The sequence below is a fragment of the Papaver somniferum genome, chromosome 2 (assembly GCF_003573695.1).
Source record: "Papaver somniferum cultivar HN1 chromosome 2, ASM357369v1, whole genome shotgun sequence".
Classification (NCBI taxonomy): Eukaryota; Viridiplantae; Streptophyta; class Magnoliopsida; order Ranunculales; family Papaveraceae; genus Papaver; species Papaver somniferum.
In genome coordinates this window covers 97,581,997-97,654,085 of record NC_039359.1, presented here as the reverse complement: position 1 = coordinate 97,654,085, position 72,089 = coordinate 97,581,997, and the positions used below count along the sequence as shown (strand labels likewise).

Sequence of the window (72,089 nt, the reverse complement as noted above, 5' to 3'; positions counted from 1 at the left end):
CCAGCACTTAGGGAGCTTTCTTTAGAAGAGATACTTGAGACGGTAGTTAAGTCGACACGTAGACTTGAGTTAGAGATGAACGAAAGTATTGCTTGAAATGACTTGAATTTCCAATATAGTGTATCCAATAATACTCTTGAAAATGAGGATAGTTATTTGCATAATCAAGATATCGAGGTTAGAATTGGTGACACTCCTTGTGTAGATGAGGTTCATCCATTTCCATGTTATGATAATGATGAGTATGATGTGGACAATGTTGATGAAGAGTCTGAAGTATTTAGGCATGGTGATCAGGAATTTGTTACTCCTATTGAGCTTGATAATGATAATGATATTTCTGGTTCAAATCCCGATAATTTTAAATATTATCCACCTATTCAAAAGGACGGGGATTTGACTAGAGATAATACCGTTTTAGACGAAGTTGTACTTCCTTTTGATTACGAAGCCAATGATGGTTTAGGGGAACTAGTTTATCCTGAGAATATTGTTTTCGAGTCAAGAAATTTAGAAACTCTACTCTTAGAAGAAAATGAACTCGTAGAGATGAGTGAGGATGAACCTGACTTAGAAGAATCAATTGACCGTTTCCAGGAATCTGATGACCTAGAAATTAGGGAAGTTGTGACTAGTCTTTCTAGAGACACTGAAAACTCTAAGTTTGGGGGTGATCATCATTCTCCATGTGCTTTAACTCTTAGAAAGGTCCCTCACTTGGGACTTGACATATGTGCCTCAACCATTTTACAAGATTATCTTCATACGCGTTTTCCCGAACCTAATAATGTCCAGGAAGAAGTTCAGTTGTTAGAAACCCATCCTCTAGTTGATGTGGTTTACCCATGCTATGATACCCAGATTAATTTTGTTTTCCCACCAAAAACTTTTATTCCAATTGTGGGAACGTTTGAATTTGAAATGTGTCAGTTATTGAGTTTTGAGACTAAACCTAATTACTTTAGGAGATTAGGGTCGACACATTTGTTTAAGGAAGACCACCTCTTTCATTATGGTCAGTTGTGTGAGTCAAATATGATTGACTTAGAGGATCCCCAATTATTCAGGATTTTGTTATGCGCTTCTAAGTTCTTAGTTGAGTATTTCCAGACTCTTCAGCCTGATCTTCAGAATGCCTTGGAGAAAATCCAACCAATGAAAACTTTTTATGTAGACCCTTTTATAGAGCCTGAACCTGAACCACAACTAGATGTAGTTTTCTTAAGAAAGGGTATGTTCGGTATCTTCTTAGTCTGTTGCAGTTTCCTCTTATTGTGGTTAGCACTTATTGATCCAGATGACCCACAGTTATTCAGGCTACTGCTTTATGATTCTATGAGGTGATTAATTCCTTCTGATGTCTGGCTGAAGACTTTAAACTTAGCACTTCTTGGGAGGTAACCCAATCTCATGCAACACGGTAATATATTTCCTTAACTCTTTTGCTTCGAGTGGTAACAGTTTCTCCTTGTTCATGCTTTTAATTTTATCTTTAGAACATTGAGGACAATGTTAGATTTAAGTTTGGGGGTGGGGAAGAAACTTTTTGTTAGCTTTTAGTTGCAATAAATAAACTCCAGAGCCTAGAAATTTATGCTTATTAAGGTTCGCACTAAGCAATCTAAGTGGATGGGAACATCTTGGTTGTAGGAGTTGAGGAACCAATCTGATTAGATGGAAACATCTAAAGAGTCTATTCATAAAAGCACAGAGCTCAGGTGTTAGAATTAAAAAAAAACATGGTAGTTTCGCCATAACTCGTTAAATCCTAGTCCCTTCTGTTTTTATTTCTTAAGTGATTTGGTGGGGCTCAAGTTGTTACCATCGCTAGGGTGAAATAGGGTGATTGAGATACCTAAAAAAAAAGTTTGAGACCAGACCATCAGACCAACCGGAATAAAATCAATAAAGTCGACCACTGGTGCCCTTGTATATGCCAGTTGTGTTGACCTAGAGTTAGGTTTATCGACCACTGGTCCCCGTGTATATGTCAGTTGTGTTGATATTAGTCAGACCGGTATCTCAGTCCATTAGGATAGGTTCATCTTGGCAGAGGCCTTCAGACAGATATGGGAAACACCGTTCACTTTGAACCATCTATTTTTCTCTTTATCCATCCTCTTAATCTTTCCATGTGATTGGTTGACTCCGGTTATGATGTCTAGAAACTATCTGAGTATATCTCTATCACTTATATATGAATTTTAGTATGCTGAGTGCAAACTCGTGTACAAAAATTGGAATTTCGCATCAGGGTACTTCCTCCTATAGTCAATGATTGTATGCCAACCAAGGAGATTCTTTAGTGCCTTCCAAGGTTCTGCGTACATAGCTTGGGTCTGGAGTAAAGGTTTTGTGAGTACACCTCTGGTAAACCCTCCGGAGACAACACTCTGCCACTAGGGCCACCTAGCGGTTTAACGGCTTGCTGCACGTGCTAAGGTAGTCATTTTTATTTTTCTAGATTAGCTTTGCTCGAGGACTAGCAAATAATAAGTTTTGGGGTATTTGATAGACACATTTTTGTGACCAAATTGTCCTCAATTTTCAGTATTGTTGGTACTCGATTTTCTACTTATTATGGTGTTTTATGTGTTTGTAGGTATTTTTGGAAAATAAACATTTTTGGAAAATTCGGACTCTCAGTTTTAGATAAGGGGCACCTAACTGATAAGGGGCACCTCAGGGGATCCAACTGCTAATCGCACCCCATTACTGGTTAAGGGGGCTCCATCTTCTTCCTTGATTTGAAAAGAAAAAATTGGCGGGAAATTTGGTTTCAACGGTAAAGGATTTATTATCTTTAAGATAAGAATATCTTCTTGCCTTATAAACATGAAGTTTTGAAGAAAAAAGAAGTTATCTTGTATTAAACAAGAAAGATATTCTTAGAAGATTTTATCTTGAATTTTATTCTGCGAATTAAAGAAGATATGGGTTTAGTAAAGACATATATAGAATAAAGAGAAGGAAAAATTCTTGAAGATATTTTTAATTAAAAAGAAGAAGATTTTGGAGTTATGGAAGAATATATTTGAGTGGTATGTATTTGTGTGTATAAATAGAGAGCTAGAGAGCACATTTGGGGGGAGTTTTGGGAGAGAAAAGAAAATCACTGCTTTAATAATTTTCTCACATTTTCATCATTTGTAAACCACTTTTTGAGCCATGAATAAATATCTTAAGTGTGTTTTCACCATGCGGAACTAGACCCCATCACTGGGACAACGGAGGAAACTGTATTTCATCTTTGGGGTAATTTAATTAATTTCTTATTTACTTTTTGCACCGATTTTAAATGATTTATGATTTCTATTAATCAAATGTTATCTTGTTTGATAGTGATGCTTAGTCTTTGGTGCTTTTGATATACTATGCTTGAAATTTACAATTGATGTTTTACGAAATCTATTTTGGCAAAGAATGGAGTTAATATTTCTTGTGTTTGGAGCTATAATTGCCTAGGATTAATTTCTGAACCACTTGAATATGAAAAACACTGAAATCCCGAGTCCCAGTAAATTTTTCATCCCGTGATAATATTTTGTATATATTTTTATTTTAGTTTAGTTTAGTTTATTAATTTTTAAAATCAATCTCATCAAGTCCGAGTGAACGACAACTCTATTTACCACTATATAAAATTCGATCATTAATGTTGATGGTAGTTTTTAGCTTAGAGAGAAAATCGTACAAATTTGTCTACCTAACCCGGCATCAGAAGTGGTAGACCTTGATATGTTTATATTGTGCAAGGAATTTGAAGGATATATCAAAATCCGATGAGTGCCTATGCCGCTCTTCATATTGTATTGAAACTCAAGCTCCTAGATGAATTGTTCACTAGTATAGAGCCTAATGAGTATGTAATCTCCCGCCTGCATTATTCATTAATGTGCGGCTTATTGAGTATTTTTCCTATGCTATGTTCCCCAGCTGAACTCTCAATATTGGCATGACATGACGATTAATGTTCACTCGCAGCGGAGTAACACGAATCTCCCGAAGTGTCAATATTGAGATCTACATGAAAACACTCACGCAGGCTACACCACTCTCTGATAAAGAGATTTTCGTGTCAACTCGCTTTTTAATTTAAAGTTAGCACGATCGACGCGCTTAAATTCTTTAAGGAATACCTAGACTGCCCATGTCAGTCTTAAAGATCAATCGCGGCCACACGATTTGATCAAATAAATCAACAAGCTTAGCCTCTTCCCAGTGGAACTAGGAAATCTCCATGATATCCACCGGCGGTCCCACTAGCATCCCAGCCGATCGGGATCCTTTTAGTTCACCCGCAGCACCCCTGATCGCTAACCAAAACCAAGGAGATTGCGCTGTTGAAAGAGAGGCTCAAACGAGCTAAGACCGACCATAACGGTGTCAAATCCATCACATTCGCCCAACTTAGCTAGCCTAGTTGGACGGTCTAGATCTTCCTTCGAATGATCAAAGAGGTGCTGGTGTGTTCACCGGCAACCCAGCTCCATCCCTGCAAGCCATAAACAGATCAAATCGTTTGCTCAAACTAGGGTGAACGCGCTATTTCAGAAACCCTAATTTGCGTTGCGGCAGCGTGCTGCCGTCGAAAATCGATCACAACCGTCCATCTTCTCCAGCCAAACTAAATGGCTTAGATTGAATTTTAGGCGTCCCAATAGATGTCAGCATGCTCACCGGAATCCCGCCTTTGCATCTGACCAATCGGCATGCTCAAACCAATGTCCAGTGCCTCGAATCGATTAGCCTAAATAGAGTTGGCCACACGACTTCTAAACCCTAAATTGAATCAACGGCAGTACGCAACTGCCGTAAATCATCTCGTCCATCCAACTTCTCTAACCTAGTCGGATGGTCTATATTTATTTTCAGGGGGCCAACAGGGTAGCGTTGTAATCACCGGCCATCTCTCTTCCGCATGGAACGATCGGCCAAGTTGTGGCTTGCCCATAGGTTTCCCAGACGATTGCCCAAAGGTGGTCGTTCGCGCTGCTTATATACAATTTTAATGATTTTACAGCAATCATTAACTGTCGAAAATCGTCTCAGCCACTCAATTTGGCTAGCCGACTTAAGCGGTCCAGATCTAACCTGGATCTACCTATGGTATTTTAGAATGGATACCAGTCGCCATTCTTCTATAGGGACCGACCGGCTAGTCTCAGACACACACGCGCAGCTTATACCAGCTCCCTGAAAATGGTCGGTCACTCCTTTTAAGACGTTCAACTCGCGACTAATTTGGACGAGCTCTAAAACAACGATGCTTCCTGCACATCGATTATTTTTAGCAGCTTGTTTAAAAGCGATGCTTCATTTGCATCAATTATAAACGATGCTTTATAAATATTGATTCCACAAATAATTTTATTATTTGACCTAAAAGCACTATGTGCTACTTTAAGCAACGAGTCTCATGACTTGACGCATTCGACAACCTGTTGTATATATTTTCCTACAAAATACTCGAGATATCAAACATGTCACAAACTGGGGGATGCTTAATGGGGTATTGGTATGGTGGTTTACGGCGTGCGACGTGCAACGCGCCATTACGAGAAAGTTTCAGGAAAGGACAGACGGTTAACAACAATGAAATAGAGTAGTGGGTGAAGAGGGTGACCGGTCTTTCCTTCTAATGGAAGCGTGATGATCACCACCTTTGCATAACCCCATTTCTCCACTACTTAACTGCCTCCAATTCCTACGAGATCAAGTTGCGGTCGAACATGACTTGTATAAATAGGATTTCAACCTATTTCAACAAGAAAGACAAGTGTGATCAACACAAGTATCCAGAAAACACCAAGAACTGATAGCTTACATTCTGCGAGCCAGTTCCACATTCTGATACAAGTCATAAAACAGCCACACCTTCATAATTCAGCATTCTTATCTCAAACACCTTCTTCGCTTTCCTCTTTAAGATCAACCCTTCTCCTTCTCTTTGTGACCGAAGCAAGACTGGAACAACCATTTCTTGGTTTAGGCCAGGATTGTACAGATTGATCTCTCAAATCTGAAAGTATTCCCATGCATTGCATTTGTTTAAGGTTTATATTCGTTTCTCAGCAGCACACCCAAATTTATCAAAACCAGCAGAATCAATTTTTACCCCAAAACAATGTCTTATGAACTGATCAGACGAAGTTCAATATTATGATGAATGAAGCATCGAATATTGAATGCTTTGCAGATCATGGATGTTGAATTAGGTCACTGATGACCGTGTCATATCATTATGCTAGTTGGAGCAGTAACGTTAGTCGAATGACTTAGTGATGGTTTCATAAGATTGCTGGATCGATCATCAACCATTATGTTGGTACACTGAGCACTTATGAAAATAATTATTATTGAGTGATTATAAAGACCTTTCTCGATCCATTTTTCATGAGTCAGACGAATGACGAGGAGAGATTATAATATTAAAAATAATGGTTGATAGACGAACCAAATGTTGGTTGATGAACTAATAAAATACTGATAGTTGGATCTATATTAAACTCTCAAATATTGATAGCTGGATCGACATGAGAAATATTGCAACTCAAATATTGATAGCTGAATCAATATGATGAATATTGCTCTTAGAAATTATAAATTGATAATTAAATCAATATTGGCGGTTCTAAACCCTGCTGGCCGTGTCCCATTGCTAGCTGAATCAAGAGGGGTATTGTCAGATGGAGCATTGATGATTAGAGCAAGTATTGCTAGTCAGAGAAAATACTGCTAGATCCATGAATTATTGGTAGAAAGACCAAGTAAAATATTAATTAAAAATATTTACAAAATATTATTTAATTAATTAATCAAAACATTGATTCCTGAACCAATGTTAAAATATTGGTGTTTGAACATGTTCAGAATTATGCTAGATAGAGCATTCGATTCAAAACCCTAATTATGATCAATGAATGATCGATCGAGAGACGGCCGATGGATGAGAGATGACCTCCTCTACTAGTTATGGAACGACCATGTAATATTTGTGTAAAGGCCCTCAAGCTTGTCACCGCTATTAGACCAGTCAAGAGACGATTAAGCCATTAGTAGCTCGATTAGTTTAACACGAATACTAATTAATAGAAATTAATCTAACAAAGATTTGGATTCAAAACTAGTACTATTGGATAGATCTCGAAAATTTATGTGGAATGGACTACTTGAACGTGTCATTCAGACATCGGACGAAGAGGATATCATCAAATGATTTGAAGGGCAAATTGGTCTTTTTCACATATAGGCTGACCTAGACTTCCCTTATCGAAGAGAGTGTGTGCAATAGTATTTCTCTTGGTCTTATCTCTTCATCCATAGAGCATATAAGCTCATTCTCTTCCCTTCTTCATTCTTCTTTCTTTCTGCTTCTTCTTCTTCTTCTTTTTCTTCCGTTCTTCTTCTCCGCATCTTTAAGAGAAATCGAATGGGAGTTCTGTGATCGGCAGAAGGTGGGGAAGATTATTAAGTAGAAGATGGTGATGATGTTGTGGTTGTTTGAGAATGGGATGAAGAGAGTAGAGTTGTTGTTGTAAATTAAAGAGGTGATTTATGAAGTTAGGGTTTATATGGAATTGAGATGTGAATCGTGTTGCTAATTGATGAATAAGAAGAGGGTTGCTGTTTAATTACCGTTATTGAGTTATTCTGATGGTCGAATCAGAAATTAGGGTTTCTTAGAGAATTAATTCAAAGTGGTTTTAGTGATGTACAAGATGATTTGAGGACTGGGTTTAGATGATTGAGGAACGTGTTGAAGTAAATTGGTTGATATGAGTTGTTCGTGAAGAATTGGTGAAATTAGAGTTTATGTTCTGTTTTTCCCCAAATTATAACTAGGGTTTGTAGATTGAATTGTATATTCGTGGAATTGATAAGTAAACTGAGTTGTTGGTGGGTGAAGAGTGACTGGGTTGTGGTTATGGTTTAATTGAAAATGTAAAGTGGTTTTGTCGGAGGATCAGTAAGTTAGGGTTCTAAAGAGGATTGAGAATAAATGGTAGAGATGAAGACTAGGGTTTGATTCTGTTGGCAAGAAGGTGTTGGAGCTATTATTGGTTTTGGATGAACTAAAGTTTGGGATGAAGATTGTTGGATTTGGTTAAATTAGGATATCTGTGGATGTAGTTGGTGAAACAACAATTCAGAAGGTATTAATGTTTGGGTAAGCCTCTAGATAATCTTGTTGTTATGATGAGTTGTATTGAATAAGAATTGGGATTTGATGAATTTAATTGAGCTAATAGAGGTTCTGGTGGTGTGTGATTGGATTCGATGAATGTTAAGAGATTACAAATATGGAGTTTTGTTGGTGGTATTGAACTGGTGGTGCAGAATTGGTTAAAATGAGTATGATTGTTGTGTCTGAAGTGATATAAATTGCTGCTGATGCAGTATATAGTTGTAGGTGAAAGAGTAATGGTGAATAATGATGATGGTAATGTTTATGTAATGAATTGACTGAGGTTTTTAATAATTCTGGATTGAAAGTGAGGTTGTAGTTGGGATGTGGTGAATGTCAGAGACTAAGAGTTAAACTGAATTGATTTAGATTGTGTTGATGTTGAAGTTGTTTAGAGTTTGGATTAGTTGTTATGGAATGAACATGAGATTTTGGGAAAATGGTGGTAATGAAGTTGGTTGTGAGTGATTGTGCTAGTAAAGATAGTTACTGCTACGGAGTGTGCATTTGGCTGATGAACTGAAATCAGATTAAGTTATAAAAGTGGATGTGCAGTGTTATTTGTTGTTTCAGTTGAATTTCCGGCTAGCTATTGGTAGTGTTATTGTTGTTAGAACTTAAATGTACTTGTGAGATGTTAAACTGAAGTTGATTGTAATGTTGTTGTGGCAGTGACTTTAGTGAAAGCCTGCAACTGCAGTTCTAGGTAAGCTTAATTACAGTTGTTTTGATTTATAGAATTTTGTTAGTTTGAATAATTTTTGTAAAATAAATAGAATTAGGTTGGTTAAGATTATGAAGTTGTATATGAGTTTTTGTCCTACGCAATGGCCTGCTAGTCATCCCAGTCAGCTCAGCTGACTTAGTGTATCTGACTAAGTTAGCTCAGTGACCAGACCTGACCAAACCTGACTCGGTGAATTTTGACTGGGATGAATCTGTTTGACCTTTTGACCAGGGCTTTGACCTTTGACTATACGTTGATTGTTAGTTGAACCATTTGACCATCAGTGACCGTTAGTTGACTCAGGTGGACTAGACCTTAGTTAGTGGGCATGTTTAGTGGACTTCGGTTTAGGACTAGTTATCCTATGTTGATATTTTGGACCTTTGGTTTCTTCTACAAGTTGTAGATATTCATAAGACTTAGCTAATGGACTATAGAACCAACCTAATCGTATTAGTAAATTTTAGATATGTTAAAGATAGATAATAAAAAGGTGTAAAGTCATAAATGGGCTTAAAACCATAAAATAAACTTGTATGAGCCTTGTATGATCCTTTCGGATAAATTCTTAGAGTGCTTGTGTAATTAACAGTTAGTTTATAACGATCGATTCAAAGGATGAACTAGTGGATCGTGGATCTCGAAGTAGGCGTGGCTTGTCATCAAAAGAGATGGGAATACTTTAACTCTTTTGAAACCATTATTGTTTCCTTTTACAAAAGTTTATGTTTATCAACTCATACATTGTTTGGCATGCATTACATGCTTTATATAAACTGCATTATGATAATTCTGTTGATTCTTCATGGAAAGAACTTGTAAGGTATGTCATTATGAATTGTTACGGGAAATGAGAATTTCCACATGTGGTATATAGGGTATGCTCATTCACATTTATATCTACATGAATTCAACTTTTATGCTTATATCGGTTGACAGTTTGCGAGTTCGGAATTGTCGACATCTATATGTACGATTAGGTGTGGATTTGCGAGTTCGGAATTGCACAACCATATTATACATTGTTTTACGAAAGAGTTTTTCCATATACATGTTTGTGCATTCCAGTGACTTAGTCACTGATGTTTGGGAAAACATTAATTGTTTTCCAAATCTTGCTCATGATTTCTTTAAAGTTAAATGTTATTCCTACTGGGCACTCTGTATTCACCCTTTTCCACTTTCAGTTTCAAAGACAGATCAAAGTTGCACATCGAAAGCTTCGAGGAGTTGACTCCGTTAATTAGTTAAATATTGCTATGTTTATTATATTGTAAATTTTATTTGCAAAAAAAATGAATATTGTATATGTATCATTTGAAAGGAATTCTTGTATATATATATTTCTGAGCGGGGTTAGTTTTGGGTTAAGTTTTGTAGCATATTTCTTAATTGAATGTTTAAGTAAATGATTTAGATTCATAGTGCCTCTTTATTTAGTTTAATCTGTTGGTTTAGTTAGCTACTAGCTTAGGGGGCGGATGTAGACTGAGCATCTACTAAACTCCTTTGCAAAGAAGTTGGCGAAAGGATGATTAATTGTTGTTTAATCATTATTAAATTGTGCTTGACTGATCAATAGGTAGTAAAACCTATTATGGAAAGAGGGGGGAACGAACAAGAGGTGTAAAACCGTACCATGGTGGTCGTGGGACCATCTGATGCTGAGTGGATCATCATTTCCAATTGCAGAAAGGAGTTTGAACCAAATATGGACTCTGGATGATTAATCAGGTCAAAAATCATCAAGAGAGGTGAGATCGGCTTCTACAAGCCAAAGGGCCGACCATGACCGGTAATGGTGGCGTGCTCTTCGCGGACCAATCCTGAGAATTTTGGTATTTTCTGATGGTCTATCAAGCATTATTTCATCCGTGTATGGAGAATTTGAGTTTAACTGAAACTCTTAATAGTGATGAAAGGATCACTACTAATAATATTATTTTAATATTTCTCATGGTGGCAGAAGGATAAGTTATGATGGTTGCAGGACCACTTGCTTTGCTAACCACATCATGAAGAGATGTGGAAGTTTCAAGAGTTTTGATTGAAATAGGAATCCTTAAAAGAGGAAACACTAAAATAATAATAAAATAAGAGTTTTAATAATAAAATAATAACGAAAAGGGGAAAGGGAACGACCAAAATGGCGGCACGCCTAGACGGCCGGTGGGCCCACCCACACGGTTTCCTTTATTTTATTATTTTATTATTATTTATGTTTCTTCCTTTTCCTTCTTTGATCAGGTTTCCATTCCTAGTTCTTCCATGGATGCTCTTTTGAGCATTATTACTAAATACACCCGTGCCTTTTGATCAAGGCTTACTGGAGGTGCCCAAAATTCCCGAAAGGTAAATATCCATTACTTTCCATGGAATTCGACTGAGAAAATCCATGGATCCTGAGTAGGTGAATATTTATGGTTTAATTAGTGTATAATTTCTAGGAGTTCAATTTGATGAATACTGCGACTAGATTTAATTAATTCGTTGCTCTATACTAGCATACAATATGTCTAGGAGCATTTAAATATGATGTGATCAGCATCATATATTATTCTGGGTTAATTCAAACACCAGAGATGAATTCCAAATTCAAATAAAAAAAAAATATGTGCTGAATCTTTCAGCTTTAATCATGAAATACATGGAACATTTAAAGTTCTGCTTCAGAAACCGTAATATTGCCATCATACGCTGTGGTATTGCTAAACTGAGCTTCACCTTGTGAAGATACAAATTTCTTATGATTCCGATACCGATCAGAGATACATGATTTTTCCAATGTGATTTTATGATATATGACTTTCGTCAAAAATCCACCATCAACAACTGGTTATGTTGGCCCCATAAATACGGACACAATTGACTTCTAGCATATCTCTACAAGATACTCTGGTCAAAAACAAGTGAGCCAAAGTCTTGCAGAGACATTATATGGCATGCAAGCCTTCTTTTCTCTCCCAAACATGTCTCACCTGACTTCAGAGAGATTTCATCGTATTGGCCAAGTCTCGAACAGAATCTATCGCATCAGCCAACTCTCAGATGGCTCTAAACGCGTCACCCAACTCTCAGACGGCTCTAGACACGTCGGCCAAATCTCAGACAGTTCCAGACGCGTCGGTCAAATCTCAGACAGATCCATCTGAAAATTCTTATACAAGTATAAGACTTAGGCACAAGCATCATCTAGGCCCCACGCCTCTTTCTCAGCGTCTCAAACTCACTCACGGCTAATAAATTAGGCCTGGACTGTATAGGCATATCCAAAAATATGGACAACTTTTCTTGAGCTCCGCATGCTCAGCTTCACACAAATGGGGGATATCAATTACGGTTTTGGTATGGCAGTGTGCGACACGTGTGAGAAATACCCAGTCTATTTCTCACCGCAGAAGAGAGTAAAAGCGGTGGAATAATGAGATAAACTCAACCTAGTTTATCTCTATATATTCCTGAAGAGATGGGAGAAGTGGTCCGCACTGCAAGCAATCCTTATCTTCACCAACCGGAGATTAGAGAATTCAGTTATAAATAGGTCTTATATTTCTCCAAACTGACGTACAATTTATGGTAAACTGTCAGAGAAATTCTTCTTTAAACATGTCTCTCATTTTCCTCGGCAAATATTAAAATTGATTGAAAAAATACTCAAAAAGTCACAAGTAGTGAAGCAAAGTGAGCCACAAAGTTATACATGATAAACCCCAAAATGGACCAAAATCCAAAAGAACAAACTGACAAAAAACTTATAAGCAAAGTGAAACCTAGAAAACACTGCATCCTGAAAAAGATTAAGTTACAAAATAATAGCCCCAATTTGACTTTACATTATCCAACGACATGCTAATAAGAGTTTCCATATATTTACAGTAGAAATATGCCTGCACCTTCCCTTTCTCGATGACTTGCAACATTTCGAAATTAACATTATTGAAGAACACATTGTTCATGCACTTCCATATTTTCCAAGTAATGACTGGGGGCAAATTTTTTCACAAAGCTTCACCTTCAAAAGATAATCCTTTTAAATCTCCAACATTTGATGATCAAATTGATACAATTTGGCATTATTAAATCCAAGCAACGTAAGATCTTACGTAATTCTATATTTTTCTAATTATTGGATAATAAAATAATAAATGCATGGAAGATTCAACCTCTTTGTAACACAAGAAACAACCATTTACCACCTTGGTTATTTCTTTTTTGTGAAGGGTATCCATTGAAAGACCTGCCATAAGAAGAATCCTACCCCGTGGCAAGGATCTTGGCCATATACAAACATTAGGCGTCACAACCTCAATTTCGTTTTTGAACAAAAAATAAGCCTACTTGATATAAAAATACCCCTCTTGTCTATCGACCAAGATAAGATATCCTCTCCATTGTCTACCGACTTGTTTTCGATGATATCAAGTAACAAGTAAACCTCTTTAATGCGACCTTTATAAACTCTTCTAGTCCAACCACCTCAACTTTCTATCAGTTCCGCGTAATGTTTCACTATCCAAATTTTAATATTGAAATTGCATATATATGCATGGGCTACTTTGACGCAAAGGATGGTTCCCCTACCCAACTTATCTTCTCAGAATCTAATGGATATATCAATAATAGTAAAAGTAATATCAAAGTTGAAAAAACTTAAGTTGCGAGAGGATACCTTTCCAAACACTACAGACGTCAGGAGTTTTGGGATTCTTTGTTTCGTTGTCCAAGTCACGATATCCGTACTCTGCGACGATGGCGTTCCTCAAATGAGAAGTCTTCTCCTTGCTAAGGTGTGCAACACTTTTCCCACTCCACATAGTTTTATCATTTTTTCTCCCTCAAGTGGAATGGTCCTATAAAAAGTCACGAATTAACTTTTTAATCCTTTTATTCACCTTATGGCTCAGACGGAGGAATGAAGAGAGAAGGCATGTATATTAGAATGCTCTCCAAAACAATCTTTGCCAGAGGTAATTTGCTAGATCTTTCCCATGAACATAATTTAGATTTTCACCTCTCCACAATCTTTTCCTATTCAAGAGAAAAGGCTGAAAAATATTATCCCAAAACCAAACTCGAATAACTTGAAAGCAAACTTTCAGTTTTACGACCCAACATGGACGCCGTAGCTTACATGTTTATGTTTATAGGATTAGGTACCCAACATAAACTGCATTTAGAAAGAAAAAGTTTATAGGAAGACTCGACACAATTTCAATACCAAGCACTAATATCGGATGTTGTTAGAATATGGGCATTCAACTCAAAACCAACTGGAAATGAGTGGAGCGTCCCTTCCATATTATATTTAAGTTAATTAAGTGTATTCTAGCGATGTGGGGCTACTGTCCTTTCACATATATAGTCTATTTATTCCATATAATCGTCTAAGAATACCAAAAATCATCTTATATTGCAAGTGACTGACTTTAAAACTACTTTGATCTATAAAAAACTCACCAAGATAACCTGTTTTAGTAATATGATAATCAGTTAAGTCAAAGTCATTTGACTTGACTCTGTTTCAGTTTTAGTCAGTCAGACGTATTTGTGCAGTTAGTGTCTGATTCAAATATCTTTAATGTGTGTGATAAATATGTCTGAAACAGTCTTTGTATTGTTATCTGATTTTATACAGCAATACAACTTCTTTTGATTCTTCTTTCATTCATCTTGTTTCTACATCAAAATATATCTTGATTATCATGAGAGCATAAGATTTCCCATGGTATCAGATTAGGAACGATCCTTATTCATAGATTTACACAGGTTAACAATTTTTTATCAACAATTTTTAGCTTTATAAAGAAAGGGTAACATCAATTCAATAATTTTTCCTATATTCAACGATTTTTAGGGTTCTTGCAAGATTTTATGGTAACAACTCGAAGATCGACATATACCAAGATTGTCAACAACAGCAACAATATCAATAGTAGCAGTAATCGTGAAAATCACATCGATAATACTCTTTATTCTTCTGGTCTTGAAAATATTGATTCACAAACAACTACAATTACAATAGCTTCCGCTGGTAATGCTAATGCTCTACCTTTTACTAATATCTCCAATTTTGTTTCAATGAAACTTGATTTATCAAATTTTTTACTCTGGAAAGATCAATTTGAGGGGGTTTTGTTTTCCTGTGATCTTTATGGTTATGTGATAGACGCATTTATATGTCTATTTAGGTCTTAATTTTTTATATTGTTAGTACCCATTTTTGTATTTATTTTGGCATTTTATTTCTTTGTAGTTATTTTTGGAGAAATAAAGATGTGCAGAGAAATTGGCTCGAAAAGTGGTATTTGCACTCTAGGAATACGCTGGAGACATCCCAGAAAAATTGCTAAAGGCACTCGGAGGACAACTGCTAAATGGACCCCAGCAGTGGATAAGGGGGTAACCTAATTATTAAGGGGCGACATTTCTTCTTCTCAAATTCAAATTGCTTTTTGGCGGGAAAACAAGTGCAGTCACTGGCAGAATTTAGGTTGGAGTTTTATGCGAGTTTGAAGGAGATTCAATCACGGATTTCATTTGCTTAAGGCCTATTTGGATTAAACAGGGTTGGTAGGTCCATTAGAATCGATCAAATTGGGTTGTATCATTGGGTTTACGTAAAACAGGGGAGGTGAAAACATTTTCGGGTCCGACAACGAGTTGGCTAAGTCAGGAAAGTCGTTGTGGTATTTTTGTTGCAGCTGGTGTTGACTCTGAGAAGGGGCAATAAGGGCTCGAGTCTGTATGATAGGTGAGCAAGTTTGGCAGTTGCATTTTAGCGACAAAACAGCGAGCAAGATTATATCAGGGAAGAAGCGTTATATCTGGTGATTACGTATTGAGTTGGAAAAAATATTCTCCTCAAATTCTTATCTACCAAATTTAGAATAGATTTAGACATCAAAGAAGACGCGTAAACATCATTGGCAACGAGTTAACCGTGACTTGGCCGTGGGGAGAAGAAAAGAAATAGATTCTCGGGATTTAGTTGCCATATGGTGTATAAATAGACTTTGGTCAAGTCACAGATGGTTAGTCGAGAGTTTGGGGTAGGTTTAGAGCAGCAGAAATCGCTGCAGAGCGATTCTGCAGTAGCAGCAGAGAAGAGGAATAAGAAGAGTTGCAGACGACATATCAGAAGTGTCGTTCTCAAGAACCCTAATCTGAAGAACAATAAGCTGCACAGAACAGTCGTAGTTAGTGTCTTATATTCAAACAGTTCTGTAACAGTCCAATAGCCACGCATATCTTCAGTTAACAACACTTCTTGTAACAGTGAATTTTGTAGCACCATTACAGCGTTGCATATTCGCTGAGTTATATAATTTCTTCAATAAAAACACCTTTTGAGCCATGATTTATTATTTTGAACCTGTTTTTGATATGAAGAGCTAAACCCCAACACTGGGACGGCGGAGGAAGCCCTTTTTCATCATTGTGGTAATTCTATTAATTCTTAATATGACTTTTTGCACTAAAATTGAATTGATTTATGATTTCTCTTGAGTGGTAGTGATTTCAATTGATGGGTCATGCTTAGCTTAAGTGTTTTGATGTCCCATTATTAAAACTTACAGTATGTTTGTACCATGAGTAAAATTGCCACATATTGGGCCAGAATGTTACTTGGGCCACTGTTCAATCCTGCTAACCAGTCAGCCGACGTAGCCCACCAGCCTGCCCAGTGTTACATAAATTCAACGCCCGGTCAATGGTAAAAGTCAACGCACGGTCAATGGTCAATGGTCAAAATCAACGCCCAGTCAATGGTCAAAGTCAATGTCCGATCAATGGTCAAGGTCAATGGTAAAAGTCAACAACCGGTCAACGGTCAAAGTCAACCATCAGTCAATGTCAAGGCCATGTTGCCAATGGTGATGCCATGCAGTTTCCACTCATGTTGCCAGCGGTGCTGCCAACCAATTCCTAGCTAAGTACACTATTGCACTGCCAGCCAGTCTCTACCCGTGCTGTCAGCTGTGCTGCCAGCCAGCATCCATCCATGTTGCCAGCCATTATGCCTGTCAACCATCAATCCAGTCTGCCAGCATGAGAATTAATTCAGGAAGCATGCAAAGGTAGTTTCATGCGAATTAATTCAGGAGGCATGAATCAGCAGTTTCATGCAGAATTTAACATGGAGGCATGCAGTATTAATTCCAGCAGTTTCATGCAGAATTCAACATGCAGTATTAATTCCAGCAGTTTCATGCAGAATTTAACATGGAGGCATGCAGTGTTAATTCCAGCAGTTTCATACATAATTGAACATGGAGGCATGAATGAGCAGTTAATGCCATTTAAGCTTATATTGAAATTATATATTGAACTGTATAAATAGGGAGAAGCAAAAATAATTAAGGGGAGGCTAAGAGTGAAAAAGGATACAATGTCATTCTATTATCAATAAAATCACTCCCCAAGGGGATTCGTCCGTGGATGTAGGCAAACCATGCCGAACCACGTAAAATCTGCGTATCTTTTCTTTATTCTGGTTTCATGTTTTTAACCCTTTTTCCATCAACAACATCAAAATCATCTTTTTTAGTGCCCGTAAGTATTTATGGGTGCAAACACAGTCATTACTTTCGGAATCTACTTTGGCAAAGAATAAGAGTCAATATTCTTTATCATATGAGCTATAATTGTGTAGAATTGATTTTTGAACCACATGAGTATGAAAATTGGTGAAATCCCGAGTCTTAGTACCTCTCGATATTGTGACAACTTTTTGTGTATATATTTTCTTTGTTTTTAGTGTTTTCTTAAATCAAACCTTTACAAGTGCGAGTTGAACGGACTTTTATTACCACTTTCTACAACCTATAAAAAAATCCCACCAAATTTTGGCGCCGCTGACGGGACTTGTATTTAGATTTGTTTTAGGTTTATTTTTATTATTTCTTGTTCTCTTTTACGCCATTGGTATTTTTCGATTTGGAGCGAAGTTACAAGGAAAGAAAAAGCGCTATAAAAGGAAAGCAAAGCCAAAGAAGGAAAGAAAAGAGGAATCCAAATGAGTGAAGAAGATTTTATTTTTTTAGATTTTTATTTTTAGAAAACTGTGTTAGGGTTTGTTGTATATTCTGTAAATTTTCTTTTTATTTTTGGACATTTTATGGACTTTATTTTTGGGACATTCTTTTGGGACTTTATTATTTTTAAACCCTAAGGAAGGGTTAATATTAAATATAAAACTGCTGCAGGGAAGGACGACAGTTACTATACTGTTTCGGCCCCTCAGGTTCGTACACTGACATAGGAGTCGGTAGCCTGAGTCGACTACAACAGATTCGTCGTCCGTCTAGTACGGGAGGTAAAATTCTTTCCACCCACGAATCCCCTGTCAGTGGGTTTTCTTTTGTTTGTGTTGAATCTCTGAAAGCATGAACACAAACACACATGTGCATAACATTATTGCATCGTTTGGCACCGATTATTAGGAAAACACGTGGTTTAGTACGGTGAACCCTCTGGGCGTTATCATCCGAAACACTACAAGACTTAGCCTCGTACCTTTGACCAGTCTCTGGCTGTAGGTATATTTTGATAAAGGTAACCTAAGCCTACCCGAAATAGTCAACCCAAGCATTTGTATTTGCATGTACACAATTATGTCGAACTGGTATTACAATAGCCAATACAAAGAATATCCGATTGATTTTCAAAATGGACATTACAACTTTGACCATAGTGTGAATAGTGGTTGGGAGCATCCCCTTTTCAAGGTTATGGTTCATACCATGGTGATCCCAATCACTATTCGCACACCCATCAATCATATGAGCAAAACAATTTGTCTATTTCTCTAGAAGAGGCTTTCAAGAATCATTCCTTATTTATGAAGGAAAACTTTAATATTCCGAACGAGTCCCCAGAGCAGTCAACTAGGATGTCTCTAGAAGAGTCTCTCAAGCAATTTACTGAGAAGACAAATAGGATTGTGGAAAAACTTGCTCAAGATAGTCTTAGTTTCCAATATAGTGTTTCCAATACTACCCCTGAAAATAGGGATAGTTTTTATTCACATAATCAAGATGACGAGGTTAGAATTGGTAACACTACTTTTTTAGATAAGGTTCGACCATTTTCATGTTATTACAATGATGATTATGATGAGGATAGTGCTGATGAAGAACCTGATATATGTAGGCATAGTGATCAGGAATTTGTTACTCCAATTGAGCTTTACAATGATAATATTATTTCTAGTTCAAATCCAAATAATTTTAATAATTATTCACCTACTCAAAAGGACGAGGATTTGACTAGAAGTATCCCCGTTTTAGAAGATGTAGTATTTCCTTATTACGAAGCCAATGATGGTTTAGAGGAACGGGTATATTTTGAGTCTAGCAATTTAGAAATAATAGACTTAGAAAAAAAATATGAACCCGTCGATATGAGTGAGGATGTACCTGACTTAGAAGAATCAATTGACCATTTTCAGGAATCTGATGACCTTGAAACTAGGGAAGTTGTGACTAGTCTTTCTAGAGACACTGAAAACTCTAAGTTTGGGGGTGATTATCATTCTCCATGTGCTTTAACTCGTAGAAAGGTTCCTCACTTGGGACTTGACATATGTTCCTCAACCATTTTAAAAGATTATCTTCATACACGTTTTCCTGAACCTAGTGATGTCCATAAGGAAGTTCAGTTGTTAGAAACCCATCCTCTGGTTGATGTGGTTTGCGCAGGCTATGATACCCAGATTGATTTTGTTTTCCTACCAAAAACTTTTCTTCCAAATGTGGGAACGTATAAGTTTCAAATGTGTCGGTTATTAAGCTCCGAGACTAAACCTAATTATTTTAAGAAAATAGAATTGACACATTTGCTTAAGAATGACCACCACTCTCATTATGGTCAACTGTGTGAGTCAAATATGATTGACTTAGAGGATCCTCAATTATTCAGGTTATTATTATGTGCTTCTAAATTTTTTCATACCTTATAACCTGAACCTTCAGATCCTACTTATGAGGAGGTGCAACCCATGAAAATATTTTATTTAGACCCATTTATTGAACCCGAACCTGGACCACAACTAGATGTAGTTGTCTTAAACAGGAAACTAGACAAGGGTGTGATATGTTTATTCTTAGTTTGTTGCAGTTTCTTTTTGTCTGTGGTAATAATTTTTAATGCAGATGACCCACAGTTATTCCGGCTATTGCTTTATGATATGAGGTGATTAATTATTTCATAGTCTGGCTGAAGACTTTAAACTTAGCACTTCTTGAAAGGTAACCCAATATTCATGCGACACGGTAATATCTTTCCTTATCTGTTTTGCTTCAAATGGTAACAGTTTCTCCTTGTTCATGCTTTTAATTTTATCTTTAGAACATTGAGGAAAATGTTAGATTTAAGTTTGGGGGTATGAGAGAAACATTTTAGTTGCAATAAATAAACTCCAGAGCCTAGAAATTTATGCTGATTAAGGATGGAACTAACCAATCTAAGTGGATGGAAGCATCTCGGTTGTAGGAGTTGAGGAACCAATTTGATTAGATGGAAACATCTAAAGAGTCTATTCATAAAAGCACAAAGCTCATGTGTTAGACATAACATGGTAGTTTCGCCATATCTCGTTGAGTCCTTTTCACCTTCTGTTTTTATTTTGTTTTCATTTTAAAATATGTTTCTCTAAGTGATTAGGTGAGGCTCACAAATCAAGTTGTTACCACTGCTGTGGTGGAATAGAGTGATTGAGATACCCCAAAAAAAAGTGAAAAAGAAAAATACGTATAAGATTCGTGGAAAATATGTAAATGGTAATGCTATAGTAATTAAGAAAAAGTTGATTCGAGTATAAGATTCATGGAAAAAGAAAAAAAAATTGAGACCATGCCATCAGACCAACCGGAATAAATTCAATAAAGTCGACCGCTGGATCCCTTGTATATGCCAGGTGAGTTGATCTAGAATTAGGATTATCGATCACTGGTTTCCTTGTGTAGATTGGGAAAAACGACTTGCTGGTTTTAACGGAATTGCGGAGATGACCGTGCGGAGACTTCTTGAACCGAGAAAATGCTCAACCTCACACAGATGCACTGCAAGAAGGGGGTGCTTTAAGTTTGAGAGATCAATCTGTAGGACTCCGGCCTAAACCAAGACAATGGTCGTTCCAGAGTCAATTTCGTCACAAGAGAGGATGGGTTGGTCTGTAGGAGGGAAGCTGAGAAATGTGTGATATCAATGGTGATCGAGATTGTAGGTGTGTTGTGTATTCTGCATAAAAAAGTCATGAATGATTGAATTTACTCAGTTGAGAGTGATTGCTCAGACGATGAGTTCGTGTAGATGAAAGATTGTCTATATGAATTTTTTGAGAAATTCTTGTCTAGACAAATATTGTCCCTTTCAATCATGATTCATAGGCCTTTTATATTGCTGAATTGAAAAAACCATGATCCCATGAAGTGTGACAGTTGCTGGAGTCAAAGAGTGGGAAGTGAAAATCGTGTTGAAACCAGTTGCTCATCGTGCAGAGACTTGGTTAACTTTCCACCCACTACTTTGCTAACTCCTCCAACTGATTGCACGACTTTACCACATTCTCATCGTGTGTATGAACACACGTGTCGTAGACCGCCAGACCAAAACCATAGTTAATATCCCCCCATGTGACACGATTGACATCTCGTGATTGTGGAGTCAGTTGCTGACTTTATGGGACGATGAGTCCTTGTGTTGCTGAGTTGAACGTGACTTTGCAAATGTTCTGAGTCTCATGAAGTATTGGTAGCATGACTGAATAAATATTAAATTAAAATACTGGTGACCAAACCAAGTATAATTAATTAGAGTGTTGATCATGGGATCAACATAAAATTTAGTGTTTGAATCTGGAATTATGAACCTTGAACTCAAAACCCTAATTTTGATCAATTGCTGAATTGATGATTTATTGAAAATCATTTATGAAATGAAGGAGGGACCGTCTACATGGGATGATGAATTGACTATTTAGCGCCCAGATGTTGAGCTGAGCAAAATATTAAAGTCTCTTGAAGACCAGTTGGTGAAAGGATGATTAAATGCTGGTTTAATCATTTGTTGCTGAAAAATAATGCTTATTTCAGCATTAGGTGTTAAAACCTAACTATGAAGAGATGAGATACCGACCAAGGAATCATGAAACCGGCCTTGGTTGGTCATGGGATCGTCTGTTGATCATTTTTATGAAGTTCCAAGTTGTCTGGAAGAGTTTTGGACCTAATACGTGCAATTGTGTAAATTAGGTCAAATCATGAAAAGTATATGGGATCGGCTTCTTGCAAGCGAAAGAGCCAACCTTGGCTGGTCAAGGTAACGTGCTCATGTCACCAAAGTGTACGCGTCTCAGTCCTGAGAATTTTGGTATTTTCTGGTGTGCGTTTGAGCAAAATTTGAGAAAATATGAAGAAATCAGAGATTTTGCTGAAACCGTAAAAACTTCATGAGATGAATGAAAATAATAATAAAAAATGAAGGAATCATGAAGTGTGGGACCGGCTATGGCCAAGGCATGGCCGGCCGGCCAAAGAGCCCGGTCTCAGGGTATTTTTCCTAATTTTACAATATTTTTCATGATTTTAGGGAAATATCATAAAATCAAGGAGTTTGTTGAAACCAAGGAATTTGTTGAAATCAAGGAGTTTTCATGAGATGAAGGAAACATAAAAAATAATAATAACAAAATAAGGGGCGTGTGGGACCGGCTAGGGCATGACCGGCCAGCTAGGGCCCGGTCCCACGAGTTTCCCTAATTTTATATTATTTTTCATGGGTTTAGGGAAATATCATGAAATCAGGGAATTTTCATGGGATGAGGAAAATAATAAAAATAATAAGGAACCATGAGGTGTGGGACCGACACGGCTAGGGCATGGCCGACAGGCTAGTGAGCTTGGTCCCACGACACCTTTCCTAATTTTTATTATCTCTTTGACTTGAGGGGAATTTCATGAATTCAAGGAGATTTTTCATGAAACGAAGGATATTTGCTTAAATGAAGAGATTTTCATGAGATAAAGGAAAATAATAAAATATAAAATTGGGCGTGGGACTGGCCTCGGCACGACCGGCAGGACGGTGGGCTCAATCCCCTAGCGCCTTGATTTATATTTCATTATTTATTATTTTCTTCCTATCTTTGCATAGGTTCATCATTCCTTCGTGTTTTGGAATGCTCGTCCGTGCATTCAGGTGCTCGTTTGTGCATCATTGCTGAATACACTTGCATCATTTTAGTCGGGGCTTACTCGATGGTTTGTCAGATGCATGTATGTTGAATATTTATCACTAACCCGTGGAATTCTGCTGGGAAGAACCACAAATTGAAGTGACGAAATATTACAAAAAATCGTAGAATATTGTTGAATATTCAGTTAACGATTAGAGATAATTAATTGACGGCTCTATACTAGCAGGCATGCTGTCTAAGAGCATTAATTATCTGAGAATTGAGAGATATGAGATTATTGAAACTTCGTATTTCTCTTATATAGTCATGGAAAACCTTGTTGCATCCTGAAGATGTTATTGCTCTATACTAGCAGGCATGCTGTCTAGGAGCCGTCCAATCTTTCGATTCTATATAGAAATAATTACTGAAATTGCTCAGTATTCATGAGATGTGTCGTTGCCTCGGCTGAGAGACTACACATCTTCATACACTCTAAGAGACAGCATTCTCGGTCAGAGATTTTATGGCATGAGCTTTCATGCTTTAATGAGAGACATGAGCCTCAATACTCATCTGATTGCCGGATCAGGAGCATGTATAATTATGGTTTTACGATTTTAACCCTTTTCAAAAATCCACCATCTACATTAAGTCCCTTGCTTAGTGAGGGACAGTCATGTTCCTCAGTCAGCACTGAATGGTGATCTCCAGTTATGCGAGAATAAGTAATTGAACTTAGTAGTAAGATAAGACGTTACCGGATTTTCGACTGCGCGAGTAGACCATGGCTTGAACGAAGATCCCAGTAATACGATAGAGCATCGTCTAATGGGCATAAATTGGTGTTTTTTTCCGCTGATTTGGTGATGGGACCTTAATTAGTTTAGGATTCACGGGTCCGGCCCGAAAAGGAAATCCTTGTGAAATTAGGTTTTGGAAATAAAATTTGATATAAAAGGAATTAATCCTTTTTTTTTTAATTTCAACTTGGCCGACCACCAGCTTCATCAACTCATCATCTCCCTCACGTCAACAGGAGAAAAAGAAGAAAAAAATCACCGGAGCGCCGCCGCCGTCCGAACGGAGCAATCACCGTCCCGCCAACTTCTGGTCGGCGCCGACCAGGTACGCGGAATATTTTTTTTTGCTGAGTTCATGAGTTGTTCATGCTTTGATCATATTGAAGTTATATACATGTGCATATATGAGTGTGAGTTTTGTTGAAAACCCTTGTTTTGGAAAACGTATGTTCGTTTCGATTGTTAGTTTAAGAAACTAGTAATAATCCCTGACTTAGGAGAGATTTTTTTTATATATAGACCTGTGTCCAGTGATAAAATTTTGTTTATGAGCTTTCATGGAAACCAAAACTTCATCTTAAAAGATGTGAACTTTTCACAAAACCGAAATAAGCCTTTGTTTCAAAGAAAAAAATGATCGTACGGAGGAAAAGATTATTATTATTTATTTATTTTGCAAAACCATGACCTGGTCATGATTTTATTTTTGTTTTTTACGTGAGTTTTTCTCACGTGAAATATATTTTTCATGAAAAATATGTGAATAATTCGCGTCTTGTATATATATATATATATAACATGCATATATATATATTTATGTTGACAAATAAAATATGATTTTGAGCAATCATTAAAGTAAACAATTATATATGATGAAATATTGCTTTCATGTAAATTTTCATAACCTGGTCGTGACTGTTCACATGATGAAAATTATGTTCATGATTTTATGAAAAATCGGGTGCTAAATTTTTTGTTCGTTTTTGCAGATTCAAACAAATTTTAGAGTGTTAACTCTCGCACTACCGTCACTATTGTTAGTTGAATTATAAAAAGGTAAGAGTTGAGAATTACCATTTTGTAGATGTTTGCACGAGAACTTTTCCAATTACTTCATTCCATTGATGTTTGCATCTTGTATGAATAGAAGACTGAAGTAAAATATTGTGCGCATGTGCAGCTACTTCACAAGGATGTCTGATCTTCAAGAAAATGATGCGTCCAGGGATGATGTATGCATAGATGATGACGCGTCCAGGGATGATACATGCATGGATGAGACTTCCATTGTTGAGGAAGAAGAAGAAATACTTGGGATCAAGAATGTTCCAAATGTGGATGATGCGTTTTTTGAGGTTCAGTAGAAGACCGAAAAACGTCTTAAGTCCCCATCATATCATCTCCTGATAAATCCCAAGAGTATTACTCAAAAGAAATTGGTGACTCCCAAGACAGTAATTCGATTTTGTCTTGAACAAGGAATTTTTCTTGCATCAATCATAGAGTTTAAACTTTCTCGACGAACTTTGGAGAAATTTTCTAGATGGGCGAGGCACATGCTGGGTTTCCCTCGCGTCAGAGCTATGTTGGACCAGGCAAAAGTAACAAGGGCTATTCAAGCATCCAGAGACTTGTTTATTTTTCATGATGTGCGAGGCATAGTGGCTCTTCTTGCTCGTTGGTGCATTCCAACTCATACCTTCATATGCAGATGGGGAGAGTTTATTGTTACATTAGAAGATGTGGCTGCTTTGTTGCATCTCCCAATCACAGGTAATCTTCCTGAGGGTCTTTCAGCTGAAGAGACGACAATTTCTAATATCTTGACAACAGAAATGGAGAGGATAAACAAGGCGTCTGGTAAATATTGTTATGCTTACTGGTTAACGCGTTGGTGGCCAAGAGATGAGGCTCTTGATTGTCCCGTTGATAGTGGGTTGTCTATTGCTGCTTTTTTATGCTTATGGATGTCCAGAGATGTGTTTAAAGACAGTGGAAATTTGTTGAAGTTGTTTGTGATTCCCTTTGCTATCAATATGTCTCAAGGTGAGAAACTTCTGATAGGTAGTATATTCTTGGGTTCTTTGTACTCTAATTTAGATTCCTTGATTATAGACTCCAGCATATCAAATGGCTCCATGAAGATTGAATATTATGCCAATACGATGTTTCTCCAAGCTTTGTTGTGGGAACATTTTAAGAATTATGCTCTTATTCCACATACTATCTTTCCAGGGCCAAATGCTGATGCTCGTCATGTCTTCTCTGAGAAAGATAATGCTAGGATTATGCGCTGGTCTACAAAGCAACCTTGGTTCAAGACACGTCTCATTGATGTTTTAGACAGTGAATCCGAGTTCGATTTCCGTCCATGGGTGTCAGTTTCTTCTTGTATTTCTCAGCCGGTGACTTTCAATATTTGAGAGAGCATAACTTTGGCGTCTGGTGCAGGTCTGAGTGATGGTGAAAGATATTTCATGTTGAGTTGCACTCCTGGTCACTTGATATCAGCAATATATGGGGAGCTTTCAGTGGAGGAATACAACATTGACAGAGAAGCTCGACAAATAGGTATGGATCAGTGTGTTCCGACTCTTCGAAGGAGAAAACCATCAGTCAAACAACTTAGGACCCATTTAGACCGTACACATGTAGAAGGAAGTGATTACTGGTTCCCTTGCTCCGATATAATTACATATGTGACTCCAGGTTATGTAGACTTTTGGGATCAGTAGTTCGAGCGTCTACATGATTTTGCAACAACTGACCAACCTCCGGTGAAAGATGTTCCTTATGCTGAGATGATCGCTGGTCGACGAAGATTGAAGTATCTTTCCGGTGATAAACGAAAGACATCTCCAGGATGTTCACAGGTATGAACCCTTTTTTATAATTTTCATAAAATTATGATAATTGTATTTTGATCATTGCATCAATTTTTTTCCACAGGATGGTCGTAATGTAAGACCTCGAATCCGTGTAGATTTCTCAGAAACTGAAGTAATTGTTCATGGCGGAGAAGGCATGAGCAATAATTATAAGTTGTTACCTAATACCATAAAGTCCCTAGTCGCTTCTTTGGTGAGTTATCAATACTCTTTTTGTTATGACTTCTTCTCCGCGTTGTTAGGATCACGAAACCAATATTTGTTATTCCATTGCAGAACTTTGCTCCATGACGGTCTTCAATTTTCTGCTGCTGGGCAGACAATTTCTGATTTGAGCGTTGAAGAAGAAAATGATGTGAGTATTCCTCTATATAGCCGCATATGATGCTTCATATATAAAATGCTAATTGTTTGAGAATATGTCTAGGAGGATGTCGTCAAGGAAGCGGAGAGTGTTGATGCCCTTTCATCCTCGGAGAATAGAGATGAAGAAAATTCCCAAGGTTCGAAACCGAATGGAAGTAATGAGCCTCTTGATGCTGTTACGGGCAATTCCAATTCCTTGAATGCTTCGGAGACTCCCCAAGTAAGTATATCTCCTGTAACCTCTTCATAGAAGTATGAAATTTCTGATTTGTGAATGAATGAATGAGGATCCATGTGAGTATACAAGTAATTTTGTCGAAATACGTCACCAGAAAATTTTAGACTTCAAATTTTAGTACAAACGTCGTAGAGTCTTCGTTTGAAGTCGGATTTTCATGGTCTGTATATGTATATTTAAGCCCAGAGAATTTCCAAGATTTGTCGAAGAAGCTTTTTAAGTTTGGAGCACGTTCAGGGCCTTAAAAAGGCGAAACAGTAAACTTCTAAGAGACTTTTAGAACTTTTCAGACTGTATGTTGTCCAATGTTTCGACCACATCTCCTTGCTTGTTCATCAGATTTTTATGAAATTTTTATATGTGGTAGAGAACATCCATATGAAGAGAATGGTATATAACTCATCCTCAGATTCCTTGTAGATTGCTCCCAGTTCATCATCTTGTACAGGGAAGAGTAAAATTTCTTCGACCGAGCTTGCCGCTAAGCGTATTTGTATGACTTTCACGCTGTTTGCTCGCGTATTGAGTGCGTAATGATGAACCTAGATGATGTTGGACTGCTTGTATGCTGTAGTTTATGATCTTATTTGGTATCCATGTCTAGATTGCTCTAACCTCATGTAATCTTCGTATTAGGTGCCGAATACCGAAGTTGAGGATACTGAAATCAATAATGATAACGCGAGAAGCCCTGGAGTTATTGATGAAGAGACAACCATCCCTGCACTTCAAGGCCATGAGAGGATTGTTACTGAAGTTATGGAAACCTCGATTGTTGCTACTCTAGTAGTAGAAGAAACTGAGCCACAAGTAGAGGAGACTGAAGAAACTGCTGCCATAACCGTAGAAGTTGCTCCAGTAATCAAGAAACGTATAGTGGTGCATGAATATCCAAGTGGGGGAGTTGCTTTTGATCCTCCATTTGACGCATCGCTTCCATATCATGAATTAGTTGGTAGATTCAGCGTTCCTATTGGATATGCAGGCTTGTACGAGAAGATATGGAGGAAGTTTGGTCACATCATTGTTACCAGATACCCTGGACGCGCTTATGCTTTAACAATGCAAGTAAGTGTCATCTTGCGTGTTGTAAGTGATATATGCGTTAGGGCCAGAAATATTGTGACTCCAGATGTACTCTTTGATTGGGAGTTCAACTTGGAGAATTCTGAAAGACTTGGCTTCAACGTGAAGTGGCTTCGTAAGAAAATAGATGCAATCAATAACTCGTGTGAGAACAACATACCCTTTCCCAATGATGTTGTGATGGAGAAAGAAGACAAGATTGCTAAGTTGACTGAGGAGCTGAACACGGAGAAGGTGGCCTTGCAAGTCTTGAAGGATACAGAGGAGCAAAAATCTTTCTTTGCTGACTTTCTTTGATATCTTTTCATAATCTCTTGAACTTCTGAACTTCTGAGAGATGTGAGGTTTTATTTTGGTTTTGATATTGATTGGTTTTGGATTGGTAGATGATTGAGGATTTTCTTTTGGGTTTGATAGAGATTTTCTTTAAGTAAAATGAATTGAATTTTGATAAATTGCTGAATTCAAATACTGAATGCAAGTATCGCAAATGTTTTGGAGAAATTGAAATACAGTGAAAGAAAATCCTAAACGCCAAATCCCAGGCGTCATGAATGCTCAAACGCCTAGTACCTCAAATTCCCTAATAACTTCAGGCATCAAATGCCTTAAGCCAATTCTCGTGGAGCACTGGCAGGGTCCTGCTATCTGTGTTGATCAACCTGTAGTATCCTCCGGTTATGGACTTAGCAACCATAAATGGTCCTTCCCAATTGGAGCTTCTTCCAGAGTGAACATTGCGCTGAGTTGCTTTGAGAACTAAATCTCCTTCCTTGAATTTGTTAGGCTTGGTCGTTCGCGCCTTGAATATCTTCTGCTGACTCAGAATTCCTCGTGTGATGGGATTCCATGGTTGCGGCACATATGGACACTCGTGCAGATGGGAGTATCCATCGTATTGTCCTTCATGCTTAGCCACGTCTTCAGCAATAAATATTTTGATTGAATGATCAATTTGAAGAGGCTCTGTACTCAACTATTTTGTGTAATATTGCTGTGGTGAGGCTATCCACTCATAGCAGTTTGCTACGGCTAAGTTGTCAGTGGGAAGAAGTCCCCGGACCAGGGCAACATGATTAAACATTGGTAGTATAAGTGCATGAAGGGGACTCAAATTTTCCTGAGTACGGAACCTTTTGATGAAAGAGTGTGCGCTTTCTCCAGGTTTCTGTGCTAATTCTACCAAGGCTTTGACTTCCTCCAGATGCCCGAATGATGGAGAATCTTCTACCTATTCTGAGTCAGAGCTTTCTTCAATCGAAGGCATTAGAGTCACTTTTCCAGCATGAATCCAAGGTCGTCCAAGAATCATGTCATACCCTGGATTTTCCCGAATTATATAAAATTTGGTCTCAGTGCAGACCGAATTTTCTCTGACTTTAAGGGTGATGTGGCCGTATGCATCTCTGAGTGTCCCTTCGTGATCTCTGATTGACATGGGAGCATGTGTAGCTTCTTGTCGAGTAATGCCAGCGGCTCTGAGAGTTTTCAAAGGAATGATGTTGATGGCAGTGCCAACATCAACAAATGTTCTTTTGAATTCGTTTCCTTTAATATGCAATGTGGTGAGCAGTCCCCAGTCATACATTTCCTTGTCAGTGGTTGGAGGTTCAGGAGGTACTTCTGGAATTGGTAGGCGCTTCCCAGATACTATGTGGTTCAAATCCATGAACATGTCTCCCCTTTGTGCCTTCGACAGATAGAGCAATTCGCAGACATGCTCGATCAATGACTGAACTGCTTCTTTGACTGGTTGTTCAGAGATGGAGAAAGTCCTGACTGGGAGAGGATCTCTGTGTACTCCTTCAGTCTCCAATTTAAGCTCCCCATATTCAACCTTTTCCCTGAATATGTGTTTCAAAACTCTGCAGTTACTTGTGGGATGGTTGACGAACCTGTGGAAGCGACAGTAACGAGGACTTTCCATGACTTCTTCAGTTGGTTCTTTCTTGATATATGGCAACTTGATTTCACCATCTTGGATCCAGGCATCCAGGAGTTCGAGCACCTATTCAATGGAAAGGGGAAAGTCAGGTGCATCTTGATCAAGAGTTTCTGTGCGTTGGTCGGGAGCTTGTGCATCTTGCTTATCTTTTCTTTGCGTTTTTGCAGGAGCTGAGGTATGTTTGCGCGGAGGTTCAGCTTTCTGTTTGCTCCCTTCTCTAACAACGTTTGTGGAAGGCTGAAGGTCTTACTGCTTGTTGATCAGACGTCTGCTACCTCGAGTGTCTCGCGGTTCTTCAGCCTTTGTAATTTTTGCTCTTTCCAATAGAGCAGGCGCAGTAGTTGCCGATTGTTGAAGTATTTCGATTGCGGTAAATAAGAGTTCGATGCTCGGACTTGAAAATATTTTTAAAACAAAAATATATACACAATATTTGTCATAGGATCAAGAGATACTGGGACTCAGGATTTCACCAATTCTTATACTCATGCGATTCAATTATTAATTCTAAACAATTAAAGCTTATATTGATAACAAATATCGACTCTTACTTTGCCAAAAATAGATTTTGTAAGTATTATATGTAAATCATAAGCATGATTCATCAAGAATCTCATGGATTAAGCATACATCATCAGACAAAATCACAAATAATCAATAAAAATCATAATTTCATTCATAATAGTGCAAATAGTCATAAAAGAATTAAATAAAAATTACTCATGCATAAAGAATGGTTTCTTCCATCATCCTAGTATTGGGGTTTAGCTATTCATATTAATCATACACTCAAAATATTAATTCAAAGATCAAAGTGTGATTAAAAGAGTCAAAAGTTATAAAACAGTGGTTCTGTGACCCACAAAATACGTCCAGAAAGAAACGATACCAGGGAGCTGCAGTAAAACAACGACACTCCGCTGCTGCTGTTGATGCTGCAGAAAATAAGACTGCTCTGTGCAGTCCGTTCTTCGTGTTCTTCAAGGTCCTCTAATGGCAGCAGCAGCAGCAGGTGTGAATTGCTGTTAATCCTTCTTCTGTGCTCCTCTGCGTCCCAAACCTTCCCCAAACTCTTGATAACCTTTCTAAGACTCGAAGCAACCTATTTCATACACAACATGACCAACAAATCTTCACGAAACCTTTTGGTTTATCTCCTTTTTTTCTTTGGCAGCAAGTCACGATAATTTTCTGTGTGCGGCTTCTGTTGATTCCGTACTCTTCCCAAACTCTTTATAGGATATAGTAGAATCTCTATGAAGGTATATCTACACTTTAGTCACGTTGGGACTCCAAGTTCGACTTCAAACAGGACCCGATATCACATCCTTCCCTGTTTAGCTCTCTTCCCCTTTCACGGCTTGTTCAGCCCAAGTTACTCGATCCAAACACATTCACGGACCCTTTTTAGCTCTAGGAAGCCCATCCCAACAATTCCCAGTGATTGAATCACTGTAAAAGTCTTCAAAAATTCTAACCCTAACTTCCAAGCGAGAAAGCTTCTTTTCCCGCCAGAATTTCTAATTTGAAACGTGAAGAAGGTGACCTCCCCCTATCTAGTCTCGGTGTCCCTTTAGCACATGCCTAGAAATGGGTTACCCCTTATCCAAAGCGAGAGTCCGGATAGAAAATATCCTCCCTGGTTCCTTTAACAACTTTTCGAGCCAATTTGGCTCCAAAAGCTTATTTCTCCAAAAACACCTACAAAGAGATAAAATAGCCAAATAAGTATAAAATCGAGCACTAACAATATATACAATTGATATTATATAAGACTCAAAAATGTGCCTATCACCGATCTCTTGGCCGCTTTATGAAGCTCTGAGAAAGTCTGGAAACGAAGATTTTCCAATAAAGCTCTGTAGACCGGGATCATGTCGTTGATGCACAAGTCCACCAGTTGTTGCTCCGTGACGTTTGGGTCATGGAAGTCCAGGGCTTGGACCTTGAATCTTTTCACGTGTTCATTGGGATGTTCATTGACCCTCTGAAACATTCTTCCAAGATCAGAGAGAGTAACTCGCTCTAACACAAAGAAGTACTTTTTGTAGAAGGCCTTGATCATTTCTCCCCAATTGTTGATAGTTCCTGGTGCGATGTTGTTGTACCAGGTGTATTCCCTTCCTTTCAAGTATTTTGAAAATTCCTTGAGGAGAACAACATGATTGTGTTCATGTTCTCCCAAGGCCTCCAGAAAACGAGAAACATGCTCCCGGGCATTGCCTGTTCTGTGATATAAAGTGAAGGTTGGAGAGGTATAACATTTTGGAAGAGGAATCTTTTGCGTAGCATCAGGGTATGGAGGTTGGTGACGATGGATATGTGACGTCTTGTCTTTTCCATGGTTCTCCAAGAGGCGTTCCAAATTTTCCCGAGTAATGAAATTTGTTGATTCCTTTGTTGATGGATCGTCTGCATCTTTGCGGACTTCGCTGTCATCCATAGTTTGAATTGGAACTACTTTAGGATCAGCATATGAGGATGTTTCCTTTTCTTTTCCTTTTCCTTGAGTCTTCTCTGACATCTTGTCAGTGAGAGTCTTGAGATAACTGAATAACTCCTTTTATGTTGCGTCCATATCAGTTTTATTCTTTGCAAGAGTCTCTTGCACCTTGATGAGATCATCCATGGTAGGTGGTGGATTCCCCCTGACTTCCTCAGGGTGTCGGTCGAACAAGGAGTGACCTTCTATGTTAGCGTGAGGAGGAATAACATCACCGTCAGTGTTAGAGTCCGGAATGGTTTCCTGGATATCCTCATTGTTATTGTTGCTACTGCTAGCGTCATTTGTGTTGGAACCTGTAACTAACCCAGACCTAAGTCCAGCCATCTTTGTGAATATTGAGATTGCCATCGAGAGAATGTTCTCCCACTGCGGTCGCCAATCTGTAGATGGGGAAAAATGATTTGCTAGTTTTTACAGAATTAAGGAGATGAACATGCGGAGACTCCTTGAACCGACCAAATGCTCAACCTAACACAGATGCACTGCAAGAAGGGAGTGCTTTTAAGTTCGAGGGATCAATCTGTAGGACTCCGTCCTAAACCAATACAATCGTTGTTCCAGAGTCAATTCGGTCACAAGATAGGATGGGTTGGTATGTAGGAGGGAAGCTGAGAAATGCGTGAGATCAATGGTGATCGAGATTGTAGGTGTGTTGTGTATTCTGCGTAAGAAAGTCTTGAATGATTGAATTTACTCAGTTGAGAGTGATTGCTCAGACGATGAGTTCGTGTAGACGAAAGATTGTATGTATGAACTTGTCGAGAAATTCTTGTCTTGACGAATGTTGTCCCTTTCAATCATGATTCAGAGGCCTTTTATATTGCTGAATTGAAAAAACCATGATCCCATGAAGTGTGACAGTTGCTGGAGTCAAAGAGTGGGGAAGTGAAAATTGTGTTGAAACCAGTTGCTCATCGTGCGGAGACTTGGTTAACTTTCCACCCACTACTTTGCTAACTCCTCCAACTGATTGCACGACTTTCTCACATTCTCATCGTGTGTATGAACACACATGCCGTAGACCGCCAAACCAAAATCCTAGTTAATATCCCCCCATGTGACACGATTGACATATCGTGATTGTGGAGTTAGTTGCTGACTTTATGGGATGATGAGTCCTTGTGTTGCTGAGTTGAACGTGACTTTGCAAATGTTCTGAGACTCATGAATTGAACATTTCTGTTGAGACAGAGGTATAATTATGTTGGTTGTTAAGGTGAGCAAATGTTCATCAGTGCGAACAAATATTGTTCATCTGAGCAAATGTTGCTCATTTGATGAATTATTGAATATTGATAGATGAACCAATATTCCTTAGTCTGAGCAAATATTGCTCGTCTGATGAAGTATTGGTAGCATGACCAAATAAATATTAAATTAAAATACTGGCGACCAAACCAATTTTAATTAATTAGAGTACTGATCATGGTATCAACATAAAATTTAGTGTATGAATCCGGAATTATGACCCTTGAACTCAAAACTCTAATTTTGATCAATTGATGATCAATTGATGATTTATTGAAAATCATTTATGAAATGAAGGAGGGACCGCTACATGGGATGATGAATCGACTATGTAGCACCCAGATGTTGAGGTGAGAAAAATATTAAAGTCTCTTGAAGACCAGTTGATGAAAGGATGATTAAATGATGGTTTAATCAATTGTTGCTGAAAAATAATGCTTATTTCAGCATTAGGTGTTAAAACCTAACTATGAAGAGATGAGATACCGACCAAGGAATCATGAAACCGGCCTTGGTTGGTCATGGGATCGTCTGTTGATCATTTTTATGAAGTTCCAAGTTGTCTAGAAGAGTTTTGGACCTAATACGTGCAATTGTGTAAATTAGGTCAAATCATGAAAAGTATATGAGACCGGCTTCTTACAATCGAAAGAGCCAACCTTGGTTGGTCAAGGTAACGTGCTCACGTCACCAAACTGTCCGCGTCTCAGTCCTGAGAATTTTGATATTTTCTGGTGTGCGTTTGAGGAAGATTTGAGAAAATATGAAGAAATCAGAGATTTTGCTGAAACCGTGAAAACTTCATGAGATGAAGGAAAATAATATTAAAAAATGAAAGAATCATGAAGTGTGGGACCTTCTATGGCCAAGGCATGGCTGGCCATTCAAAGAGCCCGGTCTCAGGGTATTTTTCCTAATTTTACAATATTTTTCATGATTTTAGGGAAATATCATAAAATCAAGGAGTTTGTTGAAACCAAGGAATTTGTTGAAATCAAGGAGTTTTCATGAGATGAGGGAAACATAAAAAATAATAATAACAAAATAAGGGGCGTGTGGGACCGGCTAGGCCATGACCGGCCGGCTAGGGCCCGGTCCCACGAGTTTTCATACTCATGTGGTTCAAAAATCAATTCTACACAATTATAGCTCATATGATAAAGATTATTGACTCTTATTCTTTGCCAAAGTAGATTCCGAAAGTAATGATTGTAAATCTAAATCATGGAACTTCAAAACAATTAAGTTATGCATGACCCATCAATTGAAATCACAACCACTCAAGAGAAATCACAAATCAATTCAATTTTAGTGCAAAAAGTCATATTAAGAATTAATAGAACTACCACAATGATGAAAAAGGGCTTCCTCCATCGTCCCAGTGTTGGGGTTTAGCTCCTCATATCAAAAACAGGTACAAAATAATAAATCATGTCTCAAAAGGTGTTTTTATTGAAGAAATTATATAACTCAGCGAATCTGCAACGCTGTAATGGTGCTATAGAATTCACTGTTACAAGAAGTGTTTCTAACTGAAGATATGCGCGACTATTGGACTGTTACAGAACTGTTTGAATATAAGACACGGACTGCGACTGTTCTGTGCAACTTATTGTTCTTCAGATTAGGGTTCCTGAGAACGACACTTCTGATATGTCGTCTGCAACTCTTCTTCTTCCTCTTCTCTGCTACTACTGCAGAATCTCTCTGCAACGATTTTCGTTGCTCTAAACCTACCCCAAACTCTCGACTAACCATCTGTGACTTGACCAAAGTCTATTTATACACCACAGGGCAACTAAATCCCGAGAATCTCTTTCTTTTCTTCTCCCCACATCCAAGTCACGATTAACTCGCTGCCAATGTTGTTTACGCGACTTCTGTGATGTCTAAAACTATTCTAAATTTGGTAGATAAGAATATGAGGAGAATATCTTTTCCAACTCAATACGTAATCACCAGATATAACGCTTCTTCCCCGATATAATCTTGCTCCATGTTTTGTCGCTAAAACGCAACTGCCAAACTTGCTCACCTATCACACAGACTCGAGCCCTTATTGCTCCTCCTCAAAGTCAACACCAGCTGCAACAACAATACCACAATACCGTGCCTGAGTTAGCCAACTCGTTGTCGGACCCGACAATGTTTTCACCTCGCCTGTTTTACGTAAACCCAATGATACATCCCAATTTGATCGATTCTAATATACCTACCAACCATGTTTAGTCCAAACAGGGCTTAAGCAAATGAAATCCGTGATTGAATCTCCTTCAAACTCGCATAAAACTCCAACCTAAATTCTGCCAGTGACTGCACTTGTTTTCCCTCCAAAAAGCAATTTGAATTTGAGAAGAAGAAAGGTCACCCCTTAGTAATTAGGTTACCCTTTATCCACTGCTGGGGTCCACTTAGCAGTTGTCCTCCGAGTGCCTTTAGCAATTTTTCTGGGATGTCTCCAGCGTATTCCTAGAGTGCAAATACCACTTTTCGAGCCAATTTCTCCGCACATCTTTATTTCTCCAAAAATACCTACAAAAAAATAAAATACCAAAATAAATACAAAAATGGGTACTAACAATATAGAAAATTGAGACCTAAATAGACACATAAATGCGTCTATCATTATGTTAATGGTGAAATAGTTGGACCTCCACAGAAGGTTATGTTAGATGATACTGAAATAGTTAATCCTGAATGGGTTTCTTGGAGAAGACTAGATAGATTTGTTTCTACTTGTTTAAAAGCTACCTTCACTCCAACAATTAGTGGTCATGTTCTTGGTTTATCTACTGCTAGAGAGATATGGGAGTTTCTTGAACACAGTTTTAAAACCCAATTTATTGCTAGGAAGGGTATGCTAAGAACACAGTTACATGGTATTCAAAAGGGGAATATGTCAATTGTTCAATATCTACAAAATATTAAATCTATAACAGATTCTTTGGCTGCCATTGGTGAAAAAGTTAGTGATGCAGATTTAATGATGCTTGTGTTGAATGGGCTTGGTAGTGATTATGATATGTTTGTGATTTCTTCACAAAATAGAGAGAAACCTTATACTTTTGGAGAGCTTAAGTCTAGGTTGCTTTCTCATGAACAATTTTTTGCAGAGAGACATCAACTTAACAACAATGTGTTTGATGATCAAAATTCAGTAGTATTATATGCAAGAAATGGTCCATCTGGCTATAATAACAATAGAATAAGTGGTGGAAATAATAAGAATGGAAATGGTAATTCTTATAAGAATAGTCAGTATCAGTATGGTTATTCTTCAGGGCATTCAAATACTTCTTTTCAAAATGGTTCATCTTCAAATGGTAATAATGACAGAAGACCTTATGTAGACTACTCCATAGTTTTCTGTCAAATCTGTAAGAAGAATGGTCATGCTGCTTCTAGATGCTTTTTTTCGTTATCATCCTCCTCCAACTGGAAGTTTAAGTTCCAATGGAAATGCACAAGCTCATTATGCTACTAATACTCAAGCTCAATATCAGCATACCACAATTGTTCCTCCTGGTGCTCCACAACCTTTTACTGGTTTGAATGTCACTAATTCAGCTATTAATGATGATCCTTCTTCTTCAAACACAGTGTGGATATCTGATAGTGGAGCCTCAGCTCATATAACTGGTGACGGTTCCATTATTCATAATTCTTCTGCTTACAAAGGAAAGGAGCATGTCATGATTGGTAATGGTAAGACTTTACCTATTTCTCTTTGTGGTACTTCAACTATTCAAACTCCTTCCATTAGTTTTATGTTGAATGAAGTCTTACATGTGCCTGCTATGAGACATAACTTACTATCAGTAGCTAGGTTTACAAAAGAGAATGTTTGTTATATTATTTTTGACCCATTTGGGTATGATATAAGAAGTCTACATGATCATGTTTTACTAGCTAAAGGGAAAATGGTCAACAATCTGTATCCCATAACTACACCTAAATTGCAATATGCATTTTCATCTCTTGTTGCCTCTTCTGATTTATGGCATAGTACCTTAGAGCAACTGCAGTGGTGCGAGTATAACCAAAGAACAAAGAGGGAAAAAAAGATCAAATTTTGGGTTTAGTATGGTGTGTGACGCTACGGTGGAAAGACTAAATTTGGTCAGACGTACATTATATGTTCGCCTGGTGTGGGGCGTAGACTATACCAACGCCTGATTGGGTAGATTCTAAAAAAAAATAAAAAAAAATGAAAGAAGTGGGGCGGAGGTATAAAGCCCACCCCACTAAAATGGTTTTGAAAACAAAGAATGGGGCGGGGGTATAATGCCCCCCCCATACAAAAATTAAAAAAAAAAATGGGGCGTAGACTTTACGTACACCCCATGTGGAGCGTAGACTATACCAACGCCTGATATGGGGCGTGGAATATACGTCCGCCTGATGTGGGACGTGCACTATATGTCCGCCTGGTGGTGGGGCGTGAAGTATACCAACGCTCGACTATATTTGGGTTTAGTCTTGGTCCCAGACCAAATATACTCTGGGTTTTAGTCGTTGATCAAAATTTGATCGATAGTACGTCCCACTACGTCTGTTCAAAAGACCAAATATTTGGGTTTACTCTCCCACTGTGGACGCTCTTAGGCCATCCTTCTTTAAAAGTAGTTCAACAACTTAATGCTGATAAGCATATTATTTTAAAGTCTGTTAATTCCAATACTGTTTGTTATCCTTGTCAGCTTGCTAAAAGTAAAAGATTACCTTTCTCTTCTTCTACTTCACATGCATATTCTCCGCTTGCTTTAATCCATTGTGATGAGTGGGGTCCTACTCCTGTTACCTCATTAGCAGGACATATGTATTACATTTTATTTGTTGATGATTTTAGTAGGTTTCATTGTATTTATCCAATGCAAGCAAAGACTGAAGATTTACAATGTTTTCAACATTTCAAAAATCTTACTGAGAATATGTTTCATACAAAACATGCCAGAAGTTAAATTGAGCGTCGAATTTTTTTTTTGCTTTTCAAACTGAGGGTGCTAATGAGTTGGTTAAAGGTCTTTTTAAAGCTTTTATTGACACATCCGGTATTCAATTAAGGATTTCTTTTACTCAAACCCCACGACAGAATGGTCTTGCTGAAAGAAAGCATAGACACATTACTGAAATGGGTAATACTCTTCTTTTTAATGCTTCTTGTCCCAAAGAGTATTGGTATGATGCTTTTTTAGCTGCTACTTTTCTCATTAATAGAACTCCAACTCCAATTCTTGGTCATAAATCTCATTTTCAAGTTTTATATAATACTTTTCCAGATTATTCATTGTTCAGAGTTTTTGGTTGCATTTGTTATCCTTTTTTGGGTCAGTCAAGAACTGACAAGCTATCTCCTAAATCTGTGAAATGTGTTTTTATAGGATATAGTACTTTGCATAAAGGTTATAAATTCTATAATCCTGTCTCCAAAAGAACTTATATTTCTAGACATGTTATATTCTCATAAACAAAATTTTATTCTTCCTCTTCTTCTAGTATTGAGTCTTCTACTCTTGTTGAAGCTCCTTCTGTTTTATCTTCTGCTCATTCTTCTACTATTGTGACAAGATCAAAATCTGGTATTATAAAGATTTTCCTGATCATGTTTTACATCATTCAGTTAAGCATCCTATTTCTTATGCTTTCACTTCTTTGCTTTCTATTCCTACTGAACCAAAGTCTTTTAAAGCTGTTATCCAAATTCCTGACTGGCAAGTGTCCATGAGAGATGGAAATGATGCATTAATTAGGAATGACACATGGGATTTGGTTGACCCTGAGCCTCATTTGAACATTTTGGGATGTAAATGGGTTTATAAAGTTAAGTTGAAGTCAGATGGTACTATAGATAGGCTTAAACAAGATTGGTTGCCCAAGGATATAACCAAAAAGATGGTATAGATTATGGTGAAACATTCAGTCCTGTTGTAAAGGAAACAACAGTTAGAGTAGTTTTATCTTTAGTTGTTACTAAGGGATGGAAAATAAAGCAATTGGATGTATCCAATGCATTCTTACATGGTGATCTTGTAGAGGATATTTACATGAAATAACCACCTGGCTTTGAGAGTACTGAGTTTCCTCATAAAGTATGCAAGTTGAAAAAGAGTCTCTATGGTTTAAAACAGGCACCAAGATCTTGGTTTGAGAAATTTAGCTCTTCTTTACTAGCTTATGGTTTTGTGAGAACTGTTTCAGATTTTTCTATGTTTGTTTATGTTGCTGGTTCTGAAATGCTAGTTTTACTTCTCTATGTGGATGATATTATTTTTACTGGTTCTTCAGAAATTTTGATTGCTAATTTGATTCAATATCTAAGTGCTGCTTTTGCAATGAAAGATTTGGGTGATTTACATTTTTTCTTAGGCATAGAAGCTACTAGGAATGCTGATAGTATTTTGTTAACACAAAGAAATATACTTTGGAGTTATTGGAAAGAGCTAAGATGTTGGAATGTAATCCTTGTAGTACACCTGTAGCTAAGGGTCCAATAGTTTCAATTTCTGATGGTGTTTTGTTGACAAATGCTACCGAGTATAGAATCATAGTTGGTATGCTTCAGTATTTATGTATGACTAGACCTGATATATGTTTTGGAGTTAATTATGTAAGTCAATACATGCATGCTCCTATAGATGTTCATATGTTACTGGTTAAGAGAATTTTAAGGTATTTAAAAGGTTCAATTGGTCTTGACATTACAATGAGAAGATGAGATATTCATTCTTTAACAGCATATACAGACTCTGATTGGGGTAATTGCCCAGAAACAGCTAGGTCTACTTGTGGATTTGCAATCTTTTTGGGTTCTTCTTTGGTTTCATGGTCTAGTAAGAAGCAAACCATAGTTTCTAGATCAACAGTTGAAGCAGAGTACAAGTGTTTATCAGTGGCTACTGCAGAATTGGAGTGGCTTTCTTATGTTTTATCTGAGTTACATCTTACATTAGTACAACCTATTACTCTCTACTGTGACAACACCAGTGCAATATATTTAACTGCTAATCATATTTCTCATTCCAGGGAAAAACACATAAAAATTCACTATCATGTTGTCAGAGAGTTGATTGCCAGTGGTTTTTTTGTCAGTTCAACATATTGCATCAGAGAATCATTTGGCTAATCTCTTTACTAAAGGACTTTGTGCTCCAGTATTTTCTTCTCTAGTGTATCAGTTGTTAGGTGCTTCTTAATCATCTGCCAATGAAGACTTTTCTACAACAACAGCTTCTTCTATTACTGGTGCTGAAGATTTTGCAGCTGCTGCTACTACAGTTTCTTCTTTTAGTTCTGTTCCTTATCATGATAGACATGTTTCCTTTTAGTTATTGTTGTTATGCTATTCTGTTTTGACTTGACTCTGTTTCAGTTTTAGTCAGTCAGACGTGTTTGTGCAGTCAGTGTCTGATTCAAACATCTTTAATGTGCGTGATAAATATGTCTGAAACACTCTTTGTATTGTTATCTGATTTTATACAACAATACGACTTCTTTTGATTCTTCTTTCATTCATCTTATTTCTACATCAAAATATATCTTGATTATCATGAGAGCATAAGATTTCTCATTTAGTACCTAACTAAACCACGACATTTAAAACCTCCAAAGCTGCTAAGATTGAAAACGAAAGAATGGATCCCCTTGAGTTAGCCCTTCTCATAACTTGAAGCATACCACCTCAAATTTATTAGCATGCCAACAAAAAAAAGAAAATCTTTTTCAAAAAAAACACAAAAAAAAAAGATAATAATTTCACGCAACACAAAGATTTTTCAGTGTATTTTATTTCGAATTAGGTGCACTCCCCGATACCGTATCAGCGATGATATCATAGAGGATCTGATCAACAAGTACTGAATGACTCGTGACTTGTGGATAGAAAACTCTTCCTCGGACGTGATCAAGTGACGTCAACGTCACGTGGTAGGTACGCACTGGGGAGGTAAGTAGGAACAATGAATACGGAACGGGAGTAGCTGGGGAGGCGTTGTCGCTATTTTACTATCCTACCCCTGCTCACACTTACCACCATTCAGCCCCTTTAAAATATCCTTCTTCGTTTTCAGTCTCACTAGTAGTACTAGACTGAATGACTGATAGAGTCTTAAAATTAAATTCCTCAAAATCCGTTTCCGGGAATTTCATAGCAGAAGAAAGAAAAAATGGCGATGAAATCGTTCGTTGAAGTTGACGCAGATTCACATTTTCCACTAGAAAACCTTCCTTTTGGTGTCTTTAAACCTAGTGGAGAAGAGCTTCCTCGTCCAGGTGTTGCAATCGGTAATTTCGTTTTGGATCTTTCAGTCATCACCTCTGCTGGTCATTTTAATGGCCAGAATCTTAATAACTCCGATTGTTTTCTTCAGGTAATTAATTCTCACCTCACTTCATTTAAGTTTTTCAAATTTTTGTGAAATTTGATTGAGTTTGTGTAGTTTCTTGAATGCTACTATTGATTATCCATTTGGGCCGAGAATAGTTTTTTTAAATTTAGGTCTATTTGATTTCTGTTTTTATGCATGAATCAATTCATTTTTTTCGGTTTTGATCATGTCTGGAAATTAGGAACCTGTTTTATAGCCGAATGAAAATAATATTTCCTCTTTGCATGAGGGTTTTTGTTGATGAGTGTCTGAGATAACGGAGTATTTCTCTTTAATTTTGATGATCAGCCTTCTCTTAACAAATTCCTTGCAATGGGACGACCTGCATGGAAGGAGGCTCGCTCCACTGTTCAGAAATTACTTTCTGGTTAGTGAACTGTACTTACTTTCATTTATTTTTCATATTATACAATCAATAGGTTTGTGTTCTCGTAAAAATTTAGGTTAGAAGATAAGATGAAGATGTAGTTGTTATCATGATAACAAGAAACTGACTAGACTGTTTTTGTTTTCTTGGTTAATTTAGCTGATGAGCCAACATTACGGGACAATGCGAGTTTGAGAGAGAAAGCAATTTTGCCAATGGTAATGAAAGTATTTATGGGCTTAATAAGTTTAGCTTGCGGTATTCTATTTGCAATGCTGATCTTTTGTTTGGTTTCGTACAGAACGAAGTACAAATGCTTCTCCCAACTGTGATAGGGGATTATACAGATTTCTTTTCCTCCCTGCATCATGCAAAGAATTGTGGAACCATATTTCGTGGACCAGAAAACCCTATTGTGCCACAGTGGTATGCTGATTTTTATCTTGTATGTGAATGTTGCTTTTGATTCTATTTAGAGCTTTTTGAAGAAAGGGTTAGGCACTTAGGCCCCATCTAAGTCACATATGGCCGATTTCAGAAGGAATGCGTTATGCTGATCGACTTAGTAGTCGTATTTTGATATCATATTATCAAATTTAATCGAGTTCTTGACTCATAGAAGTACCTAAGCTTATATGTAGATGTTCTGCATAATGTTTCCTGTTAAAAAAAATCAAGTGGTTATAGAATGAATATCGCACTTTTCTCTTACCAAATAATTTATATGAATCCTCAAATTTTAGAAGCAAAAAAGTGTCAAAGCGTAAAGAAGAAGTTGAGACTGGCCTTAGGTTCTTTGCTTATCCCTGCTTAAAGTCGTTATTATCCATCATTTTCCCCAGTCTTATGTCTTTCTCAAAAGAAATTTTGTTCTTTTCAGGTTTCACTTGCCTATTGCATATCATGGACGAGCATCATCAATTGTTGTATCTGGAACAGATATTATTAGACCCAGGTTAGTGAATGTCCTTCCTATTTTTTTGTTTCGTCGATATCCTGGTCCGTGAAGGTTTCACCTGAATATACTAGCGGTCAAGAATCAATTTCTGACGACAAATTGAGATTCTAGTAGGTTGCATGTTTCTGGTTGCTAACCAAGATCTTGCGCACGTGTTTTGTGCAATTGATGATCCATTTAAAAGAATAACCAAGAAATTTATCTTCTTCGTTTCTTAATTCTTTGCATTCATGTGATGCTTACCTATGAACCATTATTGATGCTAAAGATGAACCAGGAAATGAGAGACTCTATAGTTGCTTAATTAACAATAATAAACCTCTGCTTTCCTGATAATTTAGTTTCTTTTTCTTGCTCATGTTATTGCAAAATTCTCTTTTTGATATGTTTGTTATTCACTATCCTGCAAATGACAAGTATTCCTGATTGATACTCTATCCACGTGCAATTAATTTTTTTGGTTCTCCTTTTTGTTCCAGAGGTCAAGGTCATCCAGCTCCCAACTCTCCACCATATTTTGGACCATCCAAGAAGTTGGATTTTGAGCTAGAAATGGTTAGTCATTATTTGCTTACTATATTATCGGCCACCATCTTTTTTGTGTATGGATGACACCTGTTACCTGTGACAGGTAGCTTAACGTTCTGACTGACCTGAACTGATTTGTTTTCAGGCTGCTGTAGTAGGTCCAGGAAACAAGTTAGGAGAGTCTGTGGATGTCAATGACGCGGCTGATCACATTTTTGGTCTTGTACTGATGAATGACTGGAGTGGTACTCAATAGCTTACATAATTGCAAAAATGCTAATTTTTAAGTTTAGCTATAATAACTGCAACTTGTTTTCAACAGCTAGGGATATCCAAGCATGGGAATATGTGCCTCTTGGACCTTTCTTAGGGAAGAGCTTTGGTGAGCCTACATTTCGTTTCTTATTAAAATCAATCAGTTGAATGTACAAACAGAAGAGTTTTAAGGAAGCTATTAATGCACTATTGCATAGTACTTGATGATCATCTTGTGATTTAGATCTTTAAGTTAAGGAGCTAAGTCTTACAATTGACTTGGATGTGTACAGGTACAACAATTTCCCCTTGGATTGTGACACTTGATGCTTTGGAACCTTTCGCTTGTGATGCTCCTAAGCAGGTACTAGAGTATTTCATTCATTACAGATTTGAAAGTGGCGGTTACATTTCTTTTCATGCATGGATTCCCTTACATGAAGCTGATGCTCAAGAACTATATGTTAATTGCAGGAGCCCCATCCCTTGCCATATTTGTCTGAGAAGACATCCAAAAACTATGATATTTCATTAGAGGTAAACTTTCTACGGATATTAGCTCTTGATGCACAATCTACTCATGAGAAATCTAACGGTGGAGCTTACCCCATTCAGTAATTATTGTATATACGTTTATCGGGTACAATAATAACATTGCTACTTTACTGCCAGGTCCGGATCAAACCGGATGGACACAAAGATTCATCAGTTGTCACGAAGAGCAACTTCAATCACCTGTAAGAAATTTTACGTCACAAATGTATTCACAACTTAGTTGTATATTTTGTATGACTGCCCACGTACTATTTATTACCCTTAAGACGAACTACAAACACTTCCAGGAGGGGCCAACATCCCAGTGCATATAATCCTATACCTGAAAATGAATGTGGCATGTAAATCTTTACAATAAAGGTTATAATTTTCACGAACTACAACCCTCCGAACAGTATGGTGCTTCTGCATACCGTAAGAACTGATGTCCAAAAATACCTAAAATTTAGTAATTGACTTGCAAAATCTCAGTTTAAAAGTTTGACTACTGCTTCCAAGGAGCAATATTTAAATCATTTGTCAAGCTATGTTGTCAGAGGCGCCGCCTAAGGCGCCAAAAGTGGGAGTTTTGGTGCCTGGACGCCCTCACTCAGCCAAGGCTCTGCCTTTCTGTAGGGAAATCTGTTAAAATGTATTTAATTAACCTAAACCGTAGAGCACTTAGGGAATCATTCTAATCTTGCGCTCACTTATTGCACTTAGATTTAAGCCCCATTCATTTGTTGTTTGGTTAATATATCACCAAAACTAAGTTTTCTGGATAATAATGAATGCCTAACGCTGCGGCTTCATATTTTATACCCCTACGCCATGCCGGCTCGCTCCAAACAAAAAGCTGTCTAGCTATGATTTCATGAAGGACCAAATCAGCATCCACACTGACACAATATTAACATGTGTGAACTTTAGAACAATGCGCTTGCTCGGAACATAACAGGTGTGAAAGAATAAATGTCACCGGGAATCTATCTATGTCTGAACTGCCATGTTATGTTTTCCTATTGGCATTTGAAGAAATTACAATTTTTGAGCCAAGAAATTTCATATTCAGTTTGAACTTTGTCTTCCTTCGATGAACCTAATATGTATATTCCTGATTACAATTTATTTTTGTTATTTCCATTCAAACTGCTTTGTATCTTGTGTATAGATATTGGACATTGACGCAACAGCTTGCACATCACACAATCAATGGCTGCAACTTAAGACCCGGTGATCTTCTCGGAACTGGAACTATTAGCGGACCAGTATGTTTTCAACTTAATTTCTATCTTGCTCATTCTGTTCCTGTATGCACATTATCCCAGCACAAAACAGTTGAATTAAGTGGGTTTAATCTTTGAAACCCCGGTCTGAAGCTTACATGTTCCTGACAGGAGCCAGAATCTTATGGGTGCTTACTAGAGTTATCCTGGAACGGACAAAAACCAGTCTCTTTAAATGGTACAACTCGTAAATTTTTGGAAGATGGAGATGAAGTCACTATTACTGGATTTTGCAAGGTATGTCGGCTTATGACGGTGCAGTCTAGTGTTTTATGTATCTTCAGAATTTATTTTTTTGTGAAATGCATGAACGATGAAACTAAGAACGTGTTTGGAGATGCAAAGTCTCTGCAAGTAGAATTCCTGCACTGGGAAGCTAGAGTTCGAATACAATCAGAACTAGTTTGTGTTGGTTTTGATATGGATGAGTTTTCAGTAACTAGGATAAGTCCAAAAACATTATGGTCCTAAACCCACAAACTGTTTCCAGATTATATTTTCCTGAATCGGTAACTGTTTCCAGATTTTAAAAACCTTTAATGATGAAACCGCTATAATTTATCGATTTCTGGAAATACTGGTCCTGGTTTCTGCCTATTTTCATTTTGGTCTTTAGCTCCCAAACTTACCTGCGTACTGGATTTATTCTTTCTTTGTTTATTATTCATCAAATTCACATGTGAATGCCAACCATTTGTCTTAGTAAGACATGTAGCTGTGTCACACTGCACTGGAGTACTTGGTATATATTCACGCTCATATATTGTTCTGTGTTGCAGGGGAATGGGTTCAAAGTAGGTTTTGGAGCGTGCTCAGGCAAAGTCGTACCCCAGCTCTAGTTTAAGGAAGTCTGTTGCTTCTTTATTTTTCTTGAACTGCTGAATGTGAATACCATGTTGTGATTGTTTTGACGGTATAAATCAAAATTTAGTCCGTCTCATCTGCACCATAAGCTAGTTTCAATATCGGACCATTGATTTAAGACCTAAAAATCAAGTAACATTTTGACTGCCTGGACAAAGGTCATTGTTGTGGTAAATTATTGTTCATGTTTTCGAGTAGCATATACAGTAGGAATGAAATGTGCCGACAAAAGGTGCATCAAATTTGATGCCTGGACCGCCTGGTGCAATGCAATCACACCAAGCACGCTGTGATAAAAATGAAAATTCCTCTAAATTTTAACTGGCTTGGTAATATTAAAATCACTCTAGTGTCACAATTTATCACCATCTTGATGTTTCTTCATCGATTGTGTACGCCTGTACCAATATTTTTTTATTTTATTTTTGTGTGTGTGTGGTGCTTGCAACTTCACTAGCACCACCAGCTGATTTTTATCTAACATTTTCCGTATTTTTTAGGTGTGTCATATTGTCAAACCAAGCAACAGTTTTGTTAGGATAAAGACATGCATGTGGCCCATGAAAATGCAACTGAACGGCTCTGAGTGACACGGCACCTACCCGCACTCCTGTCTACAACAACTGTAACTCTCAATCCCACTCCAGAAATAAACCAAGTGCGGACCTCCATTCCATTCTTCATTCCTCCCTTTTCATCATCCAGAGCTTCTTCTCAGTAATCAGCATGAAATCCTCTCGCAGATCTCGTTTTGTCTCCCCAACAACTCCCACCTTCTCCACCGCTACAACTAAAACCAAAACCAGTCGTACAGACAGAAACACCACCCCAGATTCCCAATCCATAACAACCAAAGAAATTCCAATCAATTCAAACTCCATTAATGAAACCCTAATAATCCCAATTCCATCTAAACCTCCTCCGATTACCGCTATCGTTAAGATACAATCAACCTATCGATCTCACCTAATTCGCAACATGATTAAGAAAATCTCATCGGTAAACAAAGAAGCAGATGAATTAGAAACCCAAATTCAACAGCAAGAAACAGTTGATAAGATTCGAAGTAACGAGAAAGAGAAATTAAGTATGAATGAAGCTTTGATGCGTTTGTTACTGAAACTTGATTCTGTGAGAGGGGTTTATGAACCAGTTCGTGAATTGAGAAGAAGGGTTAGTCGTAGAATTGTAGGGTTACAAGAGATTTTAGATGCCATTACTGATGAAAGAGTTAGGGATTCAGATGAATTGATACGGACTTGGGAAGATGTTGTTGCGGAAATGGAAGGACGTGTTTGTGAAGATTTGGCTGGGAGAAGAATTAATGGTGATCAAGAGAGATTTTTAATGGAGAAATATTGTATTGAAACTCTAGGATTTCGGTGCTTGGAGAGATTTTTCAGAGGGGTTTAAAATTTCATTCACTAAATACTTCTTTTCTGGGGTGTACAGATAGATGCTTCTGTTCTGCCTTTTTTTTCCGGTGCCGGTCACCGTGAAATACTTTGATTTTTCAAAATTGTCTAATTTTCACATCATTGTTAAAATGAACCAGTAATTGCATTGTAAAGTTCATTTGCTCATATGTTTGGCTGGCTCCTCGGTATATGCAGCTGTTGGACATGAGCGTTGCAATGCATCAAAAGTTATAGAGGGAACGAAAATGGAATTGTAAAGTAAATATTTACAATTATAAAGTTAATGGAAATTTTATGCAAATTGAATTCACTTTGCTGTATAGTTGTTAATTACAGAGAAGCAACTAGTACTGGCTTTTTAAATGGTAAGAGAAGCCATTACTAGTGCTACAAGTCTAAGCATGTTGTCAGACTCCTGACTAAGACTCGCTTGAGACCAGTTGGGTTCAATCCAAGTGCAGTTTGATCTTTCCTTTGAGTTGTGAAAATCTCGCGAAGAGTGACCAGCAGAATGATACCTACATGTATCAAGAGAATAGTATAGAACCTTTCCGGCGTATAACCTGGGGAAGAAAATATTGTTCTCCATGCAACTCCGTGGGGCGACTGCTGAAAAACTGGATGTATAGCTGATGAATAATGCATGCTTTCCCAAACTGTTCAGTTTAACCCAGACCATTTTTGCATCATCCAATGATTCCAATCTATATATCTCTACCAATTTTCCACTCTGTCGTCCTACATTCACTAGTAAAAGTTTTCGTTCACACTCAACCAAATAACTTGGATAAAAACCACCGAATTGTTTCAAGGACTTTGGAAGTATTTTCCAACTGACACCGCCTTTCACATTAAAAACTCCTAACATTCCATTATAATCCAAGCAGTAGAAAGCTCCTTTATAAAAAACCGGGTTGTTAATACATGGGATAAAGTTATCCTCAGCACAGCCTTCATAGTTGAATTGATAAATAGTCCAACCAGCTGTTCTATTTCTTCCTCTTCTTCCCAGATTAATGACCAAGAAATATATTTCGTTCTCACCTGCCATTTCACACCAATTAGAGATAATAGTCACCACACAATCACGAGAAGTAGGCACCGACGAAAATGACATTCCACCAAGTACATAATCATCAGGTATATCTGGGAGATGGATCACTACTCTTGTAAAAGGATTATAGCAGAATACAGTTTTTTTCCCGTTAGATAACAGGAGCCACCCATCTTTTGAAAAACGGATTGTAGCACCCACAAGCAATTGATTAGACAATTTCATGAAGTACTTGTCATTATTATGCATTGGGTCAACGACATCGCAGATTGCCTCTTCATCATCTTCAGAGATAGAAATCAGCCATGGAGATAAACATGTAGTTGTTATGGTCCTTGGAATAGCCGATGTTCTGTTCAATGCAGGGAGAAGTACAGAATTTTGTTTGCAGGCTAAACGAAAATGATTGTAATCCACTGGATGGAGAAATCTTGCTATCGCCTCTGAAATGTCATTACTATTAAGAAGATCCAACTGTTTTAAGGCTTCCAATTCTCCTCCACTATTAGACAACCTGCTCATGTCCTCCTCTTCTATATTGGCTGCAGTTGTATCCTGGCTTACTAGAAGATCTATTATTCTTCTCCTTCTTCCAGCAACGTGATTGCTGGAAGAAAAAAATCCATAATTAGAAAAGCTAACATATAAGAATGTATCGTAAACACAATGTGGTTGTGGTTGTGGTTGCATTTTTGCTCTATTTTACCTGTTTACTGTTGTAGGCATCATTATCCAAGTGGGAAGAAACCATGGAGTTGGAAGTTTCAAACACGGCATGATAATTGTAGTAGCATTGTCTTCTACTTCAAATGTGTACAAGGTTTGATCTTCAAGCAGTGTATAAAACAAACAACCCCTTTCAAGACCCATGTCGGCCGCAGAGCAACACGCAGTGGAAGTGGAATAACACCTTTTAGACTCTAATGTGTCCATGTTTATGCACAAAAAGAGAACATGATCATCTAAAGTCTTCAACAAAACCCAAGTCATTGATGAGAAATCCAACTTGAAAATATGTGTCGAGGCAACTTTCTTAAATCCTCTTGGACTGCAATTTAAATGAACTTTGAAGATTCCATCACCAGATTCAACCCAATGTTCCATGAAACGACTGAATTCCCCACCTCCTCCTATCCATGTGAAATCGGCATGCGCAATATTGATTACTCTAATATATTGGGTTTGTTTATTATCGACAACATGCTGCCATAGTTTTTGTATACCGATCTTTATAACCCAATTATTTCCAAAGTGTACCTCACAGAATGCATATAGCTCACCTCTAAAGCAAAGCAGCGACTCAATGGATAGCCTAAAATAATAATCGTGAGGAGCAGTTACAAACAACACCTTTGTTCTCCATTGTTTGTCTCCAGGTTGACAAAAAGCTAGTACGTGCATATCCTCAGAATTTTCTCGATAGTTTACCCGTTTAAAGAGTAGGTATACCATGCAGTCTAGGTTGTCAGGATCAGAAACACTAAAACTTGGAGGTGGTGAGGATAACACCAAGTCGAACAAAAACTATTGTCTTGATTTGGTATTCAAAGACTGTCGATCAATGTTAAGTAATCGAATAGTTTCCAATGATACAGGGTTCCACAAGAAACAATCATCTAATTTTGAATTAGCCACAGAATACTCAGCCTTATCTTCTACATTTCCAATAACAATTAGCCATCCGATGAGATGGTTTGTGATAATATGCTTTTCCTTGCATCTCTGGTATAGATTTATGCAATTTCTATACTGGGTTCACAAGGATTATAAAAATTCTTAAATTTCCTACCTTTACCATGAGTGATAACAAGCCAAGGTGCTGCCATTGGAACCGGTGGGCGTTGTCTTTCACTTCTCTCATCTGCTGCCTTTGTTGATCCTGATCCTGATGCAAATTGCTTGCCCATGAAAACCATGTAGCTAAGTAGATAGGAACTTGAGAGGATTAGCTTTTAGTACATGAAGAAGCGGATGAATTAGAAACCCAAATTCAACAACAAGAAACTGTTGCTAAGATTCTGTTTACTGCCAGTTGGTCCTTGATCAAGATACCAAGAGCTTCGCAGTAAACATCCGGCCAACTTCTATTCTTCTCAGCTCGAATCCCACTGCCTGCAACTTGCACCAACTTACTGTCCTTCGAGCCAGCTAGCTAAAGGAATTAACGAAAAAGAGAAACTAAAGCTTTAATGCGTTTGTTACTGAAACTTGATTCTGTGAGAGGGGGTTATGAAGCAGTTCGTGAATTGAGAAGAAGGGTTAGTCGTAGAATTGTAGGGTTACAAGAGATTTTAGATGCAATTAGTGATGAAAGAGTTAAAGATTCAGATGAATTGACACGGAATTGGGAAGATGTTGGACGTATTTGTGAAGATTTGGCTGGGAGAAGAATTCATGGTGATCAGGAGAGATTTTTAATGGAGAAATATTGTATCGAAACTTCAGGTTTTCGCTGCTTGGAGAGGTTTTTCAGAGGGGTTTAAAATCATGGCGTTTTTAGGGGCCACTCAAAAGGGTTTAGGGGCCAACAATAAAACAAAAAAGGTCACCCAAAGAGAAAATGTAGCCAGCCCTTATTTCGCGTAATTCATAATGGCGAAATTACCCTTATATATTCGGAGGATATGATAACATTGTTACCCTCCGAATGCAATCGGAAGCCAAAATATTTCCCAAACTTCCGATTGTAGTCGGTGCAGTATTTCTTGGTTCGTGTTTTGGATTCAGCGTTAATCGGGAGTTAAATATATTACAAAACCTACCGATTATAAGTTGCCGCAAATTCAAATTTTGAAAGCTACCATAATCGGTAGATATGCTAAATCTAATACCTACCGATTATTGGTTTCTCCACATTCAACTTTCGTCAAATTAGCCGTTGGAGTTTTTGGGAAAAACAAAAAGAGCCGTTGGACCCTAAACCTATATGAAGAAACTCATATCTATCACCCCGATTGCACCAAACTCTTTCCTCTCTTCAGTTTTAATTTTCATAACAAAAAACATGGATATTTCTTTTGCCGAAGAAGAAGATTGTGCTATTTATAGAGCGTGGGTTGTGGTAACTACTCATGATCGTGTTCACAAGCTCCACAAATCGGAATCCGAAGAGCAGATATGGAACCGTATCTTAATGGTATTTGAGGCCTTATATGGTAATCGAATTCGAAGATCATCCAATGACATTAAGATGAGAAAGAATGCGCTCGATAAGGAGATTGACAAACTTGAAGATGAGGAACGGTTTGTTAGGAACGTTTTTCCTTGGTGGACGTATGAAAAACGAGTAAGTATCTCTGTAACTCCAACTCACATTAACAAAAGTTAGTACTAACTTGTTACTCATTCGTAATTTCAGAGAAATCTTGCAGATCGCCGGTATGTGGACCTCTACGGGAAACGATTTGAACATGAAGGATGCTACAAAATCAAGAGGGACAATTTCTATGGTCACTGGAAGTTATGATCTGTTTTAATACTTTTATGGTCAATTAGGAGTATGGATTTAGGTGCTTTTGACGAAATTGTAAGGTTAAGGCCGTTTGAATTTTATGTAATGGATGTAATCGGAGTATTATTAATATAAAAACTAGCCGATTATACTAAATCGGTAGATTATTTTGTTAAACAAACTACCGATTGTAATATTCGGTTATGTTATGAGTCAACTTTTTTTCCGATTATGGTGTTGTTTGGTTCCGATTGTAATATTCGGTTAGAATAATCGAAAGGGTAATAAAAACTAAACTTCCGATTAGGCTTAGGGCCATGGCGTGGTTTGTTTTGAACTTGTAATATTCAGAGGATAAATTTTTTGGTAAAGTTCCGATTGTACGATGGCCCAAGAATCAGAATTTGGGAAAAACTGATACTTTTCAAATTTTGAAATTGAAATAATCGGAAGTTAAACAGTTACCCAAACTTCCGAATATGGGCTGTCTAACCTTCTATATTGGCCCTTGGAACCACCTAGAGCCATGGCGTGGTTTGTTTTGAACTTGTAATATTCGAAGGATAAATTTTTTTGTAAAGTTCCGATTGTACGATGACCCAAAAATCAGAATTTGGGAAAAACTGATACTTTTCAAATTTTGAAATTGAAATAATCGGAAGTTAAACAGTTACCCAAACTTCCGAATATGGGCTGTCTAACCTTCTATATTGGCCCTTGGAACCACTTAGAGCCATGGCGTGGTTTGTTTTGAACTTGTAATAAATTTTTTTGTAAAGTTCTGATTGTACGATGGCCCAAAAATCAGAATTTGGGAAAAACTGATACTTTTCAAATTTTGAAATTGAAATAATCGGAAGTTAAACAGTTACCCAAACTTCCGAATATGGGTTGTCTAACCTTCTATATTGGCCCTTGGAACCACCTAGAGCCATGGCGTGGTTTGTTTTGAACTTGTAATATTCGGAGGATAAATTTTTTTGTAAAGTTCTGATTGTACGATGGCCCAAAAATCAGAATTTGGGAAAAACTGATACTTTTCAAATTTTGAAATTGAAATAATCGGAAGTTAAACAGTTACCCAAACTTCCGAATATGGGCTGTCTAACCTTCTATATTGGCCCTTGGAACCACCTAGAGCCATGGCGTGGTTTGTTTTGAACTTGTAATATTCGGAGGATAAATTTTTTTGTAAAGTTCCGATTGTACGATGGCCCAAAAATCAGAATTTGGGAAAAACTGATACTTTTCAAATTTTGAAATTGAAATAATCGGAAGTTAAACAGTTACCCAAACTTCCGAATATGGGCTGTCTAACCTTCTATATTGGCCCTTGGAACCACCTAGAGCCATGGCGTGGTTTGTTTTGAACTTGTAATATTCGGAGGATAATTTTTTTTGTAAAGTTCCGATTGTACGATGGCCCAAAAATCAGAATTTGGGGAAAACACAAATTTTGAAATTGAAATAATCGGAAGTTAAATTAGTTACCAAATCTTCCGAATATAACACACAAATCATTGTCATTTGAACTTGTCTAAATTAGTTACCCAAACAAATTTCCGAATGTACAACAAAAATCATTGTCATTTCTCTGCTCTTCTTTACTTTACGACCGTGACTACCTCCCAGTCCTGCACGACCACGGGTTTGAGCACCTTCAGTTGGAGCAGCTTCAACGCTCGATGAAGCTCGAGTTCTTTTACCCGTCTTTGATACTGCCACCTTGGGTGAATGCCTCTTCGTGACTTTCTCCCCAAACTGGGCAGCATAATCTTCGTTATCCATATTATCAACTAGATATCTAGCCTCTTTGACGGATACCTTGGGCGGATACCTTGGGCGGATGCCTCTTTTCCTTCTCCAAGGTGCCTCGGAACATATTCATCAAAGCTGTAATGTTGATCTGTCTTGTTCTATAACTGGCATGCCTCCCAAACTCTGATGTTGTTGTCTCTTCATCCCAACCTAAGCACTTGTTAGTTAGAGAATAAAGTTGTGCCCAACTTAACTGCTTTGTGTAGTTAAACTTCACAGCTGTGCCTTGGTCGGGAAGGTTAAGAATCTGCACAACATCATCCGGGGTGATCGTCATCTCCCCAAACGGCATATGGAAAGTATCGGTCTCAGGATACATTCTCTCCACGAACGCCGATATGGCCACACGATCATGTTCCAACAATGAATTCTCGGCAGCATTAGCTAACCCCGAGTTGGAAAAAATTGTCTTGAACCTTTCACATTCACCGGATAAAGGCCACGCAAGCATTTTTGTTGGTGCGGCGGTAGGTTTGAGTAGACGGACCGCATCTTGATGATCCTATTAAAGTACATAAAAAAATCCTTAATACAAGTATTACGATATAACACATAGACAATACATTAATAGAAAATAGTAATTTTATTACCTCGGTTTCATATATTTCTCTGGCCCATGAGTCTTTGTATCCAAATAACAATTTTCCTCCATCCGCTGGTAGTCCAAGGATTGTGCCTGCTGGAATACCCTTCTTCTTCAAGTGCTGAGGGACAAGATGTGATGTTTTCTTAGTAATATCCTTCCTTACAACATCTTTTCCTTTTATGGCTTTTTGGGTACCACTTGGTTGTCCTTCTTCTTCTGCTCTTGCCACTGGATCAACTGGTTCAACACTTGGTCCTGCACTTTGTTGAGCGGCTTGTTCAACACTTGGTCGCACCCCTTGTTCACTGCCTTGTTGTTCAACAGTTGGTTGCACTCCTTGTTGACTGCTTTGTTCTTGTTCGCTTTGTTGAGCACCTGAATTATCTTTGGCACTCCTTTCCCTCCTAGCACTAGCTGTCACTTTCTTCCTCCCTTCTCGACTTTGTCTAAACAACAAAGAAAGGAACAATATTTACAAACTATACAATCGGAAGACAAAGTATGGAAATATAACCCGAATGTACACATTCGGACGTAAGAAGACACATATTGTTCCCGAATACAAAACAATCGAAAGCTAACTAAATATATTTGCAACCGAATATACATCAATTGGAGTTCAGAAGCTGTAAATTTTTCATCCTACACAATCGGAAGACAAAGTGCACATCAATAACCCGAATGTACAAATTCGGAAGTAAGAAGACACATATTTTTTCCGAATGCAAAACAATCGGAATATAACTAAACATGTTTACAACCGAATATTCATCAACTGGAGTTCAGAAACTCTAAAATTTTGTCCTACACAATCGGAGGTATAAAACATTATATTTTCTTCCGAATAAATACTGGCCCCAAAATGGGATTTTTCCTATATCAGAAATTTTGAGATTTTTTCAATATATACATTCGGTAGTGAGTGTTCTTCCGAATACTTTGTGTCTACTTAAATATATTCGGTAGCCAAAAAATTCATTAAACTACCGATTATTAGCAGTTTGTATCCAGGAAGATATGGCCACCAATATTCGGCAGATAATCATCAAATCTTTCTCCCGAATACTGTCGATGTTCTTGAAAAATGAAGAACACGACTACATTCGGAAGTAAATGAGCATGCATATCGTCCGAATCTGGATAAATAACCGAAAACCCTAGAAATTTTTTTTCTCGATTCGACGAATTAAAGAGAAATAAACCCCAAAAATGATATATTCTTACCTAATTGGGGCCATTTGAAGTTTAAGAAGTGTTTGAGTCTCGGAATCGCCACCACCGACTACATTGCCGGGTACTTCTTCTTCGCGTTCTTCTTCATTTGCAGCAAGAATTTCTTTATTTCTTGCTAAAATTCCAACGTTTGGATCGATACCCCGAGCAACATTTTTGGTTTTAGGTCTGTGGGTTTCATTTCTCTTATCCAATGTTTTATAATCGAATCGACGATTTTTTGATTTTACGATTCGCGGCGATGTTTCGGTTGAACGAGGAAATTTTTTTTTTCTTCCACAATCGGAAGATAATATGAAACTGGAAGAAGAAGAGTTGAAATGAGTAGAATTTTTTTTGATTTGGTTTTTATACAGTTTTACCAGAAGGGCATTTATGTAACTTCAATATCATATAGGGTACCCCTTAACTAGAGTCTTTGGCTGGGTATAAATTGATGGCCCCTAAATCCTTTGGGGTGGCCCCTAAAAACGCCAGGTTTAAAATTTCATTCACTGAATACTTCTTTTCTGGGGTGTTCTTTTTTTTCCCCCGAAAGGCAGACCGATTCACCAAACTCAAACTATTGTTACATTTCTTGGGAATTTGATCCCTGTGGTGTCCAGGCCGGTCCTGAGTATTTTTTTTTGTCCCAAAGCGAACCCAAACAAAGTTGCCCCTTATCCTAAAATAAATGTAGGATCAAGACCATAGCTGTATTAGGTTGTTTATTATCTGTGTCAAATTTTGTTCCATCCTTAAAAGCCAACATATTAATTAATATTTTTTCCCATCATGATCTATTATTTTCTAAGAAGGGAGTAGCGTTTCATACGACGAACACTATCTCCTGATAAATAGAATTGCAACCGAATTTATAGCATTACAGACTTTAAAAACAACACTAACGGTATCTAGGTGTAGATTAAATTAAAACCCTAAAACTTACCTTGGGAGATAGAGAGAAATCCAATAACTTTTTAAAATATTCAGAAATCCTAACTACACCAACTCAAGTCGATTTTCAATTGGTTAGAATCCGAATTCTTTTCTCAGTTAATCCTAACTACACTGAATCAAGTTGATTATCAATTGGTACGTTATAAAATTAATTCCTCAATCTTCTCCCTATTCTTTTCTCAGTTAACATCTAAATACTACAAAACACTCATATTTTGTTGCCCCCTAGGCTTGTTTCCTCGAAGTGGAGCTTTCCCTGCTTCCCCTTCAGGACCGGCCATGTATAATGTTTAATAGAAAAGGTGGGCATATATTTAGCCACACTTTGGTGGATCGGGTAGTCGGGTGTTATGCTTGTTATTTGACTACCTGATTTGTGAGTTCGTATGCCGCCTGGTTTGCTTCACGATAGGTTGTAATCTTGTATTGGATATTTGTCGCATGAGTTCATTTATTCCTTTCAGCATACTTTTGAGATACCAAGGATGGTCGCTTGACTGTTGTTGTTAAAGTTGTATTATTGCTGTGAGTCCATTTCGAACCAGACCCTTGGTCATTGTTGTTGAATCGTCAGTCTTGTTATTAAGAGTAATCCCCATGTTTCTGCTATTGTTGATGTTGTATTGCCTAGTGGTGTTGCCATTGCTAAAAGTATCGGTTATGGTTGATGATAAAAGTACATGAGATAATGAGATATCACGAGCTTGAAGTACAAACTGCAGCCACACTGGACTGAGTATTTTCTTATCTATTCAATTCTTAGTTCAGTACAAGCAGGAAGCGCGAATAAATACTACTCCAATATCCTAGCAGAGAGCACTAACGACTCCACTGTCTCCACGTGGACACTGCAGTGCCACACGATCCTAATTGACTTAAGTCTTAAGAAAGCGAGTAACACAACATTAATTAATTAACGTAATTAAAATACTACTGATTACATCTCAGGTTGATAGGGACAGCCACTATTCAACAGGTACATGACATTACCCCCATCTTCAAACCATCCTTGTCCTCAAGGATGAATTTTAGGAAATGAGATTTGATATTTGAGACATCCTCCCAAGTAACATCATCTGCAGTGGAGTGCGACCACTGGATCAACATATGAGGAATAACAGAGCGCCCCTGGTGATTTCCCTTGTTCCCAACATGGCCACTGGTTTGAGGATAATTTTTTCGTCAGCATTAGTTTGTGCGAGGGTTGGGGAAGTGATAGCAGCAGAACCTATTCTTTTCTTCAACTGAGAAACGTGAAACACATGATGTATCTGAGAGGAAACATCTACTTAAAGTTTGTAGGCTACCTGGCCAACTTTGGTAATCACAGGGAATGGGCCATAGTATCTTGCTGAAAGTTTGAAATTCCTCCGTTGAGCAATGAAGGATTGCCTATAGGGTTGTAGCTTCAAGAAAACCAGGTCACCAATCTCAAACTGCCTATCAGTTCTCTTCTTATATGCAAACACTTTCATCATCTCTTGTGCTTTGTGTAAAGAGTCTCTCAACAATTCCAGCATTGTATCTCTTTGATGTAAGTAATATTCAACAGCAACAACAGAAGTGAGAGTTTCATTGGGAAAAGCAAGGTGGTGGAGGGGAGTAGCCATAAAATGCCTTAAAAGATGTCATTTTTAAGCTTGTATGATGGTTGGTGTTGTACGAGAACTCTGCCAAGGAAAGCCATTTAAACCACTGCTTGGGTTGATGTCTATTCATGCATCTAAGATAGTTTTCCAAGCATGCATTCACTCTTTCAGTTTGGACATCAGATTGGGGATGATACGCAGTACTCATCTGTAAAATGGTGCATATTGCTTTGAAAGTTTCTGCCCGAAGTTACTAGTGAAGATTTTGTCTCTATCTGAAACAATGGAAAGGGGGAGACCGTATAACTTGAAAACATGAGTAAGGAACTCATGAGACACAACGGAAGCTTTAAATAGGTGAGTCAAACCAATAAAATGGCTATATTTGGTGAGTCTATCAACCACAACAAGAATAACACCTTTTTTACTGGAAATAGGTAAGCCCTCAATGAAATCCATGGTGATGTGTTGCTAAGCCTGTGTAGGGATTGGCAACGGGTGAAGTAAACCAGTAGGGAAAGTATGTTCACCCTTATTCCTATGGATATATCACAATCGCTAACCAATAGTAACATTTCCTTATTGGGATATTTCCAATAAAAATGTCTTCTGAGAGTTGTACTAGACGATTCATTAAGATTTGATGTGCTTTAGCATCTGCCTCACGTTTCTCCTCTGCTTTAATCTGGATCTCTGTGAGATTCTTCATTAGACGTAACAAGTCCTTTGTTATGTGGTCAACATCCTTGATCGATGGACCTCCTGTCATTGCAGTGTACCTAGATCTACTGATGATGCCACTTTTATGGTTGGTGATAGAAGTACAGGAGATAATGATAGATCACAAGCTCGAAGTACAAAATGCAGCCACACTGGACTGAGTATTTTCTTATCTATTCAATTCTTAGTTCAGTACAAGCAGGAAGCGAGAATAAATACTACTCCAAAACCATAGCAGAGAGCACTAACGGCTCTACTGCCTCCACGTGGTCACTGCAATGCCACACGATCCTAATTAACTTAAGGCTTATGTAAGCGATTAACACAATATTAATTAACTAACGCAATTAAAATACTACTAATTGCATCCCATGTTGATAGGGGTAGAAACTCTTCAGCAGGTACATGACAGTATCTTCCCCTCTCTATTCCTGCAAATTACTCCTGCTCCTGCTGGTCCTGGACATCCTTTTGCTGCTCCGTCCGTATTTATTTTTATCCAGTTCTACTGTGGTGCTTCCCATCCTACCATGATAGTTGTTGTTGTCGTTTTTGTAGATTGTTGGTGCAGATCTTGAGGTGTGTTTGGAAGTATTGGTATGAAATGTTGCTGCGCCCAAATGTATTCGTTAAACATTACCTGGATTATCTGAGTTGTTTGAATCAGTGATTTTTGTTGTTGATAAACGGTTGCATTTCTTGATAACCAAATATGCCACATTGTAAACCATAGAGGATCTTAGTTGTATGTGGCATGCTTTCGTTTAGTACTTCTTGGATGCTTTTGGGTTGTTGTCCCTGTTGGTTCGTCATTTGGTTTGTTGGGGGGGTTTGGTTGTTTTGGGTGATGATTTCTTGCCAAACCAGGGTGGCCTGGTTACAGACGAATAGTAGGTGAATTGCGGTTTATGCTGCATTTTTGAATAGTGGGCATAGGTTGGTGGTCATGATATGTCTTTCTGTTAGGGTCTTAAAGGTAGGTAATCCTTTGAGGCTGGTTTTCCACAAGAAAAACCTGATTTTTTGGGGGCATTTTAAGTTCCAGATCATCTTGAAATATGGTGTTTGGTATGTGGTGGTTGGTGGTGCGGTTGTAGTGGGATTTGTGGTGCTTGGATTATGTGTATGGTTTATGGTGATGAAATTCTGGTTCAACTGTGAGTGTTGGTTTATTGGGTGTATTTGGTTTTATGGGGGGTATTTGGTTGTTTTGGTAAGGAGTACCTGATAACCAATTCTAGCTGTGTATTCACCGTTTTTTGAGTGTGACCATAAAAAAGTGTGTTTGTTGGATCCCTAGGTAAATGGATGTTGAGGATGTGGTGTGTGGTGGTGGTATTGAACATGGTGTGAAGGAGGTTATGATTCCAAGTATTTGTTGTGTTGTCAATTAATGTTGCAACTCGGATTTCTTATGAGTTGAGTTGGTTTGTGGGGGTTCCAGTTATCAAGGATTGATGTGGTTTGGCCATCTCCAATTTTTGTAGAACACTATTCATGCAAAAAAGAATAGATAGGTTAGTTAAACTATTCCACAGAGGACTCGCCGATGGTTTTGGTTTTTTTTATGGGTTTTGATAGGAACGGTTGGTTGTGGAGGTATTTTTATATGCTCATTGTGGCCCAAATCGACTTTTCGTCACCGTGTACCTGCCATGCTTTTTTCATGAGTAAAGCCTGGTTGTGTTGTCTGCTTTCCCGTACGAGTCCCTCCTGCGTGTTTTGGCCTTGTAACTCTTTGCCAACCAATTGGATGTAGTTTTCTTTCAGTTTTTTCATGACCCCAAACGAAAATCCTTATGATTTGATCCATCTTTTTATGTACATATACTGGTAGAATTTGTGTTTGCATGGCATGATTGGCTATTGGATGAAGGGAAGAGGTAATTAACAGCATTCTGCCTGCCTTGTGTTCCATCCTATTGAGCAAGTCTGTGAACATATGAGCATTGTTTCTACCTCCCTTGAAATGGATTCCCAGATATATTGGTGGGTCTGGTGCCGTCAGCATCTCAAAGAAACATCGCAATCCATTAACATCATTTGGTTGCAACTTTAGGTGGTGGATAATCTGTGATTTGTACTTGTTTATTAGTTGACCTACCGAGATGGAGTATGCCTGTAGTAGTTTTCTCAGATTGATGTATGATTTTGGTACACAAGAGATGAGTTGATCGTCTGCATATATCAGATGTAGAATCGGTGTACCCTTTGTTGCTATTTTCATCCATTTGATGTTCCCCTGTTGCTGTTGGTGGCCAAGATTTGACGATAGAATATTTGCACACAATATGAAAAGATACGGTGATAGTGGATCACCATGGCATATGACAAATGCCATGACAAGCTTTGAGAATTGGAGTTACAAAATGGGATTAAGGGTTTCTTATGATCACTCTCCCTTGTTAGGTGGTGGCGCAATTATTCCTAAACCTAAAATTGCTCCCTTAAAGTTTCAGAAAATGTGGTTTACTCAGCCAAGTTTTATGGAAGTAGTATCTCAAAGTTGGGCTGAAGAAATTGCAGGTGATCCTGCTTATGTATTCCAACAAAAATTAAAAAGATTAAAGAATATTCTAAGGAAGTGGAACTGGTCAGTATTGGAAATGTTCAAGTTAAAATAAAAGAAGCTGAAGAAGAAATTATCAAAGCTATGGCTATATCAGATCAAAATCCTCAAGACATTGAAGCTCTAAATAATCTTGTAGCTGCTGAAAATGATTACAATAATAAAGAAGTTCAACTAAATACCATGCTTAAGCAAATATAGAATCAAATGGATTAAAGAAGGTTCTGCTAATACAGGGTTCTTTCATACAAATTTGAAGATAAGGCAATTTAAAAATCTGATAAGTGAGCTGGAGGATCTAAATGGAAATTTAGTATCAGATCAGAAAATCATTGCAGAAACTCTAGTGTAACACTTTAAGGAAAAATTTAAATTTCAAGAAACAAAAGAAGTTGAGTCTCTACTGGAGGTAATTCCAAAAGTGGTCACAGATGAAGATCAACAGATGTTGGATGCCATACCAGAAGCAGAAGAAATAAAGTATACAATATTCAGTATGGACCCTGACAGTTCACCAGGTCCTGATGGCTTCTCTGGTTGCTTTTACAGAGCATGCTGGAAAATTATACAAAATGATGTAGTTCAAGCTGTGCAGTTTTGTTGGGGGAGAATATTCATTCCAAAGGGCCTTAATTCAAACTTTCTGGTTCTCTTGCCAAAAACAGATGATGCAAAAACTCCTAATCAATGTAGACCCATTGGTCTAAGCAATGTAAGTTTTAAGATATTCACAAAAACCATAAACACAAGAATGAGCTCTCTTATGCCAAAACTGATTACTCCTCAACAAGTAGCTTACACTAAAGGCAGAAGCATACAAGAACAGATTATGTTAGCTTCTGAAATGGTCAATGAAATGAAGAAAAAGAGAAGGGGTGGAAATGTGAGCTTAAAACTAGATATATCTCAATCTTATGACTCTGTAAGTTGGAATTTCTTATTTCAAGTACTAGGCAAGTATGGTTTCTCTAATTCCTGGTGTCATTGGTTAAAAATTTTGTTTGAATCTGCTAGAATATCAGTAATAGTTAATGGTGGGCCTCATGGATTCTTCTCAGTTGGAAGGGGACTAAGACAAGGAGATCCTTTGTCTCCAACCTTATTTGTTATTATTGAAAAAGCGGGGGTCTAACTCCGAAATACTTTCTAGAGAATCAACTTGACAGTCAAACTCAATCTAGGTAAAAGTATCTCAAGGAGTTAATATCTCTCTCTTGTTTTGATTTACTCGAGCTAATAGAAATCAGCGAGTCTTTAATCAAACATAAGGAATAACTTGGACGGTACCAAATACCAATATCAAAGGATCAATCAATGACAATCAACAACCAAAGGTTGGATTACTCTAATTGATGGTCTAACACACAACCTGTATTATTTCAATTATAAAGATAAAACAATATAATGCGGAAATTGAAATAACACAGACACCAGAAATTTTGTTAACGAGGGAACCGCAAATGCATAAAAACCCCAGGACCTAGTCCAAATTGAACACACACTGTATTAAGCCGCTATAGACACTAGCCTACTCCAAGCTAACTTCGGACTGGACTGTAGGTGAACCCAAATAAATCTCCCACTGATCCAAGGTACAGTTATGCTCCTGCGCCTCTGATCCCGGCAGGATACTGCGCACTTGATTCCCTTAGATGATCTCACCCACAACTAAGAGTTGGTACGACCCAAAAGCGCAGGCTTTGAAAATAAACAAATCTGTCTCCCACAGACAAGTCTATCAAAGGATCAATCTGTCTCCCACAGATAAACCCTAAAGGTTTGGTTCCGTCTTTTGATAATAATCAAGGTGAACAGGAACCAATTGATAATCCGGTCTTATATTCCTGAAGAACAGCCTAGAGTTATCAATCACCTCACAACAATCTTAATCTTATGGTAGCAAAACAAGATATTGCAGAATCACAAACAATGAGACGAAGATGTTTGTGATTACTTTTTATATCTTGCCTATCCGAGATATCAATCTCAAGCTAATCAATCTGATTGTACTCGTATGATAAAATATGCAAGATCAGATCACACAACTACGATAAAAGTAGTATCGGTCTGGCTTCACAATCCCAATGAAGTCTTTAAGTCGTTAACCTGGTTTTAGAAGAAGAAAACCAAAGGGTTAAAGGAGAATCGACTCTAGTATGCAAACTAGTATCACACGTGAGGTGTGGGGATTAGTTTTGCACAATACTAGATGTCTCCTTTATATAGTCTTTCAAATCAGGGTTTGCAATCAATGTTAGCTTAGTAACAAAGCATTCAATATTCACCGTTAGATGAAAACATGATTTAGATTCAAGCTAATATTTCTCAACCGTTAGATCGAAAACTTAGCTTGTTATACACACTTGACAATGCACGCTTCTAGGTTTGTTAACCGTACCCAAACGTATGCACTTGTTAGTTCAACAATAATTAACCAAAAGGTTAGCCATATGATTATTTCATATCAACCATGTTCTTCTTCACCATAACTAGTTCAAATGACTTCAAATGAACTAGTTAGAGAGTTGTTCAATTGCAAGGAAATCTCATGTACTACACAACACACAATTGAAGTAAAGATGATTTGATTCACTTGAATCGGTTCATGAAATTTTATAGCCACGGATTGCAAACTGCATTCCTTAGTCTTTTTAAGTTTAAGTTCAAAAATCATCTTCAGATATATAACCTTCTCAAGTTCGTAGACTAGGTTCGCGGACTTAAGTTACCGGGAAAAGTTTACAAACTCCAGCAGAAATTATCGGGAATGAGAACTTCGTCGGTTCGCAGACTTAGCTTCACGCACATAGTTTGTCAACTCCAGCAGAAATTCTCGGGTTTGAGAACTTCAGCAGTTCTCGGACTTGGCTCACGCCATTCTTCCGGTTCTATTGATCAACAAAGTTCGCAAACTTTGGTTCAAGGAATAGGACTTATACATAAATGTGTTTCCACAATAATGCTTATTTAAACCATTGGTTATGTAATCTAAACTCTCATTTCAATCATTGAAACATTCTTAGAGGACGTTATACAGTTGTTACACTATTTCTCGTCAAAGCAATTTTCAAAATGATTGAAAAATATCATGACTTTCGTCACATGGTAAAGATAAACTGGATCGAAGCGAAAAGCTTACCAACACATATTTTGAGATATAGATAGGTGAGGTATACTCGGCTCGAAATACCAAATGTGTATAATCCAAGTATATATATATATATATAGCATACGACTTCTTGTCTCAAAGAGTAGGATATAGAGTAGATAGACTTTTGAGTGACAGATAAGTTCAAGTCTTCACATACCTTTTTGTTGAGAAGTTCCACCGGTTCCTCGAGTAGTTCTTCTACTTGTATGATAAATCGCCATGAAGTCCTTGGCTCAACTACACTTTCTATCCTAGTCCGAGACTTAGCTATAATAGACTAGAAATCAAGACTTATAATTTTGATCACTAACATTGACAAACATGCTTGAGATAGCAACGCATGCGAGTTCAACCGAGCAATGCTCTAAAAATATTCCCCTTTGTCAATTTTAGTGGCAAAACTATCAATACATATGGAATACAAAAACGATAAAGAAACTTTAGTAGCTCCTATTCCACATGTCTAATCTTCAACATTCCTCGAAATCTTCGTCACTTCCAAGTACTCCAATGATCCCAAAGGTTGTAAGTTTAGCATCACCGCTGTTGAATATCCGTAGCTATAACAATGAGAAAGGATCGGTCTCGATCATTTTTATACAATGTCATAGTATTATTACTCAACGTCAAAGTTCAATTGTATCACAACTTCAACAATAATACTATGGTGATATGTATCACTCCCCCTTAGTCAATACTCCATCTCACATGGAAACCACTCCCCCTTACATAATGATACGAAACCATATGTATTTGTAGTGTGAACTACATATTAATTCTCCTCCTTTTTTTCGATGAAATTGACAAAGGTACAAGAACGGGATCATAATGAAATTTCCGAAGGAGACATTTCATGACTAAAAGAAAAAAATACATACCAACTAATTTAGATGCAATCATAAAGCCGAAGCTAAATGTATTCATCAAGGAGTTTGATACAAGATAATCCCTATAAAATTCCACAGCCTCACACCCCTCAAGATATGACCATTAAGCATAAGTTCAAAAGAACTCTCCCCCATTTTATGTCATTCCCGAAAAGAACAACAAGAGCGACCTTAATTTCAAAAGAAAAGAGGGATTTTTATTGGACACCAAAAACCATAAGAATGATTTTCTATATCCAAAAACTCAATCAAATTAATCACAAAAATCCATGATTAATTTAATCGGAATACGCAATCAAATTAAACACAAGAGATGATCAATTCAATTGATTGTGCTCAACATAAGGGAACTTATGGAGAGACGAAAATACTCAACTAGATTAATTACAAGAGAACCGATAATTAATCTAATTGGAATATACAACCAAACTAATCACAAAAGTAATCAATTTAATTGTCCTTTGTTTTGCTCGATGTAAAAAAACTTACGTAGCAATAACTAAATAACCAAACAAGATGATTAATTTAGTTCAATATGCTCGACATAACATATCTCACGGAACATCAACTAAGCTAATAAATCAACTTGGTTGTATAGTGCTCAACATAAGATGCATTACAGAGCCTCACAGTAATACATAAAATATGGATCAGGGATGATCAATACTGCGGAATATACAAGGATTCATTCTATCTTACATCACTATTTGTATAACGACATTTAATAGACATAATCCTTGTTCACAAAAGATTTTAACCTATCTTCCATCAAGAATTGAAAATATAGGCTTAACTTTTGTATTTTCAAAAGTACATTCATTCTTTTATCAATATGTGTATATCGACAACAAATGACTTTACTTTTGACAAAGTATGGGGAAAACATAGTTCACGGATGTAAACACCAGTATCCCATAACAAATTGCAATATAAGAAATCATAAAGATTAAATACTGCAAGAATCGTCTCTCAAACAAATTTAGAGTTTAAACCAATAAATCTAAAAACATGAAGATAAAAACGTTGGACATAGCGATGTGTAATCACAATAATTGGTATTCCAAACTCTAGTAATCCTTCTCAAAAACAAGAATAAATTCTCATAAGAAGTTTCCTAGGCATCAAGACAAACTCAAAATGCTCATATAAGATGATTTGTCCTTAGAGGGTAGAATCAGCCTTTTTCGCCCGGATTTATACCAAGAATAGCTACCAAACGCGTATAAAAATATTTTCAAATAATAACATACAAAGTCATTAACGACCATTCACCATAGTTCACATAAAGTGATTGTGAACATTCAAGAATCCCATAGTAATGCGTACTACTGCCCATTCTTGAACTTCCTTCTTTGTGATTTACCAAAAAAAATATTGTTAAAGCTACAAATGAGCATAGAAGAGTAGTACTCCAAGAATCCAAGTGCCCAAGTCCAAGAGAATTGGAACAAGTGTGACGAAATGAAGCAAAACACTCAAAGAAAGAGACAGGACAAATACCAATCTTAACTCATCCAAAATCAAAAATTCTCATCTTCATTTTGAAGATAATTCAAATAGGAAGAGAATGCAAAAATAATGGGTTCATTCCGAGTTCACACGAAGAAGTTACGGCCAAAACAAGTTGACCGAATATTGACGTCTACAGGAAAATATGCATAACGGGTTTGCAAACGAATTTTCAAGTCCGAGAACTTAAACCCCCGGTTTTGTTTTTAAAAGATGTTATGCATATCTGGTAGGCGTACCATGAAGTCCAAACATCCCGAACTACTATTTTCAAACATAAACGTTTAAGAACCTTAAACACATATCAAGTTAGGTAGAAATGAACAATAAGCAAGGTACATGGATCATTATAAAAACACAAATCTTGCTCAGGTTTATAGACATACATTTTTAGAAGAATCCAGTTGAATTCCAAAGCCTTATCGAACATAATCTGTGTGCCCCAATTCTCGTGCTTCCCTCACCGTATACATAATAGGGCATTCCTTGGTGAGGATGCACTTACAACACAATAAAGTTTTGTTGGGGTGAACAACGTATTGCTCACCACAAGTGACCTTTGGATTATCATGAAAGATATTGCTTTTAGAACCTTTCACATCCAATTCTATTTTTCCAAAAAACTTGTTAAGTTCCAACATCATGGATACTGCCTTCTCCATAGTCATGGAATTTTCTGGAAGATCATTCCTTTTCACACTCAAAGCATCATTGGCTTTCTTTGGTACCCACTTCTGAGTGCGTTTAGAAACAACCGGAACCTTCTTCCCATTACTCTCTTCTAGAATTCTCGGAAGAGAATTTGTTTGACTATTCTTTTGCAAGTTAGTCTTTCTCCAATTGGGAGCATCGGATCTTGTCTTCGTCTTTAAAAATTTATTCTTTTGATAATCATTACAATTGTGAAAAGACTTCGTATGACGTTTATAGGAAAATCTAGGATTATCACAGCACTGATTCCTTTGCCTAAAGGTTGGACGCTTGCAACCTGCAATGTCAAGAGTGTTAGCCTTAACATATGATCCCGGTTTAATCACTTCTTTTGACACCCAGACAAGGATATCATGAAGTTTTTCATTCCTTATACGAAAATGACATATCCTTTCCAGGTGACCTTTGTTTCCACAATAATGACAAATATAAGGAACGTTCTTACCCGGATTCATGTGTGCTGGTTTTGGAGGTTGATATACTTTGATATTTTGAACCTTAACTTCCGGTGAAGGTATTTCACTTTTGCCATCAGTGGAAACCTTTTGTTGAGAAGAATCACTAGCCTTGACAAATTTTACCTCTTTGCTAATACTTGAAGCATCTATTCCCTTATAGCCCAATCCTCATGTATCACGATGATTTCTACTTGCTCCTAGCATAGTGGTTAATTTGCTTGAACTATTATTGAACTTTTTGAAGTCATCTTCCAACATCTTGATTTTATCAAGAGCAGCAGCTAAATCAGCCTCAAGGCGTTTTTCTCTAGTGATACAAGCACTTTCTCTGTCATCAAAACTAATTTGTTGAGAGTTAAACCTTGCTTCATACTCTGCAAGTTTCTCTTCCAAAAAAAAAGTACTTTTTATAAAGATTATCACATTCAAGTGACTTCATACGTAGGTTTTCCTCAGAATCCTTGAGGATCGATTCATTAGAACGATTCGGAAAACAAACACCTGCGTAACATCTTCTCAATTTCTTGTTTTCTCGACAGAGAGGAGTCAGAAGAGGTGAGACATGAGAAGTTGTAATCTTCTTCATCTTCCACGAATCCAAAAACTTAACATACAATGATACTTCCTCATCAACATCTCTATCAATATCTGAATCACCTTCATCAGAAAGTTCATCCAACTATTCTTCTATGAGAGTTTCCCAATCAACAGTTTTTACATCAAGAGAATGTTTAGATATTGACTTAGATGTGATAGTTCTCTCAGGTGAATCCAAGCTTTTAGAATCATCTGGTAATTTCTGAACTGGTACGTTATTAGAGATAGACACGTCCATAATCAGATCACTACAAACACATACTTATAAGGTCTTTAACGTGTTTGCCTGCTCTGATACTAATTGAAAAAGCGGGGGTTTAAAACCACCCAATATTTCGCTTAGCAATATGTATAGACTAACTTCAAAATACTTTCTAGAGAATAAACTAGACAATCAGACTCAATCCAGGTAAAAGTATCTCAAGGAGTTAATATCTCTCTCTTGTTTTGATTTACTCGAGCTAATAGAAATCAGCGAATCTTTAATCAAACACAAGGAATAACTTGGATGGTACCAAAGACCAATATCCAAGGATCAATCAATGACAATCAACAGTCAAAGGTTGGATTACTCTAATTGATGATCTAACACACAACCTGTATTATTTCGGTTATAAAGATAAAACAATATAATTCGAAAATTGAAATAACACAGACACCAGAAATTTTGTTAACGAGGAAACCGAAGATGCAGAATAACCCTAGTCCAAATTGAACACACACTGTATTAAGCCGTTACAGACACTAACCTACTCCAAGCTAACTTCGGACTGGACTGTAATTGAACCCCAATCAATCTCCCACTAATCCAAGGTACAGTTATGCTCCTACGCCTCTGATCTCAGCAGGATACTGTGCACTTGATTCCCTTAGATGATCTCACCCACAACTAAGAGTTGCTATGACCCAAAATCGCAGGCTTTGACAATAAACAAATCTGTCTCCCACAGACAAGTCTATAAAAGGATCAATCTGTCTCCCACAGATAAACCCTAAAGGTTTTGTTCCGTCTTTTGATAATAATCAAGGTGAACAGGAACCAATTGATAATCCGGTCTTATATTCCCGAAGAACAACCTAGAGTTATCAATCACCTCACAACAATCTTAATCGTATGGTAGCGAAACAAGATGTTTCGGAATCACAAACAATAAGATGAAGATGTTTGTGATTACTTTTTATATCTTGCCTATCGGAGATATCAATCTCAAGCCAATCAATCTGATTGTACTCGTACAATAGAAGATGCAAGATCAGATCACACAACTACGATAAAAGTATTATCGGTCTGGATTCACAATCCCAATGAAGTCTTTAAGTCGTTATCCTGGTTTTAGAATAAGAAAACCAAAGGTTAAAGGAGAATCGACTCTAGTATGCAAACTAGTATCACATGTGAGGTGTGGGGATTAGTTTTGCACAATACTAGATGTCTCCTTTATATAGTCTTTCAAATCAGGGTTTGCAATCTATGTTAGCTTAGTAACAAAGCATTCAATATTCACCGTTAGATGAAAACCTGATTTAGATTCAAGCTAATATTTCTCAACCGTTAGATCGAATACACACTTGAAAATGCACACTTCTAGGTTTGTTAACCGTACCCAAACGTATGCACTTGTTGGTTCAACAATAGTTAACCAAAAGGTTAGCCATATGAGCATTTCATATCAACCATGTTCTTCTTCATCATAACTAGTTCAAATGACTTCAAATGAACTAGTTAGAGAGTTGTTCAATTGCAAGGAAATCTCATGTACTACACAAGACACAATTTAAGCAAAGATGATTTGATTCACTTGAATCGGTTCATGAACTTTTATAGCCACGGTTTGCAAACTGCATTCCTTAGTTTTTTAAGTTTAAGTTCAGAAATCATCTTCAGATATATAACCTTCTCAAGTTCGCAGACTAGGTTCGCGGACTTAAGTTACCGGGCAGACTTTACAAACTCCAGTAGAAATTCTCGGGAACGAGAACTTCGCTGGTTCGCGGACTTATCTTCACGCACATAGTTTGTCAACTCCAGCAGAAATTCTCGGGTTTGAGAAC

At 37.5% G+C, this 72,089-nt stretch overlaps 4 protein-coding genes across 4 annotated transcripts; 3 read left to right on the top strand and 1 right to left on the bottom strand.

The window, feature by feature from the left end:
* Positions 1-42,234: 42,234 nt before the first annotated feature.
* On the top strand, positions 42,235-47,460 carry LOC113348506 (fumarylacetoacetase-like). Its single transcript, XM_026592307.1, has 14 exons — positions 42,235-42,537; positions 42,844-42,922; positions 43,082-43,140; positions 43,224-43,348; positions 43,803-43,877; positions 44,360-44,435; positions 44,554-44,653; positions 44,731-44,790; positions 44,957-45,027; positions 45,138-45,200; positions 45,336-45,400; positions 46,369-46,465; positions 46,595-46,720; positions 47,263-47,460. The coding sequence occupies exons 1-14, from the start codon at positions 42,334-42,336 to the stop codon at positions 47,320-47,322; spliced, it is 1,260 nt and encodes a 419-aa protein (XP_026448092.1). The 5' UTR covers positions 42,235-42,333; the 3' UTR covers positions 47,323-47,460.
* A 392-nt stretch (positions 47,461-47,852) lies between these two features.
* Positions 47,853-49,075, top strand: LOC113348507 (BAG family molecular chaperone regulator 5, mitochondrial). Its single transcript, XM_026592308.1, has one exon. The coding sequence runs from the start codon at positions 48,074-48,076 to the stop codon at positions 48,758-48,760; it is 687 nt and encodes a 228-aa protein (XP_026448093.1). The 5' UTR covers positions 47,853-48,073; the 3' UTR covers positions 48,761-49,075.
* On the bottom strand, positions 49,030-51,999 carry LOC113348505. Its single transcript, XM_026592306.1, has 2 exons — positions 50,526-51,999; positions 49,030-50,426 (listed from the first exon to the last, which is right to left on the bottom strand). The coding sequence occupies exons 1-2, from the start codon at positions 51,269-51,271 to the stop codon at positions 49,124-49,126; spliced, it is 2,049 nt and encodes a 682-aa protein (XP_026448091.1). The 5' UTR covers positions 51,272-51,999; the 3' UTR covers positions 49,030-49,123.
* Positions 52,000-52,008: 9 nt separating this feature from the next.
* LOC113351663 (BAG family molecular chaperone regulator 5, mitochondrial-like) lies at positions 52,009-52,302 on the top strand. Its single transcript, XM_026595605.1, has one exon. The coding sequence runs from the start codon at positions 52,009-52,011 to the stop codon at positions 52,300-52,302; it is 294 nt and encodes a 97-aa protein (XP_026451390.1).
* The last annotated feature ends 19,787 nt before the right edge of the window (positions 52,303-72,089 follow it).

Bases quoted from the DNA above. Each gene is read 5' to 3' on its own strand.
- LOC113351663 (XM_026595605.1), top strand. From the start codon at position 52,009: ATGCGTTTGTTACTGAAACTTGATTCTGTGAGAGGGGGTTATGAAGCA.
- LOC113348506 (XM_026592307.1), top strand. From the start codon at position 42,334: ATGGCGATGAAATCGTTCGTTGAAGTTGACGCAGATTCACATTTTCCA. The intron at 43,349-43,802 runs GTATGCTGATTT...TGTTCTTTTCAG, and splicing joins AACCCTATTGTGCCACAGTG to GTTTCACTTGCCTATTGCAT. The intron at 44,436-44,553 runs GTTAGTCATTAT...ATTTGTTTTCAG, and splicing joins TGGATTTTGAGCTAGAAATG to GCTGCTGTAGTAGGTCCAGG.
- LOC113348505 (XM_026592306.1), bottom strand. From the start codon at position 51,271: ATGGTATACCTACTCTTTAAACGGGTAAACTATCGAGAAAATTCTGAG. The intron at 50,427-50,525 runs GTAAAATAGAGC...TTTTTCTTCCAG, and splicing joins ATGCCTACAACAGTAAACAG to CAATCACGTTGCTGGAAGAA.
- LOC113348507 (XM_026592308.1), top strand. From the start codon at position 48,074: ATGAAATCCTCTCGCAGATCTCGTTTTGTCTCCCCAACAACTCCCACC.